The sequence below is a fragment of the Diadema setosum genome, chromosome 6 (assembly GCF_964275005.1).
Source record: "Diadema setosum chromosome 6, eeDiaSeto1, whole genome shotgun sequence".
In the NCBI taxonomy this organism is placed as follows: Eukaryota; Metazoa; Echinodermata; class Echinoidea; order Diadematoida; family Diadematidae; genus Diadema; species Diadema setosum.
Genome location: NC_092690.1, coordinates 27570108 through 27624193, shown reverse-complemented (window position 1 = coordinate 27624193; position 54086 = coordinate 27570108). Strand labels below are relative to the sequence as shown.

Sequence of the window (54086 nt, the reverse complement as noted above, 5' to 3'; positions counted from 1 at the left end):
ATCGCACCCAAACCATCACAACAATGTTGCAAAGCACCGTGATTGGGAAGCCATGTTTTGGATTGAGAGCAATAACTTGCTGCGGACATCTAGCTGGCATTAGCCTTGTTCTACGTGCATCACAGATGCATCCCGGGGGTGTTTAGGGTGCAGTGTTTTGCATAGTCACATCCTACGGTCACAGGCCAATCATATTGTGTCACATGTTCAAGATTACCTTCCAGACTCTCTTCTGAAGAATCCTGTGTATGCCGTATACTTTGGTATGAGTCTAATTTTTTGCAAATCAGGACTTCCTGACAGTTTTGCAAGTGGTTTAATTCATAATTGGGAAGTAAGTACTGAACAGAGAAATATATGAGTGCATGCCACATTTTTGTTGGGATCAGAGTTAATATCTTTGCATACTTTCAAATTCGCGAACAGCAACCGACTCACAAAATTCACAAAAATAAAAATCTAGTCAAATAATTATTGTAAATGAAATAGAAAAGATGGATGGACAAAACTAATTGAAGTGGTAATTGAATCAGGACTAATCCAAAATCATGCATGGATCTTTACAGAGTAATATTCATGAAAGAGTGAGCTATGCAAGATGGTCTGTATGTAAACTCCTCATATTATTTAATTTTTGTGAAAGGGCGTCAGATTTTCCTTTTTCATATTTCTAAGTGTTTTGCGATTTTGTTTGTACATGTGTACATAATTTTCACAACTCCCTTTCATAGTGCAATGGGACTGTGAAATGTGAATTCAGTGCAATATTCAAAATGTTACTGACCAAAGCACATGAAGTGGACTCACAGAGGAGTAATCTGTTACATTAAATGGGTTAGTCAAATACTGGTTAATGAGTGGCTAAACACAGTCACGTGATGGAGGCACATTGGTTATGTTCGCCCATGGGCAGAAAATTTTTGTAATGTTCTCCCATGGGAAAACATTTTCACGTAACAAATGACAAACGATACCAAACGATTGAACGATCATATTTTTCATGCAATCGATAGGATGAATTTGCCTATTCCATACAATGTGAAAAAGCAGATTTGACTAACCCATATAATATAACAGATGATGACTTTTGTTGTAGGGAACATACCAAACGATCGACCCTTAGGGTTTGAAATGCTATTTCGGGAGGCTATAAATCCCTCGACTTCATCTTGGGACTTATAACCTCCCTCAATAGCATTTTAAACCCTTCAGGTGGAACATTCGGTATGTTCCCTCCCCCGGCAGTCATCATCTATATAATATCAACTCTTATTTTCATGTTTATTCTTTGCATGTGAAGCAGACAGGAAGCAGTGATATGGTAACGTTTTGCATGTTAGAAATATGAAAGCATGTACAGTATACAGAAGGCATGTTATGAATTTAAGATAGTTTAATAGTATTGTATATTTTGGCATATTTAAGGGGAATTTACTCCAAAATATTCATGTGGATTGAGTGAATGTGGAGATATGAGTATATTGTGGAATGTATCAGTGAAGTTTGAGGAAAATCAGGCAGTTTATTTGAGAGTGATGAATTATTCTGGCGTGATAAACAAGCACTTGGCTTAAAGGGATGGTACAGTATTGGTGGAGATGAGAATTGGGCTTTTAACTTTTTGCGAGATACCAAGAAAACACTTATAAAATAGTACAGAGCATACCATTTTAAGAGGAATTCAAAGTTTATTTGATGAAAATCGGGTTTGGAATGACTGAAACATCCAAAAACAAAGTAAAACAAAGCGATCGTAATAAAGTGTGGGTCCCACACTTATTAGAATCGCTCTATTTTGGATATTTCAGCCATTTCAAAACCAATTTTCATCAAATAAATGTTGAATTCCTCATAGAATTACATGCACTGTCATACTTCATCACAGAGGTTTTTCATTAACTCACCAAAAAATTTTAGAAACCTGAAATTAGGTCTCAACCAAAACTATACGATCCCTTTAACTCTTTCAGAAGGCAGGGGAAATCTTATTACCCTCAGCTTACATGTATGTCAGACAGGTGAAATGAATATTAAAAGTGACATTTTGTGAGAGTCTCTTTATATTTTCTTGACATCGTTGTCCTACTGTGACATCACAAATTGTTGTCTTCTTCTTATCCAGCAATGATAGTACCAAAACATTACAAATTCATAACTCTGAACGGATTGTCCGCTTTTCGTCAGACTTCTTTGATGTTTTATGATAATATTTCTGCATTCACTTACTTCACATAATAATTATGTGACCGTCCATCAAAAAAAAACAACAAAGAGTCACACACCCCAATTTTATGTGAGGACTTAAATTAGGTGAAATAGTTCAACATTGTCAATCTTACGTTTTTAATATGCAGAGCAAATTTTCTTGTACTGTACATTTTTCTTAAGTTGCAGACCATAAAACAAACGTGAAATTGCATTTTTAGCAGTTTTTCTAGAACACCTTTTCTTTGGTAGAATATCGTGACAAGGTGTTTTACATAAGGTCTTTTCATTTTCAAAAATCCTCTATTCAACCCGGAAGTGACACCAATTCCTGGACCCGCCCCTTCCCATGGCCTCAGAGCACCTGCTATAAAGGCGGGCATGATTTCTATGAGGGTCTGGCTGTCTGCTTTTTATGATACATTCAAAATGTATTATCATGTAAAATATGTTACATCAAGGAGTAAAAATAGTTTTGAATTTAATTTCATTGAATATGCAATGGATGCTAAGGCCTCGAGATTGTATTAGAATAAACAAACCAAGCAAGAAAAACACATGGTCACAGGATGATAAATATGTTTGCTTCCATTCCTTTTGTTTAAGTTGAATCAAAATATCTAATGTTCTACATATTGTAAAGACTTACACACGATGTCAGCAAAAGGCAAAATATTAACAGCTGCACTGTTGAATACTACACAGCTTCTCTACACATCGCAATCCTTTATTTCCAAATACATTGTGATCTGAAGTGTGAAGGTGTGAGTGTATTTGTATGATTGCTTTGATGTCTTCTAAGGGTCTACTAGGGCAATTACCCCCTGGGCAATTACCCTGGACTCTTTTCCTGACCCAAACCATAATCCTAATCCTGAACCTAATCCTAACCCTAACCCAAACTCTAACCGTAAAGGGGGGGGGGGGGGGGGGAGCACTCACTGCATGGGCGCGCGCCCGCTCTTTATATTTTGTTAAAACAAAAGAAATTAAAAAATGGAGGGGGGGGGGGGCCTTGCGCCCCCCTTTAATTTTGTAGAGGCGCCTCCCCTTTACAGGATTCCTAGATCTGCCCCTGTTACTAACCAATATTTAGCCGGGGGGGGGGGGGGGGGGGGGTAATTGCCCTCGGGGGGTAATGCCCTGATACGGTCTTCTAGAGGTGTGTTTGCATGTACACTATGTATGTGTGTGTGTGTGTATGCGTGTGTGTGTGTGTGTGTGTGTGAAACAAGGTGATATAGAACTCCATGGCAGTCATTTTGAACTGATTATCTATCCCTAGACTTGGTTAGCTCATTGCCCAATAGCCTTTTTGTCAGTATAAGATATCAAAATCTCCGAATGAGCGCTGACTGATTTCAGATCTTCTGTAGTTTCAAGTAAGCATTTAGATACCTTAGCATGTAATGACGTGCTGCCCAAGGAGGATGTAGACACACACGCATTTCCTCTAACTCCATATAGGACCAGCAGAAATACGAGAAGGCCTAGGATTTTTTTTTTCACTCCAATTTCTAACGTAATTAAATTGTACATGTTACAATATGTCGTGTGATATATTGTTTTGTGGGTTTATAAACTACAACGGATATATACAATATACAAGTACTAGTATTCATGGATAAGCAATGTCCATTATTCAATTCAAAACCATATTATCATTCAATTCTGGTTGAGTCAGATACAGAAAATCAGGCAAATTCACTGTACGCGTGATTTTCAAGTTATGTTCAAGTACATTAATCCCTCACTGTTTTTGGAAAAAAAAAAAATCAGTTCGACACTTTTTGAACAGATAAATACACCTCACAGAATCATTGAGATAAAAGCAGGCACAACACGAAATCATTTGTGAGTGATTCGCTGGTGGTTTATTCAAAATGGTCTAGGTTGCAATTAAATAAACAGGTGTTGCATCGTGCAAATAGAAAGAATGCAGTGTCAGTGATATTAGTTTCGTTCAGATACATCAAATTCAAAGTGTCTGAAGTGTAAACAATCTAAAGAAACATTTCCTTTTAATGCCGAAGTCAGCACTTCAAATCAATATATTTCACAAATAAATGCGGATGAGTTTCTGAGCATTGATTACAAAAAAGACAAAACAAACACTCATAAGTTTGAAAAGCAGAACCAAATTTTAGACTGCATTAGTCTAAATCGCCCGGTAAGTTTAGTTGTATTGAAATTCTCTACGCTCTCCGACAAGTGTTGAGGTTTGACACCTCATAAAAATATCTCTCGAATTTCTTTACTTCTAATCAGAGAAATCAAAATCTTTGATTTCTAATCTATATGAATTTTGTTAAAAAAGACAAAATGTGATTACGTCTTCTTTGATTGTTCACCTTTTTGATGTCATGATTTGTCACCAAATTTTTGAAATATACAACTGTACTCATTCATATCTACTTCAAACCCATTGAATAAAGTACTATGTTTTCAACTTCTTGAAATAAAGATAAAGGCTCCAGATGTAGGCGACTTTTTCACTATATACTTGAGCCCAAACTTTGAAAAAAAAAAAGTCATCAGTCTTATGAATTCTTTGTCAAAGACTTGTACCAAAGGATACGCAGACATTTCGCCTGTATAGATCTGCGTCAGATGCCATTTTCCCTCTCAGAATATCTTTGCTATCGAATATGATTGGGTTCTTTTTCCGTTCCTGCAGTTGCATAAATTTTACCAGGCCTGTAACATTAATGAAACAAAAAGATGTCTGAAGTCACCAGTTATAGTTTTTGTTTTTGTTTTTGTTGTCCCCGCCGAACGAGTTCGAGCAGGGGACTATGAAACGGGCTCCGTACGTGTGTGTGTCCGTGTGTCCGTCCGTCCGTCCGTCCGTCCGTGTGTCCGTGTGTGCGTCCGTGTGTGATCAAAATGTTCAAAATGCTACTCCTTCGCCATTTCTAACCCGATTTTGATTCTGTTTGCTTTATATGATAGCACTACATGGGAGCTTTGAAACTTCTATACAGAATTTCAGTTGTGACCTTTGACCTTGACCTTTGACCTATATTGTACATTTTGCTTCAAAATGCTACTCCTTCGCCATTTCTAACCCGATTTTGATTCTGTTTGCTTTATATGATGGCACTAGGTGAGGGCTTCAAAACTTCTACGCAGAATTTTGACCTTTGACTTCTTTGACCTTTGACCTTGATTTTTGACCTATATTGTATATTGCCTACAAAATGCTACTCCTTCGCCATTTGTACCCCGATTACAATTCCGTTTGCTTTAAGTGATGGCACTAGGTGAGGGCTTCAAAACTTCTACACAGAATTTTGACCTTTGACTTCTTTGATCTTTGACCTTGATTTTTGACCTGTATTGTACATTTTGCTACCAAATGCTACTCCTTCGCCATTTCTAACCCGATTTCGATTCTGTTTGCTTTATGTGATGGCACTAGGTGAGGGCTTCAAAACTTCTACACAGAATTTTGACCTTTGACTTCTTTGACCTTTGACCTTGATTTTTTTTACCTATATTGTACATTGGCTACAAAATGCTACTCCTTCGCCATTTCTAACCCGATTTCGATTCCGTATGCTTTATGTGATGGCACTAGGTGAGGGCTTCAAAACTTCTTCATAGAATTTTGACCTTTGACTTCTTTGACCTTTGACCTTCATCTTTTTACCTATATTGTACATTTTGCTACTAAATGCTACTTCCGGCGGGGACATATATTACGCACCGCGTAATTTCTACTTTTCCTTGTTGTTTTTTGCATCAAGGTTGCAAAGAAGATACTTCTACCCTGTACTGACCTAAACTGTCATGAAAGTATATTTTCCAACTCGTATTTTCTTCTCCATACAAGAGTCTTTTCAACCAAATTACCCTTTGGATTTTTTCAAATAATTCAAAATTTACAGTCCTCAATTAACCATCCTTATAAGTATGGTATGTATATGGCTCTGATAAAATGCAATCTTTTCCATTCCTAACATGATCAAAATGATCAAAACAAATGTTTGAATTTCAGCAAAAAGCCATCTCGGGACAATAATTTGACGAAGATACATACTTCAGTTTAGATAAAGCATAAGTATTTTCCTAATGATTCTCCTTTCTTTCGTTTTATCCCTGGAATATTTTCTCGCATGTTGACTCGTTTCCATCTCAAGACAATCCCATCTGATTATCATCAATTTTACTCGCCCAGTCCCTCTTTGATAACTTCTCTTTCAAGAAGCATTCCGGCACCATTTTTTTTCTCTCAAACAGAGAATATTATTGAATTTCCAATAGGATTTACCACTATTTGTCAAACATTTTCTGCTAATTAAAATTCTAAACTTACATAGCACCTGAGTAATCAGAAATAGGCCCTAATTGCAGTCAAAATTTCACAAGTCTCCACTAACCTCTCAAGCTGGTATGAAACCAATTATCTAAACGGGTTTGTGTTAAAGGTATAAAAGTATTATATATATATATATATTATATATATATATGCATATTACGGGTTGTTTTCCGTCGGGGGGGGGGGGGTCTTTTCCTTCATTCATCTGAGAAATTGCAGTCCCATTTCTTACGAATTAAAAAAAATCCAAACTATTCGGAAACTTAGTCTGCAAGGGTATTTTAGGTTCGTATAAATTGACGTATAGACACGCGCGCACACACAAACACACACAGAGACTCTTGAACGGCTTTGCTGAACAACATGTCATTACTTAGGTGTTTTTCTATAAAATCCATGAATAAGAGCGTGAATAATTATTGCATGCTCTGCGGTGAATTTTCCCTTTCTGTGAACTATCTTCAAACATCAAAAAATATTCAGCCATTAAAGGTGCGCTTACCTACATACCCAGATATTCAGTTCCATCTGATAAATGTGGCAAATGAAATAGATGATAATACACCAAAGGTGTTTTTTGTTTTTTGTTTTTTTTAATCCAGTGAAATAAAATATTAATCTCTCTCGCTTAGTCATCTTATCCTATTGTTCATTTTACCACACAGAAAAGTACCCGGTGGCACGCGAACAAAACATTCCCGTCCAAATTAAAGCCATGTACTGCCGAGTTTCTAGGGTAACACAAATCGCAAATATATCACATCTTATAATTCACAAGGTATCTGGAGTCGCAGTCGCAACAGCAATGCCTGCAAGAATGTCAGCAATGCTTCGCATTAACAACAATAATGATGATTATATAATATTAACGATTTATACTTCATCAAAATAAGTGCTCAAGGCGCTGAGATGCTGCTACGCTAATTCAAATAATTAACGTCATCTTTCATATGATTTGGCAACTTGACCCTACAAGGCTAGGTGTGATAATCATTAGTGATCTTTGGATGTGATCTCTATAGGATATTGAGTCACTTTTGTTCAACACTAAACTCGTGCCATTTTACATTTTCGAAACGTAACCTGTGCAAGAAAAGAATAAAAAAAAAGTTTAGTGCTTCGATTAGTTGTAGTATCGTCTCGAATTTTCTATAAATCTGATCTCTATATAATATTGAGTCACTTTTGTTCAACACTAAGCTTGTGCCATTATACATTTTCACAACGTAACCTGTGGAAAAAAAAAAGTTTAGTGCTTCGATTACTAGTTGTCACGCCTCCAAATTTTCTTTTCTAACATTCGTTATCTAGGATACATAAAGGAAAGGTTGTTTTGCACAAGATTGAAAATTGAAAAATACAAAGATAAAACTGTTACGTTGATAAGATCAGTAGAGTTACATAATAGTTCAACGAAAATTCTATATCGAAAATGCAGTTCTTGAATGAAGGTTGATAATTCTACAAGCTTTTGGAACTGGTTTCACAAGAGTACACTGACTACAATAGCAACGCCTTAATACGACCTTTTAATGCTGACTCAATTAAGTACCTCATAGTAATCACAAGTTCAACAAAATATAAATTATTCAATAAAAAGCAACCTAAACTAGCAAACAAATAGTGTAGGTTCCATACAGTTGTTAGAGAGTGAGACGAAATAAGATTTATAATGACATGTACTACACTTTAAGAGTTGGCAAGAAATAAGACAACTTTCTGTCATCTACAGTTGGTCAATTCATAATTCTGCTATCTCCTTCTTACGGTGTATTTATGCTTTAAAAAACACCCATATTATTTCACTAAGTTAAGCGGGAACAAATGACGAAGTACTGTCCGTTGTTTTTCGCAACTTTAAAACAACTAACTACATCTTTTATTGAAAACTTCTATTGATTTCGTTATCATGTGTCATGCTTTTGTTTGGCAATTTGGTGTTTGAAATTGAATCTGTAATGACATAAACTTGATATTTCGTAAATTGCTTGTAGCATCCATAGTGCAGTAACAACCGTTTGTGTGAAAACATTCATCGTATTCACTTGTGTGCATGGGACTCTATGAACGCAGATTTGTTGTTTTCTGTCAGGACTACAGACAGTGTATTAACGCTATGGGATTTCCTGTGTTAATGGACACGTGTAGATCTATAGCTCATGTCAAAGGGTTAACGAAAATCACTAGGTCACCCGGGTAGAACTGAAACCAGATCCAAATTTTCGGATGCTCTGTGTGCGGTCCTCTTGAGTCCTGGATCGGCTACAAGTCTGGGTGATGAGACACTTCCACAGGTTCCACACCCTCACGTTTACCATGAAAGCCAAGAAAACGTAAGTTCCTGTAAACGAAAAGTAAAAGCTATGTGTTAGACTTATATGTACTCTTCGCGAAAGATTGCCATATTTTGTGATGAGCAGTTTGTAAACATCGGTTGTTTGCTTTGCTAAATCTTTATCATATCATTCGTATTAATACACAAGCCCTCTGCACCTTTCATTAAAATCGTTCAAACTTGCCGATTTACATCAAAACAGGGAACAGAAAGTCCTGAGATATTCTATATGACAGATAATTGGTCGAGATTTTGTTGAAAAAAAAAGTCTTCTAATCCTGAATTTCTTCAGATGTTTGATTTTGTAGCTCATGTTTTAACTGTCTAATTTCCTACACCTTCTGGCGCGTAGTACATGTTATGCAGCTGTCATTTGTATGACGCACCTCTTGACCCCCGGGATAGGTGCGTCAAAGTACCAATGTGCGTCATACCTTTTAGGTACCATGACGTACCCTCCGTCACAAAAAGTGACCCACCTCTATGAGACATTGACGCATTAACCAGTCAAAATGGTGACGCACCTCTTCGTGAAAATGACTGACCCTTGACGCACATGTTATTCGCAGTACGTGCCAGACTGGAATGCTGCAGTGCTCTGTGTGTGCGCTCACGCAATTCGCTGCCTGCGAACTGTGTACACCGAACGGAACTTCGCCCGCGTGAATCCCTGTCGCCTACGGACCTTGGATGTTTACTTCGATCGCCGTGGTACTGTATCCCCATGTTGTGGGCGGCTGGGGAGCGTTAGTATAGTAGCTTAGCTGCACACTGTAGCCAGCTGCCACTACACTCCAGTACCCTGTTTCGATTCGAATCGGGGTAGAAGCCTTCCGTTGTGCAATGTCTGCTTCTTTTTCTCTTCTTCTTCATCCGCTTGTCCCTTGCCTCCCAAGTATGAAATGATTTTTAGAGTGTTGTGTGTGTTTTTTGTAACGTTATTGCATCATTTTTCTGCAAGGAAGAGGTGAGTTTCTGTTCGTGTATTGATGTGCACTGCAGTATGTGCAGGTGAAAAGCGTTCGCACCGTCTTTCCCGAGTATCGTGGAAGCTCGATGTATTTCTCGGCCTATCAAAGGAGATCTCATACAACAGAATACTTATAACAAACTATTTTCCGGTCAAAATGAATTGATTTCCTTTGTTTTGTATCGTTTATTGACTTGATCCTAAGGATCTTGTCGCAATACCGAGTTTCCAATGTGTATTTATTTTCACCTTATTTTCGCGTAGCTTTCGGTGCTGTAAACTGTTGCTAGGGCCTAAGCCTACTACTAAACTTACCGTTCTCCACTGTCGTTTCTCACACATCGTTTGGTACGATTTCTTCCATTTTATATCACTTTATCCGTTCCCTTTATACTTTGAAGTATTTGACGTAATTCTTTTCAAGTGTCTCGCACTGCTATTTTCGTAACGGCGATTTCTCCGCTTTGCTGCAATACTTTTTCGAATCGAAGCGACGAAGTTTGATACCAGCCGCTTTAGTGTGCCGTGTGTTGTCTTTTCTAAATATTTGTGTTGTTGGGAGGTGTTGATACTTTGTATTTGTTATTTATTTTTCTTAATGTTGATAGGAAAAGGCTAAAATGGTCTGAGTGATGTCTGATGGTGATGATGATAACTATGCTGGTGTAAAAAGACGGCTTACTGTGAATGCTGAGCGTACGTGCCGTTCGTTCCATTTTACTTTCCCTCTTATTCTTCTTTCCCCCTTACTCTTCTTTTCCTTTCCAAGAATGATAAAAAAAAAAGAAATTACATACACCTCACAACAAAATAGAACCACGTGCTACCAACCTTCGTAAAGTTAAATCTAAATGTTCAATATCAGCAAAGAATAAGGGGAAAGCACGAATGACAATACATTAGAGCGAAGAGATTGTTTTACATGCAGTCTCTTCGGCTCGAAGAAACTTGACACCCCACCCCTCTCCCCTTGTGGAAATTTCCACAAAAGCAGGTGCCACACCCAAGTGCGTGCCAGACGGAAGAATGCGCGCACTGGAATAAACAGCGTGTAAATATCCTGGAAATATCGATCGAAGAACCAGCTCATTAGTTGAATTAAAGGAATCATTGCAAAGATATCGTGATTCTATAGCCTTTCTTTTGGCGCATAGTAGGAAACATCAAACAGTCGAATATAATGTACTTGATCGAATATCTTATGTTCCCTGAACAATAAAAAAAAGATCGATTAATCAGTCAATTAAAAATGCAACTGAGCCAGAAATACTTAAAAGGTCTCGTATGCCCAGAGAAATTCACTACGAGTAGGTTCACTGAGATGCAGTCATCACCTGGTTAGACAACAAAATCATGACAATTAATTTCAGTTCACGCTCATGATAACTGCTTATTACTTATCAAAGTTTTGGCTATCAACATTCGTTCGTAGGTGTTTTTTGTTTGTTTTGTATGTTTTTCCTCGTGAAAGACGTAATGATTTCTTCGTATCGAACGTAGACTGCATGTTTACCGTTTATCCAAACAGTAGGCGCCTAGGCGTACTTTCTGAATATATTCAGAAATTTCTATCAACATTTTAAATATATTACAAGACTCCCAAATACCAGTTGAAAAAAATTAAGAAATCGAATTTTTTAGATATGAACAAAAAAAAAAAAAAAAAATGCGTAGGAAAAAACCACTTCAACCTCGAATGACTTCGAATTTCTCTAAACCGTTCCCTAGTTCATGGACATCCCATAGAAACGCGTGTTTTGATATACACGTTGCTATGGCAAACTATCTAGTTTCGCGAAACTACGGCCTGGCCACAGTAATTTTTTCCGTAACCTCCCGCCTCCCCTTCCCCGATTCGAAAACAGCTTGATTGAAGCCCCTGCCTATTTAAACACGAACCTTATTAAACCCAAGTTAGGTACATGGTTTATATGGCTAGTGTTTAAATAGAATTTACTATTTTAAGTTAATGCAGGTTTTAATAGACTCTCAGTAATGTTAGTTCCATAATCGTTTGTATGTGTTTTGGGGCCTGGCCTCTGCCATGCCTCGCCTTCTGTATACGTATGTACGCGTGTACTGTATGTATACATACCACATGGTCGACATCACGCACGTGGTTTTGCTGCAGGTTCCACGGTCGACGGTCGATGCTACACTACAGTGAATGCGATTGAAGGATAGCGAGCTTCGCGATGCCGCGGGCTGTATGTGATGATTTTAATCACAAATCGTGTTTGGTAGTGTGGTTTTGGAGCAAATTTGTACTCAAACTTTCTGAAAAGACCTTTAGTCTGACATCAGATAGAAAAAGAAGACATACGAGAATGAAGTGAGTATCAGTATGTTATAATAAAACTGATTGAAAATTGTGTCATTTTCGCGTTTCCAGGAGCCGGTGAATTCGGCCGACTCGCGATCGCGAGTTTGTTTTATTCTGTTACGGAGGGATACCATGCCCCATGCAAGAAGCTTCGCAAAATTACATGACGGTCCCATTAACGAACCTTTTGACACACTCTGGTTAAATGACCGACTATGACGCACATAATGGGTCAGTATTGTGACGGACATTTTGCTCCCGTGACGGCACCACGCGTCATCAAATTGGTGGTACTTGACGCGACCATGACGCACATTTCCCGGGGGTCAAGAGGTGCGTCATACAAATGACAGCTGCATTATGTACACCATTAGGGTACGGTGCTCTGCACATTGTGAGAGACAGCTGTTTCTATTGTTTGACCCGAGAGGTTGCGTCGTCTCCACGATCGCGTTGCAGATCTACACTCTAAAAAAAGCCGGGTTAGAACTGACCCGGAACCGGGTCCGTTGGGGTCAAAAAATTTGGTCATGAAGACCCGAAATGGGGCATCCTGACCCAATTTATGACTCTGAATAGGGTCATATCTGACCCCATTCCTTGTCATTTCTGACCGGAACGGGGTGTGACCCCAACGGACCCTTTCCGGGTCAGTTCTGACCCAGATGTTTTAAGAGTGTAAAGCTCGCTAAAATAATGTACAAAGTGAGAGGATTATTATAGCTAGGTCAATTCCACTGAGATCTTACCTTGCAAACCATTAAGGAGAATAAAGAGATACCACAGTTCTGGAACATCCACGAAGGGAACTACCAGTGCCACGGTCCAGGTGAATCCCATCAGACTAGAAATCTGAATCAACGATTGAGAATTGATTATCATGATCCTGTAATCTTACTCAATTTTGTGTATCCCTATTTGTGCAGTGTACCATTTTGAATAAGAAAAAAAAAACAAAAAACGTCATATCAGGAGATGCGTCTTCCAACCAATGGAGCTATAAGTGCTGTAGCCCCACGTTCCAATCTTGCATTCATACATGTTCATACGTACTGCTTTTAACGTGTCACTTCAAGGAAGAATTCTATATAGAGACATATAGACACCAAATTAGATCAGCCCAGAAAAATCAAAGTGTTTTATCGATAAATTTGTATGTTTATCGTGACTGACTGATAAAACTTCGTCCTTCGCCGTAAAGGGGGGTCTCAAAGTTATTTGTTTTGTCAGTGACAACAAGCTGTATTTGTCCATGTACTGGGGGAGGTGATACGGCATTTGCTCCTGTGATTATTGCTCCGGTCTTATGTTCTCCAAGGAATTAGGGTTAGGGTTAGTACTAGGGTTAGGATTAGGGTTTCAGGTTTAGTTTGATGTGAGGATTAGAATTAGGATTAGGGTTTATGGTTATGTTTGTTGGTATAATTCATGTTTGGCTCAGCGTGCAGATATTTCGTGGGAGCAATACAACCATTGTCAAAGGAGCAAATGTCATGGAACCACTGGAGGTCGATGAAGGAAGAGATAAAGATGTTCACCTTTCAAGACTGGGTGGGAGAGTCTACGATAGTAATGCGTTCTTTCATAATTTGGTTTAGGGGACAGCCTGGTCTTAGACTGATTTCAAGGTGTAGGTAATATTTTGTTATTGTGTGCACATAAAAGGGGTCAGGGGTTACAAACAGATACTACCCTGACATATCTTTATGTAGAAAATCAGGCCCTGTACCGATAAGGGGTGACGAACGGATATTACCTTGACATATATCTGCAGAAGATTTACCCTCTGCCGATAGCTGGATCTCGAGGTTTCTTTTCCAACCTTTATCGAATTCTGATAACCAATCCATATTCCCAAAGCAGTAACGGAAAAGAAGGCGACATTGATCAGTAACAGAATGGCCATGGGAACACCAAAGGCCATGAACCGACCAAAGTGGTCTCCAATCCAACATAATTCCCCAATAGTGTAGTGCACGAAACCTCCGTCGTGGATCACATCTAAGTATAGACAGGGGACGATAACGCAGATTGGCACACCAAGAAAGTAAATCATGTGTCGGAAAAGCGCTTGCAAGCTCGTTTGGGCAAAGGCAAAGTTGTTCCTGGCGCCGAATGTCCGATGGAGGTCAAACGCCAGAGAGTTGGTCAGAGCAAAGACAGCTATCCACGAGTAGTGCGTGATGACCGATACTGTCTTGCAAAGAATTGGGGAGAAGTGTGCGTAGGATCCAACCACCGTCAGCAGTTGCCCAGTGAAGAGAAATACACAGAGGCACATCACCAACTTAGCACTTGTGAGCCTACGGAGCGATGGGAACATGATATACGTCAGCAGTGTTACAGCAACAGAAACGAGGGATACGGTCACGCAGAAAGTACTCATGATGCTTTGGCCGTCGGTGTACTCCAAGAAGTTCGCCGTCAGGGAGTCGTTCCCAAGGCCCTCACTGGACATGAATGAGCACACTTGGACAGTCTCATTGTCGACAAGTCTGAATTCCGAAGAATCGAAAAGTCTGTCTGACTTCACGTGTAAAAGCAATGTCTTGTTACCTATCATCAGTACCCGAAAGTCGGACATGTTGAGTGTCAAAATGGGACAAAATAAAGATTGCTGAAATCGTCCGACCGTGGTCGTATTCGTACAGATTTCAAGTGCTTCTCTATGAAAACTGTGTCTATCTTCATCAATTTGAGGCCAAACAGTTCCTACCAGTCGCACAGCCATGTGTGCAGGATTTCGTCCGTCTTCATTCCGTCGGTATACCAAGTACTGTCCATCACCAACCATTTTCAATGCCATATTGATGGCCGTTGCCAAGGGTGACCAGTCACCAGAGCATTCTATATTCTCATGAGCTGTCGAACAAATGACGTGGTACTGCAAGCCATGCCCGTCGCATACACTCTCGTGTTGAGTGGTTAAACTGACGATACGTCTGATAGAATCTGCAACCGATAGGACCGTTTCAATTTTGTAACGAAGAAATGGATTCACGTCTGCAGGTGGCGGAAAGCAGAAATTGGCAATGGAGTCATTACTGGGTGGTGGAACGAAGGAAATATTCTCAACTGGAATCCCTACTGTGTGTGCCAAGCAGTCGGTAACTCTTTCCACGTGTACTATCGAGTCGCACTGAGTCAAATTTTGCACTCTGTAGCTGATTTCAAAGCTGAACTTGGCAGTGTCACAGTTGACCTCCATCGCACACTGCCCTTTAAGAAGTTGGTATCCCGGAGAACATGAAATTGTGCGACATACACCGTTAAACACGTCAAACACCTGTCCTTTGCCACACAACTCATTCTCGTCTTGGACGACACCCCCATCATTGTTTACTCGTACTATGTTCCTATCCTGGAAGTTCACCAGGATTGTTAGTGGAAATCCTGCGATGGGCGCACGTGTGATCACGGTAGGAGATATGCATGTTTCGACTCCTGAACTTGTATGATTGGGATTGTTACACTCGAAGCAATACATATTACGGTAAATATTCTCATATGTTTCTTGTTTTCTATAGTCAGCGAAAGGCGCACGGAATCGCTCGCACCCTTCCTTGACCACCAGGCCTTCGTAGTGTGTGGGGCACGTGCGTATTTCAGAAGCGAAGCAGTGTCTAAGAGCAGAGCATGTGTCACAACGTACGCTGTCGTCATCAAATCTCAAGGTGCACATTCCTCGCCTGTAGCGCTCCATAATTACATTCGTTTCGTCCTCTTGAACATCCGTTCCACAGTGAATGTTCACTTTCCATCCTGTGAGATCTGGGGGAGACACACCGTGACATAAAGCACAGTAAACATTCTTGAAAGTGACAGCGCCTCCCAAAGAAACAGGTACGATCGTCAGCGTGTCATTAACATCAGGGAGCAACTCACACTTAGTTCTCTCTTCGGAAAATGGTGGCCAGTCCTCGGGGCATCGCGTCACAAAGTTGTACGAAAACACCTTGGCTGGCAAACAGGACATATATTCGGGTTTGACCGTGTCTGGAATTTCATATCCTTCTAAGAAAGCGACATCTCGAGTAGAAAGTGACGAACTGCCGGCAGTGCCAGACTCACTTGCTATACCAAATGAGCCTCCAATTCCTAACACGCCAGTTCCACCAGACTGGTCCGAAACGTCGTGGTTAGAGTTTTGGCATACCGAGGTATAGTCCCAGCAGCAGTCGTTGAAAACCTTACAGTCTTTGTCGCAACTGCAGGACCCAAGATGGTCATAAAGACTGACTTGAGTTCCACAACCTTTCCGCGAGCATAACTGCGAAGACTTGCAAACCATCACGTCCAAATTGCTGTCACTGACATTTCGAATGGTAGCTAGCGTGTCTTCGTCAGCTACAAAGGAAATGGAAATCAGGCATCAGGTTGAAATCACACAATGAAAGTAGACATGCGTCAACATATTCTCAAAATAAATTTCATGCACAAGAGTTAGGCAAGGATTACTCAACATTAAACTCGTTGGAACAAACATTCGCAATACAACTGATTTCTTCGATATGTAACTCTTGCTATAGAGATTTTGTTTGTTCAAAGTTTTTCGTGCACAAAGACAATTTGAACGCGTTAAAGAATTTTGCTCATGACCATTGATGACTTTGATACATTGTATGATTTGATAACGGGCCTATTATGATATTTGATATGATTAGTTATTGTAATGGGGTTTTCTATGCAAAGCTACGTCACACATACATGTATGATTATGTGGCATTTGTCAGATGGAGACAAACTGAAGAAAATTCAAATCTCAATTATGTAGTATTATTGATATAATCATATATACGTATACACCTTTATATTTTTATATATATAGATGGATATAGATATATGCATAAAGGCTCTATGCATGCATGTGTGTGTGTGTGTGTGTGTGTGTGTGTGTGTGAGTGCATATATATATATATATATATATATATATATATATATAATCTTACCATGGAGACAGTAAGTACCAGAGTACCCAAAGCCGCAATCACAAATGAAGCCGTTCTGGTAATTAAGACACTTGCTGTAGACTCCACACAATCCCTGGAAGCAGCCTGGTCGTAGCTCTGCAGAAGAGCATGTGAAATTTCAAAATGAAAAAAACAAACAAACAAACAAACAAACAATGATAACTGGGGAAAATGTTTCTTTGTATTGAAAAAGGTGTCATTAGCTCGTAAATGGTTCAAAATTAAACGCATGTCAACCCAAACGAGTGTCATAGTATTAAGCTGGTTTGAAATGGTTATCGGTGCAAACTGAAACCATTTCATGGTTTAACGGAAGCAACTTTTTATTCTATCAATAATATTTAGACATGTGATTTAGGCAACTATCCTAAGAGATATGGCTCTTCCGGCAAATTGCATGACCTTAAACATTATCATTACTACGAATTTGCGCTAAATGTTCACAATCTTATTTTTGTTAGCTTTTGATAAACTTGCATAGAATATTCAAATTCAAACTTGGCGAAATCCAGTTTTGGTGCACTTTGGCGTATGATGTGGCATCGTTAAGATGTGGCATCATTCAGAACGTGTGCTCTTTTATTTCACATAATCAGTGGCATTCCCGTGCAAACAATGCACGGGAGGCCCGGGCACAATAACAATGTTGCAGTCCCAAGTCTACACAAAGCGCGTCGAATACTCGGAGCATTGAACGCCCGGCCGGGGGGGGGGGGGGAACTCACCCCAAATTCAGTGAGGTTTTCTTTACCCTCCACAGAAAAAAAAAGAGGAAAGAACGGAAGCAATTAAGCCTTTAATTGTTGCATGATTTCCTTTCTATACTGCGCATTATTTGAAAATGAAACATGCCTTTTGCACGAGGCAGCCAGTTGCATTTTAAGAGTTGAAAGTCAAATAGCGATCTAATGCACATTGTGAATGTTTGGGGGTTTTTTTTCAGTAAAATATGTAAGACATACGCTGGTTAGTTTTATATAAAAAGAGACAAACACAAGCTCCCTGTAAATGATAAAATTGCTCCATACCTTTATACATGTCAGATTATTTTAAAATCTAATATCTATTCAAAGCGCAGCAACAGAGCAGCGAGCGGATGCACATTTTGGTGACATTTCTGGCAAATTCTAAAGAAACAAAGTAGGACGATACGCTGGCTATTCAAGTTGCCCCCTCCCCACGAAAAATATCGAGATTGTTGTTGTTGCGTGATTTGCGTCAGTGTTTGACACCCATTAGGGTGACGAGAAAGTATTATTTTTAGAGACTAGGGTATTCTTCATTAAAAATTCACTCAATAATTAACGATCGTTATTTTCCCCTGAGTATTATGATTTCTGAATTACTAAGCATCACTAAGATAATATAGATATTACATTTTTCAAAATTGAGCAGTAAAGCAAAATCACACAACTTTGTATAGGCCTACCGTTTCACATACGAGCACTTAAACTGACTCTGACAAATCAAATGCGCCACCGCGTTGTGTTTGGTAATTGTCCTTTTTTTTTCTTTTTTTTTTTTTTTGGCCAAAGGCAATTCTTGTGAGCTATTATTATTATTATTTTTTTTTTTTTTTTGGGGGGGGGGGGGCTATGCTCGTTTTCATGTAAGCTTAAGCCAACGTTTCCAAGGTCTTAGTCTTTTTTAAATCATGGAAGAAGAATTAGATGAAGAAGGTAGATTTAATGAACTGAAACAAATCTAAAAAAATCACCTTTTTCGCAGTTGGAAAAAACTGTGAAGTCATCGAATGCATGCATGTGCTCAAGCTCTATCCAAATGGTCCGCATTTTAAAGCGCGCAAAGAAGCTTGCTCGTGTGGTGATGGAGGCCAACAAGCTATGCACGCTTCCGTCAGATCGGAAATGAGTGACGAGGGCAAATCTGTCTGGCGGGAATCTTCGAAAGGCCCGAACGTCTACTGCGCAGGCGTGAGGAACATTGACTTTCCACACAATCCTCGAAGTTGTAATGAAAATCAGTGGCCAGTTCCATTTGTTCAGAGGTATTATATTTGGGGTCACTGGTAGAGAGATCTCTTGAACCTCTGATCCTACATAAGAATAATATAAACAAAACAAAACAAAACAAAAAAAAAGTGAAAGGGTGGAATGTACGGTTGCAACGCGCCCAACCTTATATTAGACAAATACAAACAACACAGACACACACATACACATACACACACATGCGCACACTCAAAAGTAATACAAGTATACAGCGTGTCCCAGAAAGAAAAAATGAAACCGCGTTTCGTGGCATTTTTTTTTTTTTTATGCCTCCGCAACGAAGTGGCCGGAGGCATTATGTTTTCGGGTCGTCCGTCCGTCCGTCCGTCCGTACGTCCGTACGCACGTACGTCCGTCCGTCCCGTTTTGTTTTTGTCGATATCTCAAGAACCGTGTGGTGGTTTTACATCAAACTTGGTATGAGGGTATATCCTTGGGGGATAATACTTTGTGTGGATTTTAGGGTCACAGGGTCAAAGGTCAAAGGTAACAGGTTATTTTGTGGAAAAAAATTGAAATTTCATGTTTTCTCCATATCTCGCAAATGGTTCAAGGTATCTTCATGGAACTTAGTATATACGCTTGTACCGATGGGCAGTGATTATCTAGGGAAGTTGGGGGGTCATGGGTCAAAGGTCAGGGGGTCAAAGGTCAAGGTCAACTCCTCAAAATATCACTACTTTCCTTAAAATGCAGTATGCCTGAAGGTTTTTTTTTTTAAACTTGATGTATGGCATGTATTACCCAATATATATTTTTGGGGAAGTTTCTTGCCAAAAGGTCAAAGGTCAAAAGGTAAAAGTCAGGTGAAAGTGCTAAATTGCACTTTTTCCTCCATATCTCGAAAGTAACTCAAGGTATCATCATGAAACTTACATATTTATGCATGTTCTACCTAACAGTGATTCTCTCTGGAACTGTGAGGTCAAAGGTCGAGGACCAGGTTTAGATAATGCTATTTTCCCATTTGATACTGAAATTATGCTTTTCCTCAATACCTTGAAAATTACTCAAAGCATAAACTTATAAAATGTTCAAAAGTCAAGTAAAAATCATCAGTTCCCCAAATACCTGCACTCTGACATTTGAATAATTCATCCAATTGAACCTAGTTCTAGGAAAGTGAACATTCAGCACATTTGTGGCAAACCTGTCATTTTAATATTTTGCCAATTGTGTGAAACTGTCATCACACATTGTCAGGACATTGTACTATAGACCTATTAGGAGAACCATGCATTATGGCGGAGGCATATCAGTCGCCGTAGCGATATATCGTTTTTTTTTTTTTTTTTTTTTTTTTTTTTGCGATCCGTGGGCGTAATCACAAATTTTCTTTATGAAATGTACATCAATGGAAATATGCTCTTCTCTTCCTTCATTTGGTGCACAACGTCAGGTCCGTTTAAACCGAGCACAGTATTAAACGGCAACGGTCCGGGCTTTTTGCTATGGTACGCCAAAAGGAACCATGTCTACATCATGGTTCTGTTGCAATGTCATTTCCCCGCTAATAATTTGTTACAAAATCAATCTTTTAACTATTGATTTGGTTGGTCCTGATTTTGACATAAGACTAACATTTTGGGTGATTTTGTATCGAATGACTGATTTTTTTTTTTTAAACAGAACCAGATACGATTCCTTTTGGCGCACCATTGAAAAAAAAAAAAGGTGACCGTTACCGTTACCATGCTTGGAATAAACGCGCCCTTATTGTTCATATTTCATACATGACTGCGTTAGAACGATAGACATAGTGCTACCAAATTTTCATTGCACGCGCAAAATGGCGACTGTGAGTGAGTTTTTCAGGCCTTTTCAACAATCTTTTGCAAAAATACAATCATCGCCTTAATATCCATCATTTTCTTTTCCTTTGAAGATATCTCATGCGTAAAAAATGATCTACGCCTGTTCGAGAAAACTTGATTTGAAAAACATGTTTCAATTTTACCCAGATAGATGGATAGTGAATCAGGAACCATTTAGCTTTCCCGACGCCTATCCGACTTGGTAGGTAACAATGGTCTTCATGCTTAATGGATATACACAAGCATGAGGGGAGGGAGTTTATAGGGAATGTTACAGACGGTTCGGTTGTGAATAGGGTCGTAAATTAGCACATAATCATGACTGAGTTTGCCTGACCATGCAGCTAACCACAGAGCAAAGGTTGTTCATCAGCGGAATGTTGGAGGGGGAGGGGAGTAACCGACCGAAAAAGCCTTCTGAGCCCCCCCCCCCCCAAAAAAAAAGAACGAAAAAAGACGACTTTCTGCCCTGCACTTGTACGTTTGAAACGTTATAGAAAGGTAAGTTCAGTGATGAAAAAGTGATGTACCCCCCTCTCTCTGCTTCACTTCCCCTTCAAAAACTTTAAAATCCTGTCAGTGATGAAGGATAAAAAACGTTTAAGGGAAATGAAAACACTGAGAAAAGTTTTAGGTACAAAATCATCAAAATGATTTCCCCTACCATTGGACTCTGTGCAGCCTGAATTGTCACGATATTAGTCTACAATTCTTGGTTAAGTCTCATAGCTTATTCCAAATAATAACGAGGGGTCTTTCCGTCACCATACAGCATTCTCTGTAACCCCCCCCCCCAACAACAACAACATTCACTGTAGCACTGCCGTTGCTTTGTGTGAATTTAATCGCGCAGATGAGCCCATTATCTAGATTGTCCAAGAGTATTGGTTTTAACCTGGACATTTTTGGTAACAAGCTGATTTTTTTCAGGATAGCTCGAGAAGTATGTCTAGAATAACATACTAAAAGTCCTCATAAATCCTCTTTGAACGTTTTCCGCAATCCAAGATGGCATCCAAAATGGCCGCCATTTCCAGAAATTTTTAAAACTTTTCAACCAGGTATCCCAAATACAAAATTTAAATCTCTAAATATATGTTTTGAAGCGTGAGGAACTCAATAAAATACATATTAAGAGATGTTGACGCACGCAACTACCATGATCCAAGATGGCGTTCAAAATGGCCGCTATTTTCTGAAATTCTTATTCAACTTTTCAACCAGGTATCCCAAATACAAAATTTAAATGTCTAAATATATGTTTTGAACCATGAAGAACTCAATAAGATACATATTAGGAGTTGTTGAAGCGCTTACAAGTACCGTAATCCAAGATGGCGTCCAAAATGGCCAAAAATGGAAAAAAAATTTCCTGATTTTTTTTTTCTCATAGTTTTGCCGGTAAATTTCACTTGTACACATTTGGAATGTCGAAATATACGTTTTGAATCACAAGGAACGAAATATAAAACTTATTTAGAGATTTTGAAACACACATAAAGCACTTTCAAAGCGCTTTCAGAAATTCAAAATGGTGTCCAAAATGGCTGCCATTTTCTGTTTTTCTCATAACCCTGCAAGTAGGTAACCGCAATACGCACTTAAATATCTAAATATATATTTTGAGACATAAGGAACCCAATGAAACACTTATTCAGAGATCATGAAGCACGTAAGTATCAATAAAACCGCGCGAGTTCTTCGCGAAAATCAAATGTTGTCCAAAATGGCTGCCATTTTGTTTATTGTTTATTTGTTTTTGTTTATTGTTTATTTTGTTTATTGTTTATTGTTTGTTTATTGTTTATTGTTTATTGTTTGCTGTTTTTAGCCTGTTCCAAGAGACAAAGAAATTCAACATAATGTTCGAGATTCAACAACTTAGAAGGTCCGGCGGAATCTTTCCCTTAATGTGCACCGCATGGGTATAGTGGTTGGGTTGGATGCATCCCCCGACCCACCTTGGGGAAGGTGGGGTGGATGGCTATACAATCATTACTTCCAAATATTCAACCTGAAGTATATGCACTTTGTCATTGAATTGCAATCATTAAAAAAAAATGCTAAACATCCCTCGTGCAGCCTCTTTCCATAGACTTTGTACTCTTCTGAGATTGACAAAATTTCTGAATATGTCAAAAAGTGTGCACTAGATCTTTCACTTACAAAATGCAAAAGTTAGTGCCCTCATATTGAGAGTGATTTGCGTGTCCTAACCCTTCCACCGCTCACTTCCACGATATGAATCAGATACCTCTTTGATTAACAATTCCCAAATATTCCATCAAATATGTGTAAATGAATATAATTATTTTCATTTCAATTCAAGTGTTAAAGCTCCATCGTGTTGAAGGAGTTGGGGGTATTGAGAATATGAAATGAGGATAGACAATTTTCTCAATATAACACCAAAGGTGCACTATGCCATTTAATGACGATCATAAAAATGCAAAACTCTCTCCAGTCGAAAGGGGTCCCCGCCCCCCCCCCCCCCAAAAAAAAAAAAAATCGACTAGCTTATTGCCTCGAATATACTAGTCTTTATTCTACTTACACTTTTGATAGAAACAGAATTCTAGTATTTCATCAACAGTGCGCACCATAGAAGCTGCATCAAACCTGAATAAAATCTCCAATGTGTCGGAGGGTGCATATCCTCATACCCCTCCCCCACATATTTCCATAAATAGATAAATAAATAAATATATACATATATATATATAAATATATGTATATATATATATATTCACTTTTATGACAAAAACAAAATATCAAACATTCCATCAAAGAGTGCGCTTAATCTCTGAATTTCAAATTGGAAAAAGGCCAAAATCTCTATCGTATGGGAAGGAATATTCTCCTCCCACACTTCCCCCTCCCCGGCATTTTCCTGAATACATGTATATATTTTCCTAACGTTTTTAAATAGAAAACAAATATCGAATATTTCACCAAATGGGTACAACAGATGTGTGAATTTCAAATCTGGAAATACGAGATTTTCCCCATGTGGGAGTGGGCAATTCTATGACCGCACACTTCAATGATTATATATTTTAGTTCCTTTTTTGATGGAAACAAAAGACTAATATTTCACCAAAAGGGGTGCATCAGATGTCTGAATATCAAGTCTGAAAATGCACAATCTCCTTCATGTGGGGATCATGAGGGGATCCCCCTTATACACCCTCCCATTTCCCGTTTCTCTGAATACTACTTTATATTTTTCCTACTCTTTGATGGAAACAATTCAATATCTTACCATACGTTTGCAGCATATGTTTCACTTTCAAGTAAAAGAAAAAAATTCCTCGTGTGGGAGAAGAGTGTGTAACTACGAGTGTCACCATCTCTGATTTCTATCTATTATATAATTTTACCTAATCTACATGAAATGAATAACATAATTCAGACACTATGTTTTAGGTGGAGCAATATACTGCACCAAAGAAATTCACTGTCATGTGATAAATTACACATTATTTTGTAGCACATGTAGACAGTAATTTTGAACATGTACAGTATGTAGCACACACTACCAAAAGAATATTTACTTCCTAAGTGATAACTGACAGTTTCGAATGGAAATCACCTCATGGTAGACATCAAAGCGTTGCTTATAAAAAAAAAAGGCTAGTACTAAATTTTCATGTCATATGTTTGAGGTGACGAAAATAGACCATGTGGTAACAAAATATTGCCATCTAGTAGGCTCTCTGTTTAGCGACAAACTGATGGTGAAATGTTTCTCTCGTAACAAGGACACACTTCTTGATTTTAACATCCGAGTGTTTTTATCTGTATACTTTACACATAAGAACTATTTTTAAATTAAAAAAAAAAAAATTCTTACAAGCCACATTGACATTTATTTACATAATTGTGAGATAAAATTGTTACTGCCGGCCATTTTGAACGCCATTTTGCATTTTAGGAACAGCTCGAGCGGTTTGATCGGTACTTGCATACGTCAACATCTCTTAAATATATATCTTATTGAGTTCTTCGTATTTCACCCCTTTTATATAAAGCTAACTCTCAGTATAAAAGATCGAAAAATAGTTAGCCCGAGCTAAAGTTAGTGCGCTCGGGGAGGGGGGGGGGGGGGGTGGATCAGGTCAGCTTCAGGTCCGAGCTAACTTCAGTATAAAAGGTTCGCGAGTTTAGCTCGGGCTAAATTCACTGACCCGTGACCGGAAAGCGTGTACGGTGCTTCTGGGTTGCCAATGTGTCGTTTACTTCTGCACTGTTGCTACCGGGGTAATAGACAATTAAATTTTGTATTGGGTTGCCTAGTTGAAAGGTTATGGCGGCCATTTTGGACGCCATCTTGGATAACGGTACTTGTGTGCGTCAACACCTCTTAATATGTATTTTATTGAATTCTCCATCCTTAAAAACATATATTTTGACATTTAATTTTCGTATTTGGGTTACCTGGTTGAAAAGTTATAAGAAATTTAAGGAAATGGCGGCCATTTTGGACGCCATCTTGGATTACGGTCCTTGCTTACGTCAACATCTTTTAATATACATTTCATTGAGTTCTTCATTCTTAAAAACATATAGTTAGATATTTACTTTTTGCATTTAGGATACCTGGTTGAAAAGTCATAAGAATCTCTGGAAATGGCGGCCATTTTGGATGCCATCTCGGATTGCGGAGAACGCTCGAGGATTTATGAGGACTTTTAGTATGTTATTTTAGACACTTTTCTGGACCTATCCTGAAATAATCGGCTTCTTATCAAAAATGTCCAGGTTTGGGCCTATTTTGAGCTAATGCTCTTGGACTAAGAGGAAAGTCGGGGGAGCTAAATGCTTGCATGTATTTCAACTATCCATAGAATCGGTAGATATAAAATATGTTTTCATGCAACTTTTTCTCGAGCATGCATGCGTCATTCATATTTGACGCATGAGGTCTCATATGAAATAAGAAAATATGGACGTTGGGATTATGAATCTGAAAAAGTTTGAAAAATTCTCTGAAAGTCGCCATTTGCGCGCGAAGATGAAAATCTGGTAGCGCCACTGCCCATTGTTCGAAGTCAGTCACGCCTGAATTGTGAACATTGAGTTGTGCATCAAATGAAAAAAAAAAGAGAAGCATATCTTTCCATTCATGTACATCTCATAAAGGAAATTTATGATTTCGATGGTAAGAATGGAAAGGAAGCTCGGTTTCCTTTTTTCTGGGATATATAATATATATATATATATATATATTCATGTATATATAAACGTAAACAGAAGAAAACTAAACAGAAATGAATATAATTTAGTAGTGGAAAAATGTGCAAAGAAAGTGGGATTCCATCGGGATTCGAACCCGAGACCTGCGGATGCAATCCCGGTACTCTACCGACTGAGCTATAGAAAGCCCTAGTTCAGTGTTCGTCCCAGAAACCCTTAATCTCAATGCTCGAATTTTCGATGGAATCCTATTTTCTTTGCTCTTTTTTCCAGTAATAGAATATATATATATATATATATATATATATATATATATATTACATATATGTATATATATATATATATATATATATATATTATATATATACTGATCAGAGGGGTTGAGTATATTTCATTAAATCACTATATTGCGAGAGCTTTATTTTGATGTTAATTTCGCTCTTGATTGTATTCACAGTAAAACAGTTAATACTGTAGTTTTACTCGACATGTTTTAGTTTTAAAAAGTCAAAGATACAAGGTGTATTAAAATAGCGTGGGAATATAATTTTTCATGTAAATTTACATTACTTTTTAATAAATTGTCTACAAAAGTACACGCATACAATAATCGTAATATCATTCAATTACTCAATGAAGATATGCGACGTGCAAAGATGCACAGCCCCTGTATAAGAGCTGCACTTTGCAGATAATAGTATAGAATATGAGTCTATGTGTATTTGTGCGTGAATGAGAATAACACATTGCAGTTTCAGGAAAATTATGTTTTGTATAAATATGTTTACTTTCACACATGTGGTTCATTTATGGCAATTAACAGATCTTCTCTCTTTCTCCCTCTCTGGCCATGTAGATTTTGCTATTAGAAAGACCCCTTTGACGTAGACGGCAGCTTACCATCCGCACAGTTTTTGCCCAGAAAACCTGGTGGGCAGGGGCACACGTATCCTCCGAAAACATTAGTGCAGGCACTCGAGAATGGACAAGGATTATCATCGCAATCTACTTCTGTTAAAAGGAATTTAAAAGGAGAAAGACATGAATGCTACTTACATCAACGCAGAAAGAGTTTTGTCATTTTTGAAGACCAAACATCCACATACCCAACTAAAATGAACACAATATATGAACATACAACCGAATATGTGTACATTTTATGAATGCACAGTCGACTTGGAGCTAAACAGTAGAAAATTTGACAATTCAAAAACAAAATTAAATCATTACAAACTCTGATATTATGCAAAAATTGGCGGATATGATAAAGTACTTGAAATGCCACTTGCCACATCAAATTCACAATACTATTTATACATTTATGTATAAACATGATTTCCATTACACCATAATATTCATGACATTGTTATATATAGTTACCTACAGGGGTGTACCCTTTTCCGTAATTGGATTGATTAAATTTAGATGAAAGATAGAAAAACATATACAGCTGTAGTTTGACCGAATTCGACCATAGACATAAAATGACTGTTCTATTTCAGCGTGAAGACTATCTTCCAACTCTATAGTTACGACAGCTATTCACTATTGCAATGTGTGCAATCATGTAGCACCGAGTCGCGAGTTATCGCCCCCTTTTTCTGGATGTGAAAAAAAAACCAAAAAACAGTATACACGATAAAATTTTTCGGGGGCCACCAAAACATGTCTGTATCGTATTAAAAACATGCCTTTTCCTTACAAAAAAAAAAAAAAAAGTGGGTGGTGCCCCGACATCTCTTTCTGATGGCTCCAGGTCACCGCTAATGTCGAGCCTATGTGTGTGTGTGTGTGTGTGTGTGTGTTTATGTTGTGTGTGTGAGTGTGTGTATTATGATGTGTGTATGTACACTGTAAAAAGTGCGGTGTTAAATATGAAACACCTAGCTGGTGTTAATTTTCCGGTGCTCGTTTGTGCACTGCAAAAACATCGGTGTTAGATTTAACACCACGGGTATTAAGTCTAACACCGATCAAGTGTCAATAGAGGACCACACCCACAGGTGTAGAAAAATGTTGTGATGGTGTTGAAAAGTGTTCACCTGGCACTTCATGGTGTTAATTTGACACTGTATCTGGTGACATTTTTGACACTGCGCTGGTGTTAATTCAACAATGACACCGCGTGGTGTTGATTTGATATTGCTGGTGTTAATGTCAATGGCATAACACCCGCCCAGCTTCAATAGGAGACCACATCAACTGGTGTTACTGTGGTGTAAATGTATTCACTCCTTTTTTTCAAAAATCAAGTACCTTATCGGAAAATTTCCGATCGTCTTGATGAAGTTCAAAATCAGTAAGTAAAACAGTAACTAAGAAAGTATTCCAAAAACAATTTTATGTTTTGAAGTGACACCCGGAGGTGTTGATCTAACACCACAAATGAGCACCGAAAATCTAACACCAGCTCGGTGTTCCATATTTAACACCAGACTTTTTTTTGCAGTGTGGTATTAGATAAACACCTCCGGGTGTCACTTCAAAATATAAAATTGTTTTTCGAATAGATACTTATAGTTACTGTTCTTCTTGTTGATTTTCACCTTCGACAAGACGATCAAGAACAGTACTTTCCGGTAAGAACTTGATTTTTGAAAAAAATAAGATGTGAAGACATTTACACCACAGTGACACTAGTTGTTGTGGCCTCCTATTGACACTGGATTGGTGTTATACCATGGACATTAACACCAGCAATATCAAATCAACACCATGCGGTGTCATTGTTGAATTAACACCAGCGGAGTGTTAAAAGTGTCACCATGCCAGTGTCAAATTAACACCACAAAATGCAAGGTGAACACTTCTCAACACCATCATAATAAACTTTTTACACCTGTCGGTCTGGTCTTCTATGTACTCTTGATCGGCGTTAGATTTAACACCCATGGTGTTAAATCTAACACGAATGTTTTTGCAGTGTATTCATTGGTCATGCTGCTGTGGTTCACATTCCTGTATCACAATTTTAGTCAACACAATCCCTCGAATTTCATTACGATATATTTAGCAGTATAGTAGCAGTAGCTTAGAGTGCTTGTAATTACTTCCCAATGATGTCACCACTTTTTTTTTTCTTATGGCTACTCTCAAAGTGACAATTTTGATACTAATATCAATTATAATACACCGTGTCACACGCAGCTGGGCCCCTTGAATCTTTTGAATTTATCGAGCAAAGAGTGGTTCAATTTGAAATAAGAGTTTCACAAAACTTATGAACATCAAGTCATCTGTAGGTATTAACGTATAAAAAGTTTCTTATCATCATCACAACCTAACTGACAATTAGGAAGTAGAAATCAACTTTCCCAATAAGTTTTTTTCCCTTCGTAAGAAAACAAAAGTTTGAACGTTCAAGATTCAGAAACATTTTAGGATAACATAAAACTTTAATGTGTCATACATTTCGCTACATTTCCATCCAAAACCCACCAATATGGAGATAACAATACCTTCCGCACAGGATATTGAAAAGTTGACTTGGAACTTCTTGGTCTTTGAATGGACCCATAAGATTGGTTTTGGTCGATGAAGGTACATTCTTTCCGAGCAGTTGACAAACTGCGCTAAATTAGGGCCATTTAGATTGTCCCTCAACATGAGTCCCTGCCTTTTAATAGCTTCACAAGCGTTTTCTATGAACGCGCCGATCCCACAGTCAGGTATTCCATCAATTCGCCAAGTAGTTTCTTCCCACTCAGCTGCTGATAATGCTCCAGGAATAGACTTCGTAGGAGTTTCGTTTAAACTCAAATGCTTGACATTCACTTCTGCAAAGAATGACGAAAAATCATGCACAGAGGTGAATGAGAAGTGAAAGCGTAGAAGAATATACAAATAGGGCCTAATGAATATTCATGAGTGCAATGGACAGAATATTTTATGAGATGAAAGATGAAATGATCCATTCAACGAGGCTGCGCCTCGTTGAATGGATCTAAAATTTCATCTTTCACCGAATGAAATATTCTGCCCATTGCACGAATGAAAACATTTATTACTTGTTTTATGTAACACCTGAAATAGATCCTTGTCATTTGATGTTTTATTAATTTAGAAACAAGAGAGAATCTGAGATCGGGAGAGTGCTCACTGTGCGCTTTACAAAAGCGCGCTATCGCCTAACCAATACACACTGCAAACGCAAGCGGTTTACATGCGTCGTGTGCCGGGCTCTCGGTGCGCGTGCAATGGAGCAAATGGCATGGATCCAAGATTGCACGGTAGATGGAGCCACAATTGCACGAATGACATAATAGTAAAATGGGCCGAGTGATCAATAACAAACAACCAATCAAATGACAAGGATCTATCTCGGTGTTATATAATTTCCACTGAATCATGTTAGAACTATCTAACTTGTACATTTAACTGTGAGAAAAAAAATTAAGCATTATGAAATTATGGTAAATAAGTCATAATAAATCATAATTCCCTTTGACCTCACCGCTGGGTAGGAGGTGAGAGTTCAAACTCCCCTTTCTTCGGTTGTATTTATTGCTATCCTTCAAAATAAAGATTAATTAGATGCAGAAAAGATGTGCATAGTAAGTGACTGATTTATGATGACTAAATGTAATTGTAGTGATTATCAAAACACACACACACACACACACACACACACAAATTAGCCATTCTCTCCAGCAGCACTGACCTCTAAATATGGGCTACTGCATGATGCCACGTATTCCCATGCAAAGTTAGAAACATCCCCTTACACTAATTAACCCATTCCATATGGGGATTTCAGAATTCAGTATGGAACGGGTTAATTACTGAAGTCCGCTGTTGTCATAGTTGACGATAACTTTTGAATCAGTGAATCAAGTAAAAACACATCAGGGTATGAAATTTTAACTTATTACCCACATCTTACAGAAAACCCCATTCGATTTGCTTCAGTGGTAAAAAAGATGAAGGATCTTTAATAAAATATAGAGCGTGCCAGGAATCTATTCCCTCCAAGCTCTGTCCTCTGTCTTCACACATTAATATGCAGTTCCAAGAGCATCCAAGTGCTAAATTTGGAATAAAAAAAGAGACCCATGACTTGCTTTACAACGATTCACATTTGTCTGTGTCCACTAAACCAAAATGAATGGGATTTTTCGCAAAACATAGGTAACACGTCAGACTTTTAGACCCTGAAACAGCATTCAGACAGTAAATATGTTGTGGGGACATACTGTACAAACACATGTGTAATTCATCGGAAACATGTTATATTCTCTAATTCCTTGCAAAGGTATCAAGCAACCCCACGTTTCAGCAATTTCTGTGTAGCGCGCTAGTTGTGAAATGTTATATATATATATATATATATATATAAATATATAATATATATATATAAACATATATATAAATGTTATATGTATATATATATATATACCATCATGTTAATATAAATATGTATATGTAATGTTAATATAATATATACTATTATAACATATAATATATAGTATATTCTATGTTTAATCCATTTCAAGACATCGCATATAATATGTAGAATATACCTTCCAAACATGCTTTTCCACCATATCCTGGGAAACAGTGGCATTCATATCCTCCTTCTTTCTCTTGGCATTGTCCGCTCACACCACATGGATTGTGGGTGCAGAACGGAGGTCCTCCATTGAGAGTAGACAATGAGAAAAAAAAAAACGGTTTTAGTATGTTCTCGTGCTTTTTTGAAAGTGCAAAAAGGGAAAATATTTTGTGAAGTAAATTTGGCGCATCTTTCACCTTGACCTAGCAATATCCATTTCAAACCAGGCTATATAATGATAAGTCAATGCAAATCCTACCTTCCCGATCGTATTACCAGATTGCCAGTCTCTATTTTCAGTCCACTACACCTGAATATTTTATTTTCTATTTCTTTATGTAACGAGGGTATAGTTGGGGTTTATCTATACGTTTACCCGAACAGAACTAATTTACAGACATTTCTTTGAATATTCACCTTGAAGTGTTTCGTAAGAAAAATACTATAGAATAGTTGTTACATTGCCCGGACTTGCGAGGGAAATTTCATATAAATTACTCAATAATTGATTGGTTTCTTTAAATACTGGTATCCTATTCAAGTTCAGTTATCATTTGTTTCCATCCAACAAAAAGTGAAATAAAATGCAAAGTATGCGTTACACAAATCATTTTGTTTCAGTAAATTTTGAGAAATATAATGAATACAGTGTGGATCATAGAATATGGAAATCAGTCAGCCATATACCGTCTTCGTAATTGATTTTTCTCAAAACATGCCTTACGTTATTCAAATTCATGAAATTCTTCCGTCGTGATGCTTTCATTGCAACTGATTGACAAACAATTCAGTGCTTATTTACGTCGATGTAGGGCAATTTGTCAATCAGTTGCAATGCCTTAAGTTGGTGCTCAATATTTTTTGGTCCTTCCAACTGTGGACTAGGCGGATTTGATTTATGACTCGTCCAATACGAGATACACCATAAAATTACAAGAAGTTACAAAATTGGGCAGGCAGGATTATCCTTGGAATAAGCCCTTACTAACATTTATCGAATCATGAAATTCATCAAAAGTTGAACTGACAATCACATGTATTTCATGGTTTTTAAATGTTTACGTGATATAAGTGCACTTATCGTAAAGACTCGTTCAAAATAATTCCGCGTATAAATACGCCTTACGTTCGAATGGAAATCTTTCATGAATCAAGCCCAAGACGAATACTGTAGAAGAATGTTTTATGCAAAGGGGAAGTCGCAGTTACAATAATTTATCGCCAGAATGCAAGTCTTATTCAAGTTTAACTGTTCTCAACAAAGTGATCAACAATTCTATTCCTATATGTTTTCTATGATTATTCGACAACATATAAACATACTTTCATCAATGATTGAACCCAAAACATGTTTTTTTTTTTTTTTTTTTAAGTTAAGCCTTGGTATAAGTGAGGGGCATAGATTCATTTCCTTCGTGGTAAAATAACTCACAGGTGTTGGTTTTCAACCTACTTTCAAACAATTTTCTGACTGTGACAGCCATTCATAATATGAAATCATCTTCATTCCTGCATAAACACACTGCGTTCACTCAGTATACGAATAATGGCATACTGCCATTTTTGCTTTTTTTTCCCTCTCTCTCTCTTTACCTGAAAATTACTCTTTACCTTGGCTATCGCTATTTGCTCCTAATAGAAGCATAGTTTTGCTACACTTGCCTGTATTTTCTTGCTAACGTATGTTTAATGTGTCATTTCTTTAAGAATGCTATGTACATATTTACAAAATCTCATTAAGTCATCGAATTGTATATTTTTTATATGTTTTACCAATGTGAAAGGCTGAAAACAGAACGGAGAAAAAGAGGTGAGAAAAATTGAAGGATTTTTTTTACAGCATATATACGGAATGATTGAAGAGAACACACGACGTACAAAATCATTAAAAAAAATTAAAGTTATGTAATGAAAATAAGTATTAACTTATAGTATTAACTTATGTTGATTCAAAAAAAAAGATCCGAAACATATTTTCTAAATACGTTTCAAATCTTGTACAATTTTTCCACCATATTTCTTCAAATGACTTGGACATGCCAACTAGGGAAAAAAAAATCCCGAACAAGATGCTGCATGTGACTTCATTTTTGAAATCATTGCAAAAGTATTAAATCTAATGTTTAACGAAAGAAATTGTAATGCATCTTTCCCTAAATCTGGCATATAACTTACAAGTTTCCCTGCAATTTATTTGTGAGGCATATTTGTAACAAGAGAAAAGAGGGAAGATACTAGGATTAGTAAGCTGTTAAAGTCGAAATCTTCAAAGCGGTGACTTACCTATTGCGCAATCACTGTAGAGGTGCATATTCCCGGACGCCTCACCATGCACCGATGAAAATTTTTCTGTTAACCCCAGAACTATGTCTACATAGAAGACTGTGCTCTTCACGAAATGATATGATTCCTTCCCACATGAGTGACTACAGTTGATAAATCGGTCCGCGTGCGTAAAGCTAGTCATGACATCCACGTGGGAAAGGCCGGACGCGTCGAAAACTATAAGACCAACCCCGCAGGAGTTCTGACTCGAGACTTGCAGCAACGGCTTTGGCGGATGTCCGACGTTGTATGTGAGAGACATAGTGTAATTGTGCTCAACGTGTATGTGCCTAATGTCAGTCGCTACAAAATTCGCATTGAGGTATAGAATAAAGACGCATTTCTTCAGTACACTCAAAGATATAAAAGACTCTAATCAATTAACGTGGAATTTAAAGAGTAACTATTGCGACGAGAAAATAATACATGTATACAATCGTCATCACATTAATACGGATTTTAGTCGTAATTACTGTATAAGTTAGTTATACATTTAGTACTAAAGATATAATGACAACGTTCTGTATAGTAATAATAAATACTCCTGTAGCAAGCTTGATTCTGTAGTCTTAATTGGATTAAAATTTGCTGTTCTAGTACACAGCTTCTTTACAAAATCAGTTCTTGACTAAAAGGGCTATACATGAAGTGTGAAAATAGAACGGATTGTTATTCCCCCTTTATGGGGAGAGGTTCTGCGATTAGGGAAGATATCAACAGAATGATGCTCTACACACAAACTGTTTGGATAGAAACTCTCATTAGAATACAAAGATCTAACTGACTTAAAAGGAAACGGCAAATGAGCGGAGTTACCGACACGCTTTCTGGCATTGATGTACAGCTACCATCTATACATACACGTAAAACGATATAGACGAAATTTCTTGTATCTGTTTGTTCTTATTTCGAGTTGTTAATCTCTAAAATACCGTCCATCAGTGGCGGATTGGGCGGGGGTGCACCGGGCGCGTGCCCTCGGGCTCCTATAATTTTTATTAAAAAAAGAAAAATAAAGAAAATGAAATAAACGGAGCGCTTACGCCCTCTTTAATTTTCCATTTGAAACCCGAAAGTGGCACGAGAAACGGCCTTCAGCTGATTTATAAAGTGGCACCTGGACCAATTTTGCGCCCCCCCCCCCTTTACGGAATTCCTTGAGCAGGCTCTGCTGTCAGAACCGTCTCATAACAACAAAACTTTAATCATCATGGAAACGAAGCACGTAAAGCGATACCATCTTTGATTGAATATCCTTTTGTTATTGTTGTTCCTGCTACAGTATGACGATTGCTTATACGCGAAAAGACAATAATCAAGAGCGAGGTTGAATAAACTCAGGTATACCCATATTCCACAGAGATATTTCTCATTGGTCACTCTTCGGAAGCAAAGATTTTCGCATCCGGCCACCCACGTGATCGGATCGCAGTCTCAGGATTCCGTCTTGTGTTGGTCGACTATCAGGTCAGTGTAAGACTCAGGTCAGTGTAAGACATGTCGCGCGTGATCCTCATCGGACGATCTTGTCCCGTGGGACTATCGCCCGACATGGCTGACACTGACGTGATAGTCGACCAACACAAATCGGATTCATCAGACTGCGATCCGATATACTTCGGTGGGTGGTCGGAAGCAAATAACTTTGCTTCCGTCATGGCATTGGTCACTCGTCTTCACTTTGCTTCCGACGAATGACCGATGGAAAAAAAACCAACAACAACTATGGAATGGGGTGCAACTCACCGTTACTGCACTTAGGGCCAGTAAACCCCGATGGGCAGATGCAGGTGTAGCCAACGACGAAAGCCTTGCACTCGCTCCGGGTCGAGCAGGAACGTGCATCACATAGAACTGTTGTATCTGCACTCAGATTATTATGGAATTAGCTGTTATAATACCCTGTATTGGCAAGCCATAGTGAATTTTATTACAGGAACAAAAACGATTACTTCTGAAATGAAAGACTATATGGAATATCATTATCATTACTCTCAAGAAGTCAATATCATTAAAAAAAAACTTATAGGCCTACTTTATATTACCATTGTCATAACTTGGTGCAATGGGGAAAAATATCGGTCTGAGCCTGTTGTATAAGACTTTCTGCGAAATCAAACATTAGTCTAAATCAAACTATCAAACATAATCACTTATCTTTGATTTTCTTTTTCATATTTATGTTTGATCGAAAGGTTTAATGGAACAGGGTCCTAGTCTTTATTGCGCCGGCAGGTCTGCGGTTGTCTTTGTTCGGAACCCAAGATAGTGCGAAATAATTTTCATTAATATTGTCACATGTGTGTACGTCGTGATGAAGGCCCTTTAAAGATAACAATGAGAATTTTTACCATCCGAGGAATAGAAAATACATATCTGTTTCTAAAGAATTCATTGTATCATTAATATGAACAGCCAAACGTTATACACGCGGTGGGTATCGGGTTTCAATTTAGCGCTACGTTTCCTTAGTTCTGATACGCTGTTTCTGCTCGCTTTTATCATGGCATTTCCCGGAGCCGTTTTTCCTGAAACATGTTAGACCATGGGAGCAGAAACAGATTACTGAATTAGGAAAAAAATCACAACGATAAATCGCCAGGAAATGTGTATAGGTCTATATATACTAATGATTATATGAATTTAGTTTCTTCAGACCACAGGTCTGATTTTTTTTTTTTAAATATTAACTCTATTATCAATGGTATCATGAGATTATTACCCCACCGGAAGTACTAATTGTAGAAATTGGGTAAAAAAAGAGGGGGTGGTACAAGCCAAACAGCTCCATATCTTCTTCACGCAAAGTAGTGACTAATTATATGTAGTGATTAATTAGTGATTAAACTGCATTACAGGTTTAGAAAAATATGTCATAATCAAACACAGTTATTTACCTTTTCTGTCGGACAATGTGAATTCCAATTTGAAACCCGGGAAAGTATTGCCCTGCTTGGACGCGTCTACCGAGAGCCAAAATGAAACGGACCTCACGAGTATATAGAAGGACACGGTACTGTGTGGTATAGGAATCACATTGATGAAGTTCCCGTGCTCCGTCGTCATTTTGAATGCGGATTGCTTATGGTAAAGACTTATCCCGTCGGGAAACGACACGCCAACATCGTACCCATCGAGGCCTTGGACGTGCCATGATATGGGCGACCCGAGAGTGAATGTATTGGGGTAACTGGGGGAAGTCACCACAGTCGTCTGCTGAAGACCCACCTCCACGTTGGTAACGTTGTAGGCTTTGTTTGTTTGTTTAAAAAAATAACGGTGATGCGGAAATAAAATTCAAAACGAAAGGGATTGATACGTAAACCTGGCGTGGGGATCATACAAATGCACAATAGTCATCACAAAAATCCTTAATTTGTGTGTGCCTTAAATGCTATATTGGCACGGAAAATTCCTCAATGCTTTTTTACACGCTGGTTAGGCCTACACACAATCACTCCTCAATCGCTAACACCTCCACACGTACATCACACTTTGAGATCGCAATGACATTTACGTAACTAGAAGGACATGCCATTACTGACATAACCACCACTGTTTTGTTTTGCTTTGTTTTGGGTTTACAATATTGTTTGTTTTCCTTTTGTTTGTTTTTTAGTCGTGAGTGCATTTTACTTCAGTAGCCTCTAAAACCGGAGTTGAGAGCTCCGAGTTCAACTATGAATACTAGTCTTCCGTATGAAGTTCAATGTTCCTCCAGAATACACAATACCAGTTTAGACATGCAAGAATGAAACAAAAGTAGCATATAGATGTGCTCAGATGTTGAAAAATATTTGAATCATCACAATAATGTTAAGAAAATCGTCCACTTTATTCATGGAATGCTGTGATATATTTCCACGTTTCATAACAGCGTTTTACACATTGCGAAATAAGTTCATAAGGGTGGTTGTTAGATATAGATAAAGAGTTTTCTAGACACATCCAAAAGTTGTATATACCTGCAGCATGTGACAGTTTCGACGACGGCCGGGCTGTCATCTTTTGTTTTTCTTTTCTAGCCTCCTTTTTTTTATGATTTAGTATGATAATTTATAAGTATTTCAGCTTGATGTTGTGTCGATATCACATTCTTCACTTTTAGTTCTCATGCTTTTGGGCATTGAAATTATTTACCCACTTCCACATTTTTACTTCCTTGCCCGCTCGTCTCCATCTTGCCATATTAATTGTTATTCTCTATACACGTACATACTGTATACATCTCCTTACTTGTGCAATACTCTCACCTATCCTTTTTTTTTTTTTTTTTTTTTTGATGCTCAGGTCTGATGTGTATAATATCTTTTTTTTTTCACGTATGCTTATACTATCAGTGTCATTTTAATTTCTTTTTTTTTATGATTCTAAAATAAAGCAACCGTATCAGCCTTCGAGCTGCTGGATTGTTATTTATTTTTTTATATATTTGCACAATAGACCACATTGAATGGAATTGAATCTTTCTCAAACGATGACTAATCGGCAAAGTCTGTTGATTTGACGCCAATCAGCAATCACCCATCAGGAGTGACATATAAGGGATAGCGCCATCGTAAATGTCAGACAGTTACTATGAACCCCCCCCCCCCCATCCCAGTTCACGTTAGGGGGGGGGGGGGGTCTCTTAATCCAGATGGCCTCTCTGATACGTCTGTTCAGTTTCTGGCTCTCTCTCGCTACTAACCGCGACCCCCAGCTCCAAGTTGATGACGTGAATAGCCACGCAGAAAACGATTCCAAGATAAAGTGCCGCACTCCCAAGATACACAAGCAGGGATTAATTACCCCTTCGACCGATTGTGGACGTACAGACTCAACCAGTCGCAAATAGAGTACCCGAATTGACGAACACAAAAAAGATTGTCCAAAATTGGATGGACGATCATATACACGATCGCAGAGGGCATCAGCAAGCCACATATACAACAAGTCTGCCATAACTAACCATGCTGGGAGGGAAAATCACGTCATCAACTGGGAGGGGTCGCGGTTAGTAGCGAGAGAGAGAGAGTCAGGACCTGAACAGACGTACTAGAGTGGTCATTTGGATTAAGAGACCCCCCCCCCCCCAACATGAACTGGGATGGGGGGGGGGGGGGGGCATTCCATCTGTCTGACATTTAATGGCGCTATCACTCGGATGTCACACCTGGGTGATTGCTGATTGGCGCCAAATCACCAGTTGCCGATTAGCCATCGTTTGAGAAAGATGACAGTCCGTCGTCGAAACTGTGACAGGTAAATACAACTTCTGGATGTGTCTAGAGAACTCTTTATCTACAGCCTTTTAAACAATACCGGTACTTTGTTTTTATTTTTGATTGTATACGGGATCGAGTCTAGTTGACTCTATGATTGAAAAACCAATCTCACCTGTATCACAGTTGAAGCCACTAAAACCGGCAAAGCAGTGGCACCAATAGCCTGCCGTGAATTGAGAACACTCACTTAGAACCGAGCATGGATCATCGCTGCATGTCAGAATGTCTGAAAATACATCAAAAATTCGTTCATTTCAACAACAAAAAAATATCGCTTTCAAACAGAAAGATGTTCTTTTTTTTTCTTTTCTGTGGTCTTCAATTGAGAAAATGAAGAGTTTGTTTGCAAAAACCGATAAGTCCATTTTTGAAGATTTTGAAGTACGGTCTCTGTCATGAAGTACAAAATAATACCTTTTAAATGATATATTGGTCACTACATATAAAGGTACATTTTTGAAGTTATGGTCAAATAAAGCAAAACATTTCTTATTATTTTCTTTGTTTTTCTTGACCTTTAATCGCAAATATCTCCATTTGGCAAATATGGACTTATCGGTTTTTGCGAGCAAACTCTTCAAATGTAACCTGAAGCAATTACACTGACAAGCATTACTAATGGCAGTAATGTGGAAGTGTCGTGAAGTTCTTGGAAATTTAATAACCGGACTTCAGGAGACTTAGGGCCTCCATTATGCATAATAATCATCAAAAATGCACATCTGATGAATACAAGTTGTTCAAACTAGATCGCATCATAAATCACAACAGAATATTCTTCCCAGGCCTTGCAATGTAATTGCTTCCAATAAGGGCCTACACATAATAAGATTCATATCATAGACCTATACACAGTAATCATGCTGTGGCTCACACGGAGAGTGAATATGAATATATATATGTATATATATATATGTATGTATATATATGAAGAGTTTGTTTGCAAAAACCGATAAGTCCATTTTTGAAGATTTTGAAGTACGGTCTCTGTCATAAAGTACAAAATAATACCTTTTAAATGATATATTGATCACTACATATAAAGGTACATTTTTGAAGCTATGGTCAAAAGAAGCAAACATTTTCTTATTATTCTCTTTATTTTTCTTGACCTTTAATCGCAAATATCTCCATTTGTCAAATATGGACTTATCGGTTTTTGCAAACAAACTCTTCAATATGTAAATATATAATATGTATATATATATATGTATATATATATGTATATGTATATATAATATATATATTGTAATTATCAAGGTCATGTCATATTGTTTGACACACTGCAAATGATTTGGAATAGTATTTTTTTCGCCTAATGAAAATGACAACTTACATGCTCAAATCAATTGATCATAAAGCATTATTCAAAAATAAATGACCTGATAGTCCTATATATATATATATATATATATAAGGGAGAGAGAGAGCCGAGGCGCGAGAAAATGGCCCCTATAGGGCGTAAAATGCCGAAATTTTCACCGCCACTCTGTGTAATGAATTCTGACGTATTCAGATATGCAAACCGTTTTCTTACATTCTACTCCTATAACTGACCGAATTGCTACATAAAAGCATGTTTTGCCCATATCCTGCCACATTTTGACGCGTTTATGCAAAAGCATGCGTTGTCTCGCATTTCATTATAGTATAGGATGACTGTTGTATAGATAATATCTCGGAATAATAGTATTACCAATAAGTTGAAGTATTTTCCCCACCCATACTTTACTTACTTTATATTTTAGTCTAAAATCCCCATATCTGAACTAGGGTACATTCGCCTGGGTAGTATTCATCAACATTTGATTGATGAAAGAATGATATACGAACCATGCGACCACACTGGTGAATTGTTTTTAAATAGCAAAATAATATTGTGAAACTGAACAATTTACATTTATATCTCCTTAGGACAATTTATGCTTAATTAAGGAAAAAACTGCCCAATTTGTTTGATGATATATCCTATATAGAAACGTCTGTGTTCATAAGTACGCTACAAGAAAATCCAACGAATTTCATTTACCTTTTTTACACTCCGCATCATCCTTACCCAGAAAACTTTTGTTTATACAAGGCCAAGTTTTTGGAATCAACTGCGTGATGAACTTAAAGTACACCCAGTTTTTGTGTATTCAATAATATTCACGATCCAGCTTTGTTTTTTATTTAATATTTGATTTCTTTTCTTCTTCTTTTTTTTTTGAGGGGGGGGGGGTCATCTTATTTGCAAAATTTCATAGAAGTCAATTACCTTGCCCATGCCAATGGATAATGTCTGGCAATAGCTATGTATGTGTTTAAGACCCCTGATTCCTCTCAAATAGTCCTTCCTTCCTTCCTTCTTTTTCTTCCTTCCTTCCTTCTCCCTGTAATCTGCCCCATTTCATTATTTTTTTTTTTTAATTGCAAGTTTAATTTAGTAGCTCACATCTCTTCAAGCTTTTCTTTTACATGAACCTCCCTTTTCGAATTATTTAATTATTTTGGAAAATACACTGTAGTTTCATATTATGTTGTAATGCATTGTACGTTTTGTTTTCCTTGAATATGACAACAAAAATGTGACAATGAATACAATTTGATTTGAAATGAATATATAATATATGTATATATATATACATATATATATATATATATTATATATGTATATATTATATATGTTGCATCTGTATACAATCAGCAAAATTAAGGTGAAATGAAAGCATTATAGATCAGTTTCAAACTCCATTTACAAAAAAAAAATATATATATATATATATGTCTTAAGCAATACTTCTTATGCACAACTTAGATGTTATGAACATTAATTCCCTATGAAAATGCATACACAAAAATCTTAGTTTCGTGGCGGTATTGCGCTGACGGACTTCAGAACCATTCAGACAAACATTCTAATTATTACGTTTCGTCCTATGAACCCAGGCTTACATTTTCCGCGCATTCAGACTCACCTTGATTTTGTACATCTATTAAAAGCAAAACAAAACAAAAAAACGCTGCCAAATCTCAATGGACTGGTTCTGTAATGTATTCAGATTTTAAACATGCTTTGTTCACAAAAGTCGCCCTCAACAACCCCAACAACCGCAAAGATTGCAGGAGACTTGCCCTACATGAGCAACAACTGAATGAATTCCTGCCTGTGGAGGGAGCAGGTAGATGAAATACCCCGTTACTAAGTCTGTAGGACAAGAAACATCTATAAATTGCAGCACTTTACAGGAACGGTCTTTTCAGATTTGCTTCAATGTCAGACATTCAAAACTCCACACGTATAAATCTCAATCGAACTTGTATGTTGTAACACTTTTACGTATCCATGCGAGATAATCCAGCGGTATAAACACTGTAAAACATTTCTGTTATGGACATTGGTCGACTGTATAGTTCCGTGCAAAAAGCGCTTTATGGAACATCACTACAGTGTCAAGTCTATCTACCACCATACACACGTGAGTTTGTTAAGTTCTAAACTTTAATGTAACATAAAGAATAATGCTTTAAAAGCTCAAGGAAGGAATGCAACGGGAAATAAACACAGTGAAACAACAAAGGAGGCGCACTAATGGCGATCTGTGGTAGTTTGTTCCAGCCATTGGCAGCTACTTGGCTATAGAAGTTCTTCGTAATGTCAAGGTGGCTTCTTGTTTTAGTTTTTATGGAATGACCTCTTGTTCTATCCCTTCTGTCAATCTCAAAATAGTTCTCTGGTTTGGATTAGTCTATTTGTTTCATTCTGTAAGTTTGAAGTAAATTCCCTCCCTCTCGTCCTTTCTCCAAAGTAGTTGTGCTATTCTCTTGATATGGCACATATTGCATGTTTGGGATGAGTTTTGTGGCTCTAGCTTATTTTTCCAAACATCTTTTTGTATTTCTCGAAGTAAGAGCTCCAAGCCTGAATGGCATAGTCTAGATGATTTCTGACAAGTAGTTTGTACAGTTTGTTCCTCTAAGGATCACTTCCTAACTACAGAAAGTTATTTCAGTTTGATCATTCCCAGTGCTGTACCCACTTGCTAACTTTTAATATCTTATGAAAGGCATTCGTATAGGTCTATATTATACTCATCTTTTATGACATAAACGCACATACCTTCCTCACAACGGCTCCTCATATGTATTTGTCCGTCATCCTTGTTAAAATTGCTGTCCCTGATAGAAATCCATATCGCACGGTGGGTTGTTGACAGGCTTACGATTTTGCCACTGGAAATGAACTCTGCAATCGGTGACTCAGGAGCGTCAATTTGTTTTACTTCCCATTCTATGAATCCTCCCCAAAGCGGAACGGTGATCAAGATATCAATGATGCAATTTGGCAAGCCCTGAACGAACCAGACGGCGGCATAGAAATCTATTCCTCTTTTCGGCACTGGGAGTGACAGAATGTCGTAAGTTGGCAGCTTAACCTGCGTCACCATACTATCTGTTGTGATAGATTAAATCGGAACAACAAATCAAAGCAATCTTGCTTAGGGCAAAACAAAAAGAGAAATGATGATATTGCATTAATTGCGACATTAATGTCTCTCAATGCACAAATGTGTCGAACTCATATGGGCTGTATAACTCATGGGCTTATTCTATCGAACTCGTGGGTTTTACTTAGTGTTGAACTCGTGGGCTGTATAACTAGTGGGCTGTATGACTTGTGAGCTGTATGACTCGTGCGTTGTATGACTTGCAGGCTGTATAACTCGCAAGCTGCCTGACTCGTAAGTGTCGTGCACCCAAATCCTAAAAGGTAATGAATGGTAGAGTGAATGGTACACCATTAAAAAACCAAAATGTTTCAAGTGGTAGATACTAAAGGGTAAATGAATGGTAATGTCAATGATATACCATTCATTTTTTTTTTGTGAGGGAAGAGAGGGAATTAAGAAACAGAGGAATGAAAGGTAACAAAGTGAAGGGGATTGAGTTGATCGGGTGCACTTGAAACATTTTGGTTTTTAGTGATGTCCATTCATTCTACCATTCATTTACCTTTCAGAATTTGTGTTTTGACACGCATCTGAACATGGAAGCACACATCACAAATGTTTGTAAACCATCATACCATATTATGATATATAACCTTAGACGTATCAAGAAATATTTTGATGAGAACAATATGAAAATGATTGTCCAAGCATGTATTGTTAGTAAATTGGATTGTGAGGGCATAATGGGTTATTATATGGACTCCCTGATTCTCAAGTTGGGCGCCTGCAGCGAGTCCAAAACTCCTGTGCAAGGCTTATTTGTAACAAACCTAGGTTTTCAAGGATTACTCCTCTTCTGAAAGATTTACACTGGCTTCCGATTCGTAAACGAATATTGTTTAAGATTTTGTTGATTGTGTATAAGTCACTTATCGGTCAAGCCCCCAGTTACATATCCGAATTATTAGCCTTTAAATCTCATCGACATACTCATAATTTGCGCAGTTCCAAGGACACTCTTCTTTTACAGATTCCAACATGTAAAACAAAAGTAACATTGGGAGACAGAGCATTTGCCTGTGCAGCTCCCAAACTCTGGAATGATCTACCATTAGAAGTCCGGAAATCCCCAACAGTAGCAGTATTTAAATCACGACTCAAAACACATTTTTTCATTTAAATGTTCGTTACTATCAAGCACATCAGAAGCTTTTGCAGCGCAGAAGAATATATGTCTATAGGTTTTGCGCTTTATAAATTGATATATTATTATTATGATTTAACCCTTCATTTACCATTTACCATTCAGAACTACCATTCAAACTAATTATTGGAACATCTAATCTGAATACCAGTGACCATTCACTCTTCCATTCATTTACACTTCACCCTTCATTTACCATTCACTATTCACAAGTACCACTCAAGGTCTACCCATCATATACCAATGAACTTATCATTCAACAGACAATTGATATCCTTCAGCACACTACTCTCATTACAATTGGTCTACCCTTGATTATATCATTTAACATTTGCCTTTGGCGTTCCACTCATCCGTCACCATTCGTATACCATTGACTTACCATTCAGCGTCTATGAAGGGTATTCCACTGGTAAACCATTAGCTTACCACTCACCATCTATCACGTATCGCATTCTTATATACAGTAAAATAGTTTTATTTTCTTTGTACATGGTAACAAAACGATAACAATTACACTCTTGTCATTACACTTAATGTATGAAAGTACTGCATAATGAAAATTTGTGATAAAACATAATTTCTGTACAATTTCTAAAAATGTTAAGGTTCAGTCACAGCATCTTTTTATGAAAAATTGCAATCTTTTCATCCATCTCCTTTAGTTTTAAAAATCTAGATTTTACCTTATTTGAATATTCGTGATTATCCACCATTTGTATACCATAGGTTTACCTTTCATCTGCCATTGATTGGTCTCACGTTCATCTATATAGGAGCATATTATTGTACAATTATATTCGAATATTATATATTATATCATATTATATTATATGATATTATATTATATTATGTTATATTATATTGTATTATAACATATATTATAGATCGGGGGGCATTATAATGACTTTGGACTTCTCCGAACATTTTGTTTTAATCATTACCTTTGTTTTATTCTTTCTACTTTGAAAAGGTAAAGCTGAAGAGTAGGGATTCTAATTTTGATTTCGATGAGCAATGATGACGTTATTTCATAATCCTTGAATAACGTGTCTATCTTTGTCAGGGGATCTTCCTGAAGTATCTGAAAGATTAAATTGCTAGCGCTACGAGGATGGGAAGAGAAACGTGTAGAGGAAGAGGACAAATAATATGCACACTTATTGGGATACCTACATGGACAACAAACTGACGCATGAAATTGATTTATTTGCTTTGAATTGTATTACTCCAAACAGTCGACAATTATGATAATCGATTCGAATTTTCCTCCCCCCCCCCTCCCGAGTCTGCTTTCACAAAACCAGATTTAAACATTTAGAAATATACTACTCGCTATGACCATATTCAACCATATCAGGTTAAGGGTGAATGGGTTTCTTTTTTTCCTCGTCAAAATATATTTTCGAGAGATTTAATCAGTAAATGACAATATCAACCATGAAATAGGGAATTATTTTTATCTTTGCAAGTTGAATAAATAACTAAAAGAATTGTCTCACTTTTTTTCAGTGAAAAGTTCCCATTAATTCCACTCATAATCTTCCCTGATCCACGTTGATCCACTCGTTTAATTTCAATTTTTTTCAAAGCTAAAGCAAGCGAGGGGCATATTCCTTTCACCTGTTCCTTCGCTGCGCTTAGATGACATTTTTTAAATAAGAAAATCATACTACAAATAAAGAATGAGTTTAATTTCTTTCGGGGTTTCGGCAATAATTATATGTCGATAACCAACATTTAAAAAAAAAAATGAAATTTTTCATTCAAGCAAGATCGCTAACTTCATCTCTAAAAATGCAAAATCCCCCTCGTGTGAGAGGGGGATAGCCAGTCTCCCACATTCCCCTCCCCCAACTTGTCGTTATGCTGACATTAGGAGATTATGAAATATTTTTACATATAATGATGATAATAATAATAATAATAATAATATATACATATATATATATTTAATTAAAAGAAGTCAGAAACGTATCCTCTTGCCCTTTTTTGATAATCATTTCCCAGTATTCCATGCAAAATGTCGAACGGATCAATACATTTCAATTTTCAGTATCACCGTATCAACTTCATCGGTTTTATCGCTACACGTTACTTCATTGCTTACTTGTCCCTCCATCACACAAATCAGAAAATAGATAAATAAATAAATTATGCGTATGGTCATGCCTCTCCCGTATCCCTCTTAGTTGCTTCAATAGAAACATTCATTTATTTATTTTTTTTTTTTTTTATGTTACCGCCTTTTCCTCCTCCCCGCCATTTGCAATCCCAATTACGGGTCTTACGGGAACAACACACTGTGATATCGTTTGAGTAGAACACTATTTTTCACACTATTTTCTCTCCGGGAGGGAAGAGAGAGAAGAGGGGATCGAGAGGGAGAGGGAGGGAGAGAGACAGGGAGAGAGAGGGGCGGGGAGGGAGTGAGAGAACTGAAGAGGCTTAGGGGCTCATTATGGCCCTGGCCGAGAGAAAGGGAAGAGAAAGACCATGACTCACCGTTTCCACAGTTGACACCATGTAAAGGGTGAACGCAGGTACACTGGTAGCCGTAACCATGGTGATCAAGAGGAGAACAAGTGCTCATCGCATGACACGGGGCTTGTCCGTTGCATTCAGCTGCGGCTGCCGCATACAATAACAGAAGTGTCTTTTCCATAATACGCTATGGCAGCGTTGGGTAAACGCTTAGAATAATCACATAAGAGTTCCGCATTAAAATATATATAAATTTATTTAGAACGCATGACGCATGTTAATACATGTTGAACAGATTCATTTTTCTTTTCGACATGTAGATCTTAAAACCCTTCGTGAAATGCGTCCATACTCAACTGATTCTGGATTTTTGAAGACCAGCATCCCCCTTTTTTGGTCCCTGCACCTACAGATTCACTGTTGCCAAAACTGGTTGCGTATAAACTGAGATGTTTCCCTTACCGACTCCAAGAAAAGGACCATCTTAGGTTGTAGTGTATATTTGTCAAAACCACATTCGGAACTGGCATAAGTATGGACAAATTTGAGCAAAGGAACAGAGCTGGTAATTTCGCATGAACAATTTTTATTATCATGACAGCATACTGTAATGATATCTCTCAGCTCAACCCAGACATTTTAAGCATGTTAAGACTGCAGGAATATTCAAGACCCGCAGACAACGAGAACAACCTGCGAATACTGAAGGAGGAGGGTCTAATATCAGAGTCTCAAGCATGTTGAATCCCGGGCTGAGCTTTCGAGCACGGAGGGAAAGAAATCTCAGAGGCATTACTTAAGCCGTGGTCACAACTCGACGTACTTGCAAGTGCGTGCTGTCTACTTGCAAAAACGTGGACAAAACTTGGGGATCCGTACGTAGTAAGTACCGCCTCACTACGGATTTTGAAGCACGCAGACACGCCGTAGCACTTTTATGTCACGAGGAACTTTCGCTGCGTTCGGGCTACGGATTCACTCTAAGTACGGGCAAAGTACGTGCCCTCTACAGTAAACGTGTAGCGTACAACGCACAGACTCCGTGCGTCTTCCTGCCGTCACTTGCTCGACGGACGGCGCACGTAGCATTTGCGTGTTCAGAGCACGTGATAAGTGCGTAGTCCGTGCTTATTCGGCACTTCGTGAGTTCAACTCTTCAACAGAGCACGCAGATCGTACCCACCTGCTCCGCACTTAAAACACAAGTTGTGCGCACTGATTTCTGTAAGGCACACAAGCCCAGCCGACGGACGAGTGTCATTAATGATTTTATATAATTAATGACAATTAATGAAAATCATTTTCGTCTCCAAGATGTTGGCAAGTAGGTATTCGCACTGTTCTACTTCACCTAGGGGGCAGAAATGCCCTATAAGGATTGTTGCCTCGAAAAAAAAATTGCATACACAGAAAAATTATTGTTATATTACATGAAAGAGCTTTCAAAACTGTCGAATTGTCATCACAACCAAAATGTCATGCCATAGGACTTTTCTGCCTGGTAGGCGATGAGTAATTATTATGGTTATTCAAAATATGTCATATTTTGCAGAACATAAGAGACAGTCAAAAACTGCTTGAAGAAGAGAAATCTTGAGTTCTGAGTGGTCAGTGCATGAAGTGACCAGGTTTTTGGAGTTCTGAAAAAAATTGTTACATTCAAGAGTTGCACAAGCTTGGTTAAAATGCATTGGTCATCATTGTTTTTGTAGAGCAATGGTAAGGTCAGTACAATTTCAGTTAAGCTAAAATTGAGAATGTGTATATTTTAAAATTAAGCAAGGAAGAAATTACTATGATGACATTATTACCTTATATAAATTGCAAACATGACACCTTCAGACTCAGAGAAAAAAAAAAGACATAGGCCTACATTCATCGTTCCAGCAATGTGCTGTTAATCTAGCTCAAAATATGCTGGATGGCTGAAATGAACCACTGGCCACCTCTGAAACTGCGTGTAAAGATGGCAGACTTCATAACATCAAATCATATGCATCTGAAATAACAAACGTATATTCTCAGCTCATCTCCAGTGCCAATGTGTTAGGCTATTCAAACCCGAATAATGTTTTACAATGTCATTGTATACACGATAATATGCTTATACGTGTACCTGGGCCCATTTCATAAAATAAGTTAGTATGGCAACTCTTGCTGGAATGACAACTTCCAATGGCAACAGCCAATCAGGAAGCTGGATTCTTGTCATTACTATGACAATTACCATTCCAGCAAGAATTGCTATCATATCAACTTTTTATGAAATATATAGGGCCCAGATGTATTAACTCTTTCTCTGTCAGTGAGTCATATATTCACACATTTCACATATAGACCTATGGACATGAAATAAATATGGTACACAGTTAAACTGCCATGTACACGTATGGAGAAGACGTATGATTATACATCAGCAGAATCTCGGAAAGTGGTCCTATAGACCTACCCCCAACATCTGACGGGTAAAAAAAAAAACAAAAAAACAAACAAACATCGCACTTGCACGCACTTACAACATGCGAGAGAGTAGGGATACCGTACGTGAGCAGCACGTGTAATTATAGCCTTCGCAAGAAAACATGGCAATCGCACGGAGATTGTACGTTGCGTTGTAAGCACGTACAACTCACTTACCACGTGCACAACGTACGATGCACGTAACCCCTCACGGCCAGGCGTGGCGTGCGGGCCACGTACTTGCACCCTGCGCAACCGTGCGAGTGTCGTGCGTAGACGTACTTCCTCCCTGCTGTAGTCACTCCCTCCCCACGTTTTCAGAAAAAAAACTTGAATGCCGTGGCCTCCGCCAAAAACGTACGGACGAAAAGCACGCACGGCGAGTTGTGACCAGGGCTTTACGCAGAAGAATCCAGGCGCTAAAGACCAAGTACTTGAGAAAACTACTCGGCATTTCTTGCAGGGAGGACAAGACTAAAGGCAGCGTGAGTGACATAGCCACATATCCAATCGGGCTCCATGAAACCTAACGACATTGGACCGGCATAAACCGTCAAGCGACGGAAGATAGCATGGTTTTTATACCATGCTATTCGCCTGATTTCCTCCGACGAACTATCGTACCGCTACGAAGGGTGCAGAAGTGGATGGCTGAGGAAGACCTGGTTCGAAAAAAAAAATAAAATGTGGCGGTGCCGGGCGAGGATGACGATCCCGAGTCTGCTCACGACAGTTGCTAACAAAACGGCATAGAGAGCAACAGCTGCATGCCCGTCGATCCCCTTCCTCCCCCCCCCCCCCCTCCCCACCCATCCCATCATACGACACTTGTGGTTGTATGGTATTGAGTGTGAGTGTTAGATGCTGCTTCTGCTACTCGTAAGATCCAACGCGATTTAACGTGTTAGATAACAAGAAGAATAAGCTGCACACAAGCATCAACTTCCCTGCATTTCCTTGGACATGCTGCCAAACAAATGTAGGCCTACTGCCGGACAAAATGATTTTTTTGTCCACTCATAATTTGGCAAACTATCGTCATGTCTTTATTTTGGCAGATTTCTTAAGAGCATTTGCTCATTATTCTTAGTTTAGAATAATTTTTATGATAAAATAAAAAAAGTTGTCTTGAAAAGCAAAGAGCCTCAATAAGATAAACCGGAAACCCACTTTTTTTTTTAATAATAATTAGGCATGACAATTGACAGTATTGATAAGAGTCACGCAGTTTAAAGTTATAGTTATCCGTTTGACAAAATTTCGTTACGTTTGCCCAATTGCAAGATTTGCAGTTTATGTCAGGAGTATTATATGTCTTGTCATATATTTTTGTGTGGATCGTCAGAAGCTATCAAAGCTGACTATGATGTTACATTTCATTTCATTTATTTATTTCAGCAAGGCACATGATTCAGCCAGACGGTTGTTCTTCCTCATGCCCGTGCATGAGGTAAAAATGACATTAACTTATTTCAAGAAACATAATATACAACAAACAAATATATGAAACAAATCGTAGCAAACGTAAGAACAGCATAATTACAGAGAAAAAAAATGAATACATGCATGGTTCACTTGAAATAAAAATGGGGAGGGGTACAATATGAGCAATATACAATTTCAGCATAAGGGATATGACACAAGGAGGGAGAAAGAAAACAAATTGAGAACATAATTAGGAGAGGGGACTCAACATTATAACAGTAAGTGTATCATACAAATTTGATAATTCTGGTAATATTTAGAGACTCGTTACTATGCCTATACGTCTACGTGATAATATTATTTGTAGCTCACCTTGAACGTCCTGACAAACAACGTCAAAGAACAATCTTTCTTTTGTTGACTGGCTCAGCTTTCCAAAATCAAAAGGGATATCAAGAACGATGACGATCCACAGTGTGCTCGCCTTGAAAAGAGTGTATTTTATTGGGTCTTCGAATTTTATCATTTGAATTATGCCTTTGTCCATCGGGTCGAGAAGAAACAAGGCCCGGTGCATGCCAAATATTTTGGCCATTGCAACACCAACGTAGCATTCGGGATCAGCGTTGATTCTCCAAATCATTTCAGCGTGTAATCGATGAGTAGTAAGTGGAAAGTCTTGATAGAAAATCCGAGCTTCATACTCTGCGGTCACATTCACCACTCTGTCTACGCGATCTGAAACAGAATGTGATCGCGAACAGGATTTCGTCGGTGGTCATCCAAAACGTCGTACATCCCGATTTTCAGTTAATTTTTGGATTTTTAGATTTTCAGTCATTTAATTAATATTCCGTTATTTAATTAATATTATTTAATTAATTATTTAATTGATTATTTAATTGATATATTAAACTATTATTCAATTAATTATTTAATTAATATATATTAAACTATTATTCAATTAATTATCTAATTAATATTCCAGTATTTGATTAATTATTTAATTAATTATTTAATTAATATTTAATTAATATTCCGTTATACATATCCTGTTAAATTTTCAATGTCTAATTTGATGTAATTTTTGCGTATTTGTCACCTTTATGGAGTCTTGTCATCTCATTTCGTTCATTTCCTCCACAGGCGCGCGTGTGTAAAAAACAGCGATACGCCGTCCTCTTCTTTGGATATACGACGGTTCGTATGACCCCAAACGCATTGCGCGCGGTCAAACCGTCGTATATCGAGCGCATTGACTTTGCGCGTAATATTATACGACGGTTCGGTGACCTCAACTACTTTGCCTACTTTGCGTGCGGTCAACAAAACTGCGGTATGTATACGTGGTAAATGACAACAGTCTTAGCAAACCGAACAAAAAAAAATTGTCTGCCTTTCTCTCTCGTGCGCGATTTCTTGCATAATTTCTAACAATACAATTCGACGAATACACCACACGTTACAATACGAATTAAAGTCTGACGTACTACAAAAATAATTTGAAATTCCAAATATAAAAGTGTAGCAATAATGATTGAGAAATGGGTAGTTTCAAACGCGATTATCTCGAAATGTCATTCTTTCTCAAAAATTGCGTTTACGACGGTTCGGATGACCACCAACGCTTGATGTATCTGTCAAAAAGACATTAAAAATCGTTTCCATGATAATGCCTGCAGAACTGTGGACTTCGGCTCAAAGTGTACTAACACAGAATATAATTATAATTGCATAAGAAATGTGTTCTGTAATGTTGTAATACAAGTAACACGAGTTCCGTTAGGTAACGACAAAAATACGAAATATAATCCAAAAGGTCAATCAACTGTCACGTTATGGTTCTTTCTTACCACTACTGCTGAATGGATGAGGGCATTACAAGTATAACAGTTGTATGCATATACGATCGAGATCATTTTACAGTTTGATCTCGAAATACTATAAAAACAACTAATCATAATTATCTTAATTCATTGAACTTATATATAATTCCATTGACATACTATTTTTTTTCTATATTTCATATTTTCCCGATCGTTTTTAACGATCGTTTTTACATGGTTTTTGAAGCCAGGTACGTACATTTTTTGTAACAGTCAACTCATAGGATGTGAACGTAACATGCAAATTCAATTAATGCTTCTGAACAATGACTGAGCATATATTATGGTCTTTGTTTTCTCTTCATAAATGTGGGCAATGATTTAATACATAAACCATCCATCTTGCACATGTCGTAATATTCTACAGAACATTGCTCTTTCGTACAGACATGCTTAGTTGTATGACTGTGATGATGACGTTCATCCTACACAGGCGAAGATGACCACAACTAATTCTAATATCATACGTCCCGAGAGTTCGAAGATGGCTAATCAGTCCGATCTTCGCTCTTAAATATCTTGTGCAGTGCGGACACTGCAAATGCCACGGAGGTAGGCCAAAGTTCTTTCGACGTGAACCGGTGAACTGCTTTACACATCTTACAATTACCAACCCACAATCTTCTATCAGATGAGTGTACATCTAGCTTATTACGTTGGGTGCTAAGTCCCTGAGGTTTAGCGAATTTGCGGGAGCCGATCTTCGTAAAATAACGAGGAATGAGCTGTTATTCCAGATTTATGTGTATCTAGATAAGGCAGGTTGAAACTGACACCTTTCATCAATCTGTTTATCAGTAGGTGCGTTTTCACCGTGCCATTAGGGAGCTTTAGATTTTGACGCGCGGACGTTTGAGCCGACGCTTGCGCTGGACGTTCTCCTCTCCCTGCGTCGTGTGGAAAAGTAG

General features: G+C 38.0%; 1 protein-coding gene and 1 long non-coding RNA gene across 2 annotated transcripts; both read right to left on the bottom strand.

Moving 5' to 3' along the window:
- Positions 1-8265: 8265 nt before the first annotated feature.
- Positions 8266-31777, bottom strand: LOC140230058 (uncharacterized). Its single transcript, XM_072310265.1, has 8 exons — positions 31666-31777; positions 29605-29922; positions 27047-27157; positions 18842-19180; positions 17104-17220; positions 14871-16501; positions 12904-13006; positions 8266-8867 (listed from the first exon to the last, which is right to left on the bottom strand). The coding sequence occupies exons 2-8, from the start codon at positions 29750-29752 to the stop codon at positions 8710-8712; spliced, it is 2607 nt and encodes an 868-aa protein (XP_072166366.1). The 5' UTR covers positions 29753-29922; positions 31666-31777; the 3' UTR covers positions 8266-8709.
- Positions 31778-33985: 2208 nt separating this feature from the next.
- LOC140230291 (uncharacterized) lies at positions 33986-39513 on the bottom strand. The gene is made up of 4 exons (XR_011901384.1): positions 39402-39513; positions 36920-37273; positions 35769-35885; positions 33986-34325 (listed from the first exon to the last, which is right to left on the bottom strand). It is a non-coding gene; the product is annotated as an uncharacterized lncRNA (long non-coding RNA).
- Positions 39514-54086: the final 14573 nt, after the last annotated feature.

Bases quoted from the DNA above. Each gene is read 5' to 3' on its own strand.
- LOC140230058 (XM_072310265.1), bottom strand. From the start codon at position 29,752: ATGTTGAGGGACAATCTAAATGGCCCTAATTTAGCGCAGTTTGTCAAC. The intron at 27,158-29,604 runs GTATTGTTATCT...TCCTTTTAACAG, and splicing joins TTCAATATCCTGTGCGGAAG to AAGTAGATTGCGATGATAAT. The intron at 19,181-27,046 runs GTAAGCTGCCGT...ATTCTTATGTAG, and splicing joins GGGCAAAAACTGTGCGGATG to GATCAGAGGTTCAAGAGATC.